This window comes from Oikopleura dioica, chromosome 1 (assembly GCF_907165135.1).
Source record: "Oikopleura dioica chromosome 1, OKI2018_I68_1.0, whole genome shotgun sequence".
Taxonomy (NCBI): Eukaryota; Metazoa; Chordata; class Appendicularia; order Copelata; family Oikopleuridae; genus Oikopleura; species Oikopleura dioica.
This window is the reverse complement of record NC_137291.1, coordinates 13626328-13691176: the sequence shown is the minus strand read 5'-3', so window position 1 is coordinate 13691176 and position 64849 is coordinate 13626328. Positions and strand designations below refer to the sequence as shown.

The following is a 64849-nucleotide window of genomic DNA, read 5'->3' as shown; positions in this document are numbered from 1 at the left end:
ATTTGACATTTAACAAACCAAAGAAGCAAGATACAATTCTAGCGCCGTTGAACCCGCTTTTCCTTTCGAGTTTTTCCGCGAATCTGTGAAATTCCTCGCTCCTCGTAAATTGGGCAAAATCTTCGAGAGCTTCAAACGTCTGATTAGCATTTTTCATTATTTCCTGAGTCAAAGACGTCTTTGGGTAATAAATTATCTCTCCAGCGATCAGTCCTTTGAACGTCTCCCAGAATTTCAACATAATTCTTTCGTGGGAAATGTTGTACAGAAATTTCTCACACGTCCATTCTTCTGTCGAGTTTTTCAAAGAGATTTTTGAAGATCTGAAGTAAGAAGTGGTCGGATCGATTTGAGAATCGCTCGAACTTCTGGCTCGGTTGGGAGTTCGGAGAGGTTATGATTGTGAAATGGGCAGACCAGCTGGGCGAATTCGTTGAAAAGTTGCTTTGGAAGGGTTTTTATATTAGTTGACATTTAATTATTTTTGTGTGATACTATTCGCAACCGGTGCTTTTGGGATAGGGGTTGTAAATCTACAGTCGATGTTCTGAATTTTCAATAATACATTTTATGAAAAAAACTCTTAACTTTATGGTTTTTATTAAAATTAAAAAAAAAATATAAAACTTTAAATTCACCATCTTTCCGACTCTATCCGTCAATGTTTTCTCCCTTCTCTCAACGGGAGCTGCATAAGAATTTCAACCCTTTTTCCTGCATCTGCTCGAATGAGCATTCCTCGTTCAAGAGGCATTCAAGATCACACGTTTCCTTTCAACGGGGCTTGTCTCTTTCTCACAACAATTTGAATTCAAACTGGAATTCGAGTTTGAATCGGATCTAGCCCCTCATCCCTCGCAACTATTCGCCTCGGTTTCATTTGTAGAAATTCTCCTCCCAGTGAGCCTCGTTATTCGCCGAAGAGATTCGACCTCGCTGTTGAAATTTCGAAGAAGAGTGGAATCATCTTCCTCCGAATTGATCCAAAGAGTGAGCAAATCGTCGAGCATGGAATTTTCTGGGCGAATTTGTCCTAGTAGGAAATTATTAATTTGCAAATTTTGTAATAGAAAATGCCCTTTTCCTATAAGATGATAAATAAGCCTGTATTGACTGCCCCTGATATTTCTTTATTGAAACTAAACAGTTACAGTCGCCAAATGACAAAGTGGAATAAATTGGTGATTATACAGAGTGATCTACAGTTCTTTTTCTGCGAAAAATTTCAGCACTGCTTTCTTGTAGCGCCTCTCGAAAATCATCCTTTTTCTGAAGCTACTTTTTGAGCTTGATTTTCTTCGGTACGCGACATTGTTTCCTAGTCTGTTGTAACCAATCAAATCGGCATAGACGAGTGTTGATGAGAGTGCTAGAGTGATGAAGGAAGGCTTCATGGTTTGATTGTGTTTCCGAGTATGATGGGTCGAGGAAAAACGGCGACGAGTTTTATTTTACGGTTCTTACGCAAGATTGCGGTAACAAGCATATTGCACTGATCGATGATTTCCCTTATCCGGGGAGAGCACAGTCTCAAGAACTGACTGTCCAAGAGGCGAGGAATCAGCAGGGCTGCACAATTGGCAAAAAAATTGGATTTTTCCAACCAACTGCCAATCCAATCCAACCCAAATTTTGCCAATCCAACCAAATTCCAATCCAATGCCAATTCCAATTGGAAATTTGGCTGTCCAATCGGCAATTGGAATCAAGCTTCCAATTGGCACGAGTTTTCCAATTGGACAGCCAAATTCTAATTAGTAATCGGATTCTAATTGGAAAATTCAGTTTTTATAATGAGTTCACCAATTTTAGTCAGCCAAAAACGCCCGCTGCGCGGGTTCTGTGGTAGGAAACTTACAGATTCGGACAGGATACACTTCTATTTACCCGCCTACTATTGTTCCCAATGAAATATTTCGTTAAAATATCAATCGAATAGTCAAAATTTGTTCTGGCACTACCTGGTACTACCAAAAAGCTTTGGTGCTGGGAGTCCCCGACCCCCCATATGCGTTTTGATAAAAAAAGCTGAGGTTGGCAAAAAGTGGTGGAAATAGTGGGTAGTGGGTGGTGCTGGGCAGTCTTCGGGACGGTTGTAGGCAGTCTTCGAGCCGTCTCAGCCCCGTTCCTTAATTTTTAAATTTAAGGGCGTTCGGAAATTCGGTTTCCGATGTGGATGGAGGTGGTTTGATCCAATCATTTTGCCAATTTACCAATTGGCGACCACTTGCCAATTGGACCCCCATTTTTCAATTGGAATGGCGATCCAATTGGACAGACCCTGATTTTCCCGCCCCTTTTCCAACCAATTTACCAATCCAATCCAATTGGAATTGGAAACCAATCGGATTCCAATCCAATTGTGCAGCCCTGGAATCAGTGCGTTTTTTTCTTGCATAAGACTGTGGATTCTTATTGGAATAACAGGCTTCCGTCTTGTTCTCGAATAATTTCTCAATAAAAAAATCCTTGATCGAATCATCAACTCCTTGAATCAGCAAAAAATAACGATGAATGTATCAGGAAAACACAAATGTGTCGAATGTTCTCTGTTGCAGATGCTTCAGAAACGTCTCTCTGTCAAGATCAAAGGAGAAAAGATTGCTCAGAAACGGCCGAAATGTCTGTTAGACTGAGTTTTACCTGGTACTTCAGATGGAACTTCGTGCTGTAAGCAAGTCGTATTTCTGTCTTATTGCGGATTTTCGTGGGAGATCCTATCTCGCCAAAGCAAATCCACGAGTTTTCCAACTCTCTTGAACGTCCTACTCCCTGATACAGTATTCAACAAATCAGTGATTTGCCTGGTCATCTCTTTTTTAGACGCGAAACAAGGATTAACGGGTTTACAGAAGTGTGTGCTGGACGGGTCCTCCGGGGAACCTCCGGTAGAGAGCTATAATCCACGTGCAAATCATATTTAATTTGCAAAGGTGAAGCGGTAGTTTTTGAGTTCCTACGCTACGTCTCTGTAAATCCGATCCACTGACCGGTTAATTTTATATTCGGGTCGATTCAGCTAGAATTTAAGGCTGATAGAGTCTTATTTTACGAACAAAAACAGTAATAAAGATTCCGGTTCAATCCGTCCCTTCAACGTGTTATCCCACTGTGTTCGCGAAAACGCGGAAAAGTAGAATTTAATCAACACGATGTTTAACACGGGCCTAAGTTGCAGAACATTGACTGGAGCCAAGGAAAAACACCGGCGCTGGGAAGCGCCCGCGCCGGAAAATGACATTCGGGAGTGGTTTTTAAATCGATGCTCAGGCGAATCGAAATCTTTTCAGGGATTAAAAAAAGCTGCGGAAGAAAAGGGCGTGGGTTCGAAGGCCGACAAAACCGACAGTTTTTCGTTTTGAAAATCAAAATTATTATTGAAAAAATTTTTTTCGAGTCGAAAATTGCCATTTTCTTCATTCAAAATCCCTTATCAAAATGACAAAAATAAGGAGCGGCCAAATTATCTCAAAAATCGTCCGAACTGGATGCCGAATCCTTATCAGGAAATTTTTCCATATCAGCAGTCCCAGTTTCATCGTTCTCTATCTTTTTCTTCTTCTTATATTTTCCGTTATCTCTCTCAATATTTATTATATAAAAAGCAGAATTTACTTCATTTTCGACTTTTTCGATTTTGGAAATAAACGCCGATAGTGTTTCCAAAATAGAAGTCACAGAAGAGCGAATCTGTGTGATGCATAGGCGAATGCAAACAGTCAAACATCTACAAGCCCAAACGTCATAAAACAAACGCGGTAATCGAGGGCGACAGAAAGTTCGAAGCTGGAAGGGTCACAAAGTACAATAATTTTGATTCATCTATTTATTGATTTGCAAGAAGACATCAAAGAATTTTACACTAATACTGTTGATTTTCATTTTATAAAAAAATATTTTTGAGAATTTTAAATTCTGACATATAAATAGTGATGATTTCATTTTAGAAATGAGTGAGTTCATAGTAGTGCTGCGTCCATTTTATACTGAGTTCTAGCGCAACCGTGAAAATAGGGGCAGATAAGACCTTACTGCTTCGCTGATTTGATGAAAAATCTTAATCTGATGAAAAGGTGTCCATGATAAATTTGCGTCGCGGTAAATTTGAAGTCAAAAAGAAGGAGCCAGATAGTTTTCATTTATTTTTACTAATTTTCCATAAGACATAAAAAAATTCTACACTGATATTTCTGATCTTCATTTGAAGAAAGTGTAAGTTAATCACATGTTTGTTCACAAATTTTCTCGGATCGGACTCATCATAAACTCTACCACGCGGAAACTATTTTTGATCATCAGTTAATAAAAATATTCATTCCATCAGAAGATTCTCTCTTTAAAAAGTTTGAGAACAATTTCCATTTATAAATACCAGTGAAGCTGCTTTTTAAAGCGAAGAGGAGGCTCGACCGTGAAAGCTGAAGTAAATAGAGCTTGACAAGAGCTGATTCTTTCTATCTGATTTTTCGGATTTTGCTGATCACTGATGAACTGGAAAGATGACCTGGATAAAATCTAACATCGAGAATGATATAAAACGCCTTCTTCTTTTTTTGACTGAAATCATTTTGAAATGCAACAATTTAACTAAGAACACTTGGGCCAATTTCAATAAGGAATCCAAACTCCAAATCTTAAGCCCCCATGTTTTGTTGTAAATTGAATGCAAATCGAAGAAATTATTTGAGATTTTTGTTCAAAAGAAATAAATGTTTTCACTGAAATCGAATTCTTTGAAAAGAGCATGAAATTTATGCAGGAGAGAGAGTTTGATAATCGCCTGAGCTTTTATGTAATCCAAATAACTCTAGCATTCTTAAATTTAAACCACGTTGGCCGTAAACGCCCAGGAACATGAATTTCTATAAACATCATTTTAGAACCGCCCTAAATCGACTCCTGCATTCGAATTTAGACTCGATTCCAAATCCCGCTTCCAAGATCAAAGAAAGCGCCGCCGTTTTGAAATCAATGTTCGATCGCTCACGTGCTTTGTTGCGAACATAAAACCAGATCTCCGGAAACCTCAAAAACTTCACGTTACGAACCTCATTTAGAAACTCATCTATCTAAAGATCTTTTAAATTTGATTTTTATTCGTTTTTGTACAGAAGAAATTTATTTACAAAATTTGCGTTTATTCAAATGTGTGTTTTTCTTTCGGCGGCGATTTTTTGCGTTGGTCTTTCTTTTTTTTAATAGAATTTTGCATAAATTAGGATTGGTCGACTTATTTCCATAATTACAGTGAATTCTGTAATCATCGATTTTCAATCGGGTTCTTTTGATTTAGAATTTCGAATTTTCAGCCCTTATTATTAAGATAAAAGATGATTTTATAAAAAAAGCCGCGCGCGGCTTTTAATTCAATAATATTAGAAAGTCAATAAAAAGAAAAAGCCGCACGCGGCTTTTTTGGAAGCGAAATTTTTTCTTCAAAAAAAGCCGCAAGCGGCTTTTACGCGGCTTTTTTGAAGCCGAAGAAAGATTTTTAACACATGAATAAATTAAATTATATATTTTTTAGGAATGAAACTGCATTGAACTGAGGTGTCTTGAAGGTGTCGTTTTTCTTTGAGCTTGAGGACATCAATTGTATCGGAATCATTTCTTTGTCATCGAGAGCTTTTTGAAGCTGAATTTTCGCTTCGTATTGCTCGTTGCACTTGGCGGCTCGTCTGAAACTGGCGGCTGAGCGCGGCGGGAAGTTGGAGGACTCATTGGGCTGATCGCGCTGGAGGATTGGGAGACGATGCGTCTCTCGGCTTCCATGGCTTTTGCGCTGACTTCTCGCTCCATGTTTCGGCCTCGCTCTAGAAAAGGAGGTTAAGGGGATGGAACGATGATGAAGCGAGTTTTTGAAGATGGAAAAATGATAGTTGCGTTTTATTTGGAGCACTCAACGGTATCATCAAATATCTCAACCCCGCGCTTGAAAAAATATGATATTGAACGCGGTCACGGAATCAGATAGTCCGCGGTTGGCTCCGGTTGAGAGGGCCAATTGATGTGTCTACTGTCCAGATCAGGGTCTGCTATTTTCGAAACTGCTCTATCTCTAGAGTTTTTAACTATTAAAAATAAGAAGACCATAAAATGGTTAATTAAAATTTCTTTATAAAAATTATTTTTCGAGAATTACTCGATAAATATTGGTAAACTACACTACCGTCCTTCTGTGCAACCCCTATATATGGTTCTTTATTAAACGAATAGAATTTTTTTCTTAAGCATTTGCTTACCTAGAAGTTTATGCGCATCTCGTTGAACCTCGTCGATGTAAAAGTCGAAAGCTCGTTTTCTCGTGAAGGACTAGCGGAAGAAAGATTAGTCAGCTTCGAAAATTTCTAAATCAGCGGAAACTGGAACACTTGGAACGGCTCAAGAACGCTAAAGTGCTCAAGAATGAGTCATTTGGAGTGGCGAGAGTTCTAAATAATTTCCGGACCACGCAACTAATCGATGAATAACCATGAGTTCCGTAAGAATAAGTGGTCCTACTTTAGTCATTTTTGGATAGGGAGAGCCTTAAGAAAATTGCTCCTTTTCTGAAGAACCCAAAAATGATCATTAGAGCGCGCTAGAAACAATCAAAGTGGGGTCCAGGGGCCTTTTAAGGGTGTGGTACTTACATTATCCTCCACCTGCGTTCCGTTATCGACAACATTCTCGGGGCGAATGCGCCCCCGCGTGGTCTCCAACTTTGTCAGCTTCGTTTGCAGCTCGATGTTCTAAGGAAAAATTATGATAAAGAACCTTTGAATAGGGGTCTTTTTCTCACCTCTTGGCGGAGCTTTCTGTTTTCTTTCTGGAGCTCGTGGATTCGGTCGCGTTCGTCCTTCAGCTCGTCGGTCAGGGAGTTGATTTCTTTGCTCAATTCTCGCTGGGTTTTGCGCGATTGGTCCTTGATTTCTCTGAAAGAAACAATGAGGGAGGTACCAGAAATTTATGCTTAGTGACAAAGCTTAATTCCACGTGGCCGAAAAGACGGCTCATGGAATGGTCATTGTTTCAACCGGTAGATATACATTGGGAGCAAATATTCATTCTATACATATCAGGCGTTGATTCGAATTGAAGCATACACAATTCGACAATTATTATCAGGTAGAGAAATATAAATTAAAGGACGAGTCGAATAATTTGAGAAATGATGGGTTCCCGATTTGAAATTTGGCTAGCAATGGTAATTTTTATTTAGCATGCTAACGAACGTTAGGAAAATTTTCAAAGATATAGCAGAATTTGCGCAAGAAGTGAAATCTGTACTCGAGAAACCATGGATATTTCTCGGGGTGATGTCTGTCTGCGCTTATTTAAGGTGATTCACCGCCAAAAAAATTTTTTTATTAAAATTTAATTTAAATCTTTAAGGATGAGTGACGGAGAGAAAATTGCAGTTTATAGCCTTCTAGTGATCATTTTATTCATGGTTGCTTTTCTTTTGAGCATACTTCTGAAAAGTATGTTACTATCGAAGAGTCCATAGACAGCTAATAGACCATAAGTTATGGAGGATATGTTCCATAACTTATGTTCTATAAAAAATGATTTTCTTCAATTCAAACTCTTTCTTGCCTAAATTCTGCCATACATTCCAATATTCCTGTCAAAAAGCATTATCGCGAGATTTTTAAAAATATCGGGCTAGCGCTTTTGAAATTCTTTTCATGTTTCTGTTCTGATTTTTTTTCACAAGTTTCTTCAAGCCGCGCTAGGAAAAATTCCAAACGCTGTTAAATCCTTTCAAAATTTAAGTTCTCATTTTTCTTTGGACTACGCTAGGTGAATTTACATGTTAGGTAAATTTTAGGGAACCGTTTTTATGAGTAGTCCAGATGTAATTTCAAATTTCAGCCAATGTTTTTTTGTGATTTTTTCTGCAAGTTCAATATCATTTCAAGGAGACTAATCTTTTATCATGCCGACTCCATTTTAAAAGACTATTCTCTTTATGACTGGAGAGCGTCTTTCTCAATCGGATACTGGAAAGTCGATTTTGAGGGATATTCCCCAGCCTTTTTTTTACCTTAAAACTATAGATAAAAAACTAATTCTTAATTCGACAATTTAGTTTTTTATGTCTATTTTTCAAATGCTGTATTTTTGCCCATAAATACACAACTCGCATTGAATATTTGAGTTTAAATTTTTATTAAGAATTTAATTATTATTATTGATAATGGTTACTCATGCCAGATGAACACTCTGTTTATTGCCTATCCTTCTTGAGAGTTTCTTTGTTTAAAATCAAACGTGTAGCTAGGGATAATCTTGGACTCACCTGTTATCAAACAAGAGGCGCTGGATTTCCTTTTCAAACTCCTGCTTTTGGTTTTGAACGTTGTCGCGGGAGATTTGCAGTTCTTGAGTCGTGTATTCCAGCTCTTTCTTGATGCAATCGAGCGTCGAGGAAGTAAACTGAAAATGAAAATGGAGTAACTGCAGAATTTCGTGATAACACGCAACATGGCCGCACGAGCAGCCACTTCTGACGAAACGACCCGACGTTTGATACCGTCCTTTTCTCAAATAAAGGTCCTTTTCAAAAAATAAACTTGCGTCTCAGCAAGTAATTAGTGACCGTTATCCGGACAGCTAGAATGGCGCTTATCAGTTGCTTATCATTATGAAATAAAATAAGGGGGACACCTTTCTTAATCCATTTATTCGGATATACGTGGATTAAGAAAGGTACACCCGTATTTTTTTTAATAGAAAAATCTAAAAAAGTGGTTAACCGCGGTTAACCACGGTTTGTTATAGGGAATGTCTTTCTGAATTAATATTTTCAGGAATAAGGGGGTAACTCCCTTATTCTTAATTACCATTCAACCGTGGTTAACCGTGGTTAAAAAATACCGCCTTTGAAAAACGCGGTAAAACTCAAATTTACCTGTTTTTCTCCATTGAGAAGCTCTTGCAACTTCCTTTTCTGCGACTGTAGCTCGGTATTCTCGCTCTGCAGCTCATCAAGTCTGACTTTCTGCCCTTCAACTTGCGCCTTTAGCGAGCTCACTTCCCGCCCAGCCGAGCCGCCCTTCTTCTTCAAAGTTCGATTCTTGTTCTAAAACGAGCAATTCAGTATTTTGGTCATCGCATTTTTGGAAGGATTCTATTTCGAGGCGCAATGTGCTAATTAAATTACCCGCGCATTGTTTTCAGCGATTATTTTGTTTAGATGTTTCAAAAGGTCAATTTATTCAGGAATTCGAATCAGTTTAATTCCTCTGCTACTGTATACTCAAACACGTGACTCTCAAGTCATCAAGTGCTTTTCAAAATTCTCTGCAAAATTTTTCACTGTTATCATTGTTACCCCCTTATTTCGGGGAGGTGTCCGGAACCGACGAAAAATCTCGACAAATTTTGCGTGGAAATTTTAAACCAATCAGAATCCCGGATTCGGCTCGCAGTCAGATCTGCAGCCGAGTAGCCGCCCACGCAAAATTTGTCGAATTTTTTTTGTTGGTTCCTGACGCCAGCCCCTTATTTCACCTTCAGGAATGGATCTTGATGCTCTTACCTGTTCATCCTTGAGACTGTCGATCAACTTGGACATTTCTTTCTGAAGATCATTTTCCGTCCTTTTCGACCTTTCCGTTTCAGTCTCCAATCTTTGGCTCGCCTCGCTCAGTTCGTTCTCCAATCTGTGGTTCTCCATCTGCAGCGATCTCAGTTCCTTCCTCTCCGCCATCAGCTGAATCGTCAACTGATTCAGCTGCTCTTCAAGTTCGTGCTTTGCTCTTTCTAGTCGCTCGCTAGTTCTTCTGTTTCCATTGAGCTCCGCAGTGATTTGGGCAATCTTTTCGTTCGCAAAGTCAATTTCTCTTTTATCGTCGTGGATTCGCTGGGACATTTCGGAGATTCTAGTTTGGAGCGTTGCGACGTTTCTGGATCGGCCACTTTCGCCAGATCGAAGTTGTTCGCGGAGACGCATCAGTTCTGCTTCCAAGTCGGCTTTTTCGCTCAGGCCGTTTGCCATCGCCCGCTGCATTTTCTGAAGAGAATTTTTAAGGTGCTGTTAGGGGTACGAAGATTTTGTCAAAAAACACATCCAAAATCAGGTCGAAAAAATCAAAATTTTGCTCGAAAAAATCAAAATTTTAATCGAAAAAATCAAAATTTTAGTCAAAAAAAATCAAAATTTTAGTCGAAAAAATCAAAATTTTTGTCAAAAAAATCAAAATTTTAGTCGTAAAAGTCAAAAAATATGTCGAAATAATGGAATTTCTCGTCTAAAACTACTGTTTCTTATGTCAACTTGTATAATCCCCTTTTTAGAAAACAGTCTTATCGCTGGACTGTCACTTCTATCACAGCTTTTTGCTTTTCTTTCTAGAAAAAACACCCCCCGAGCCACCAATTTTGGTGACTTAGCCTATCTGCCGAGGTTCAAATTAAACGAGGCCAAATTGACGCTTGGTTGTTTCTTCAAATTAAAAATTTCTCGGCTAAAGAGCGCGTTCTTTTTTACCTGAATACGGGCTCGTTCTTGATTCAATTGTCGCTCTTTATCCGACTTGGAACTTCGCGTCTCTTGAATTTCGCGTTGCAGTTTTTCGAGATGTTTTTTCATTTGTTTGGTTTCTTCCGTTTTGCGTTGAAGTTCCGTTGGTTGTTCTGAAAAAGGGTTGATTTGACAGCCAAAGTATTGAGATTTTGATTTATGTTTTACAAGGATTTAAGGGGGTAGACATCGTTAAAGCGATTTTCTTATTGTTTTTGCCCGCTGAAATTATTATAATGACACCCTTATTTCATTTATCGATTCATTCTTTGATTAATTAATTATTTTATTTATTTAACGAAAAATATTAATTAAATTTTATTCAAGAAATTTTAATTGAATTATAATGTTAGACAAAGAAAAGGTTTTTTAGAAATTTTTATTTTTAAAATTTTTAAAATTAATTAAATTAATTTTTTTTTTTAATTTTTTTTATTTTAGAATCTTATTTATGAGGGTAGCTTTTTTTTGGTGAAATAAAATAAGGGTGTCACTATGTTAATTTGACGAGTAAACTACACTTGAAAACACTTTGGTTTTCGCAAAATTGAGTCCTCCCCAGTCACTAATGAACGCAAAGCCAAGTGTGAGGATTCTAATTTATCGGCGAGGCACGGTTTTTTTAGAAGAAAATCCATCCGTTGATCCTGTAAATGGGCTTAGAGAAAAACTCACCGCGAAGTCGTTGATTAGCGCGGTATCCGCCATCGTCGTCTGAGCTCGTTGTGACGTACAGCTTGATCGAGGCGCGTTCTCGCGGCCGTCCTGAACAAAAAAAATTACCGACTTGAGAAATCGCCTTCTATTTCGTTTCCTGTGCGGGCTGGACGCACTTGGGATAAAAGACTCATCCCAAGGGGCCATTCCGTCACCGAGATGCATATCAACGCCGCCAGACACTCAGAAGTAGGAAACGAGCATGCGTACCATGTTTGACACTCCCGGACGCTACTGCTACTTACTAGTGAGTAGAGCCACACAGATTACATCGAGATTCTCATAAACCCTTGAAAAGACGAGTGTAACGTGACTAGGGAACATTACTTGGGGCTCCAATATAGAATTTCGTGCACGCTAGAAACAATAAAAAAATAACCATAACATCTAAAGAGAAGAAACAGAGAATATTTTTTCTTGATATTTTAATGGAATGAAATAAAATCACCACGAATAATTCTGTCTATGGTAGCCAGCCGAAGTTTAACAATCAAAAAATCACAAGAAAAAGAAATCCACCCTCAAATGATCCGATCATTGATATCTTTCTAAAAAGGGATGAATCAGTTTTTCGCATAACAGCGATAAACCTGACTGACATCAAATCCATTCTATCCCTTCCTAACTCCCCTTACCCCCAACTGTTTATCTCCCAAATTTCTGTCTTTTCCAACTAATGCTGTTATTTCAAACGTGGACAGCAATAATCAAAAGGGTGTTTAAAATACTCTTACGAGGCGAAAAATGCGGAGGTTGTCGATAAACCAGAATGTTATCCTTTTACAAGTTGCTGCTAATCGCCCTTTTCTTCATCTTACGTATTATTTTACCGCCGTTTATTGTTTCGCCGGAACCTGGATTAGCCACAATCTCCTAGCTAGTACTCTAATAGTCTGTTTTAAGCCCCAACAAACTTTTTTGTTTGTCCACTTCTATATCAATTTTATTTGGTGAGAATCAGATTCCGAATTTGAGATGAAAAGTAAGGAGTAACAGTAAGCTCATCGCAAGAAGCAGGATGCCAAATCCAGCGAAAAAATTATCCCCTGACAATCCATCTCTTTAGCCGATTTTTCAATTTAGTAACATTCGACCAAAGCGGACAATATGCGGCCTCAATTTGATACCGTATTGCCGTCTGTCGGAATAAATAATTTCTGAGTCTGATCGGGTACAGTGAAAACCCATTTTAAGGCCGATTTTTGGATGACAGCGAGTTTCGAAAGTGGCCTTAAAATGGATATTTTTTGTCTCGAGTCGGATGACAACAAATTTTTTCCTTTCTTGGGATAAAAAATGATGAATGAGGGTTCATAGAATTATCGCATATTTCTTTTGCCCGAAAAATGTTTGAATCGTGGCCTTTTTATATCAAAAATTATATCAAAAATAATATTCTAAAAACACGTCTGAAAAAGGATCAACATGACAAATGCTTAGAAAAAAAGATGTAAAGAGATTCGAATGAAGACGTCAAAGAATAGTGTTGTGAAGACAATCACTGAGATTTTTCGAAAGACATTCCTCTGCGTATTTTTGCACGCCTATATAGTGATAGATTGAAACTATTGGACTCAAAATCTTAGTGTAAATTCAAACAGGACCGTAAGAAATCATCGTCAATTGAAAAATTCGAGAAAAAATCGTCGAAGAGTACCAAACAAGAAAAATAAAGCTAAAACCACGAGGCATCACGCAGTCGAAGATAAAAAAAGCCTTTTTCAGTAATACTGCAATTTTCGAATTTCGAATAAAAATCGAAAGAAAGTGGCCTTAAAATGGATTTTTTGAGGATGACAGATTTTGGGGATTTTCCGAAAAAGTGCGTCGCCGGTGAAAATAATTCGTTGCAACGAATTATTCGTTTTCCTCCGTAAAAAAATGTTTTTTACTGACTGTCTGCGCGGTTAGGTGGAAAGATAACATCCTCAAAAATGAGTTTCTCTATCAAATCAGGCGCGGAGCGCATATAGATTCTGATTTTATAGGACTTTGACTCGTTATATAACGAATTATTCGTTTTTCTAACGAATTATTCGTTCCAACGAATTATTTTCACCGGTTACCGAAAAAGTGGCCTTAAGGGGGGGGTCGACGAGAATCGGGATTTTTTCAACCAAAATTCCGGAAAAACTAGCTTTGAATGAAAAATTCTGATTGGTCAGGTGGGTAGAAAAGGGTTTGAAAAATACAGCGGCGAAAACTAGAAAAAAATTTGTCTAGAAAAAATGGGCGTAATCGTGTCTCGAAGTGGACCCCAAATCGCAATTTTGGCAATTTTGCGACTTTTTCGCTATTTTTTTCATGCCACATTTGGTAATGAAGTGCACGAAATTCCTGCAAAAACTCGTGAAACTCCTTGCCGCTGTCTTCTTAATACCCTTCTGTTCTCACCTGATAAGTCAAAATATGTTTACAGAATCGGGTTTTTCGGGAAAATTGGTTTAAAAATTCCGATTCTCGTCGACCCGCCCCTTAAAAGGGCCGGCCTTAAAATGGGTTATCACTGTATTTTAGACTGTTTTACGATTGGATAATCAAAAATGCCCTAAATCTGTACCAAAAGTTTTTTTATTCAAAAATCTAGGAGCCTAAAAATGGTCTTTTTACGTCAAATGGTATGAAGAATACAGTACGATCAGGGGTTAAGTAAAAAATCGTCAGCAACAGAAGAAGCAACAGACTAGGCTCGGCAACTCGTGATCAGGAAACCTGAGTCAGAATTCGGAAAAAGCGGCTTTTACGAAAACCTTTTCAGAACCCTGACTCAGGTTTTCTACACATGTTGCCGAGCCAAGCAACAGAAGAACTCCTATTCCAGCAAAAATATTATTCCTTTGCAATTCATTTTTGTTCTCAGTTGAATAGTAAAGGCTTTTCCCGATCAAACCATCTTAGCCAAGAAATATATCTTTTTTTATCGATAAAGAATCGACAAAATCCCAATTGGAAATTATAATTTCTGAGTTTTTTAGAAAAGCGAAATTGCATAATTCAAAGAATGATCAAAAAAGAAGCTAGTTTCGAAGGTTTGATTTGATATTTTCAACTTCAAATACCGCCCAGCCGCAAACAGCACCAGAAGCATTTTGCTCATCCGTGATTTTCAAATAACCGACCGGCTTCTGGAGTGGAATTCCTACAAGAATTCGGGAAGCGGGTTCTAACGAGTTAAATTGATATTTCTAAATATTTTCCTCACTTCCGGTCGGTGAGAGTTTTTGGACTGACGCGATTATGGAATTTTCAATCCGCATTTTTAAACAGATCGATTTCGCTTCTGTCAGCAAAAAATCCTTGAAAACTTGGTCAAAAGGAAGCTTTTCTTGCCTCAAAAAGGGGAAGAAGCTCAGTGCTAGAATTCTCCCTTGATTAGTTTTCCCGCAAATCAGGTCATGGGACTGGCCGTTCACACCAATACTCGTCTTTTCCTGGATTCACAGGTGCGACATGCGAGACATGTCACTGGCGACGAAATTATCGCCTGCCACACTTGCACGTCGTGTTTTTTCAAAGACTCAAAGTCAAAATATTCTCTCGAGGCTACAGTAAAAAGGTGCTCGTACAGGTTTAGACCGGAAATTAGATTAGCTCGGATCTGGGTAGCCAGCTTCACAGGTGTTAAATGTCATCAAAGGTCGATTACGCCCTGACAACCTGTGCCATCAAATAAAATGAAGGATAGAGGTGCCCTTCTATTCTGTTTTTGGGGAGATACCCTTAGTTGGAAACTTTTGAGGGGAAAGTTATGCAACCCCCGAATCTTTTCTAACAGCCATGTTTCATGTTCTTATTCAAAACTACCCTTGTTTCTGTATAAAACAGCGAGATCCCCGTATAAATGCATGTTCTTACCTCTCGTCGTGTGACCACCGCCACCTCTGCCTGGCAAAGTGTCACCTCCTGACCCAGAGTCGTCCAAATCCAGCCCCGAATCGGCGTTCCTCAAGTTCGAGTCCATCTCGCCCTTCTTTCCCCGCTCCAGCGATCTGGACCGGTTGGGATCCCAGCCGCCCCGCTGTGGCCGACCGCGACGGCGATCCAGAGTCTGCGACGAAAACTAGAATATTAAAAGGATGATTATGGAAGGAAATAGCGCGGTAGGAGGTTTTTGCTCTGGCAAGTTGGCTCCAGGTATTTCTTATGAGGTCAAAACGCAGCGAAGTTACGGTTGGTTATTTTTAGAAGCAGAATTAAGGGTATATCCGTCGATATTTTTATAAGAAGAAAGAGGTTCTGATGAAGAGAAGAACTTACGCTTGAGTTATTTCTGCTGAAATCATCGCTGGAAAAGCCGCTATGCTGACGCACGTGGCCGCCATTAGCACTCTGGCCAGCCCTATTTAATGTTCCTCCACCGCGAGGCAACGTTCCCATGCTGCTCATCGAGTCGTTTAGTTCCGAGCCGCTCATGGTCGGCGGCATCGCCATCCGAAGATATTCATCCACGGTCCTTGAGACGCGCTGCAGTTCGAATTGCCATTTTGATTGATTTCCTTGGAGAACTTCAGGGCGATTGAGGGCCAGTTTCTTCAGTCGTCGGTTTATTCGCCCGAAAGTACCGTAATCCGAGTTTTCTCCTTCAGCATCAGACATCGCTTTTAACATCCCGTGGACGTGCTTTGATTTGAAGGTTCTAGTGTCTTTGCTTCGAAGACGATCATGGAAGTAGGACAAGATGTCGTTGAGGCAGTCGAGTAAGGTTTGCTTCTTGGACTTGAGCTGAACCGTCATCCCTTTTATGAGCTCGTTGTAGGAGTCGGTCCGGCCCTCGCGAGCTTGATGGATGAGCTGCTTGATCTTGCGCTCGATTTGGATAATTTGTTTTACTTGCACTTCTAGCTCTGACATACGAGTTTTTATAAGAGAGATTTTGAATAGAGGGGAGCAACAATCAGACGTGACAAAATGTCGCACAATAGAGAAAAAAGATGATGATGAAGAATCGTTCGAATCTGTAATGAAAAATTCATATTTCCTAAGAAAAAATCTGATTTATGGTTCATAAATTATGGTTCTTATTTGTCTAAAAAAAGAAAACTCATTCCTTGAACGAACATAAGTAGCCATTCTTCATCATCGATTTCGTCAATGACTCTGGCGACGGATCCAAGATCTTTCAGCTAAAATCGGATTATTTTTTTTACGTAACGAATTTTTGGAATTTCAGGAATCTGGGATTAGAGCTCCTAGTCTAATGAGCGAGATTAATAATCTCGCAGCTGTCTGTTCGCTAATTTTCCCAAAAACAGAAAATTTTCTAAAGGACTTGGCCGAGAAATTGAATTTTGAAGAATGTAACCTTACCTCTTTCATTGCACGAATCAATTGTCGCTTGATTTCTTTGCCCGAGCTCATCTCATCAATTCTAAATATTATTTCAAAGCGAGGCTTCCGGTCCACAGAAAACGTGGTGAAGGTTAATTCGCACTCGTAAAATAAATTTTACAAAACATTGTCAAAAAATTCCAGCGTCGAAGAATTTCAAACAGTCCAATTCAAATATTGCCGAAAATGAACCATTTATCATCAACGAGTTAAAATTTTCCCCATCAAGCTTTCTGATTGGTAGATCTTAAACTATCCAAATTCAAGTTTTAAGCTCGACCAATCAGCGACCTTGATCGAAAAATCATAATCGTAAAAAAATTCCTACATCAGTCTCTTCTGATAGCGATTTTTTCCATCAAGCTCTCTGATTGGTTGATCTTTCAAAAGTTAAAACAAACCCCCAAGCTCGATTAATCAGATAGGATGAATGATATATAAAAGAAATCCTTATTGAGGGAGAAAATTGTAAAAAAACGGGTTTTTACCTGGTCTCCCCGGTTTTGGAATCATCCATTCTCAGCATGCTCGTATTTCCAATAGTTCCATCTCGCGACACATTCGTAACACTGACATACTCCACATTCCTCCTGGCGCCTCCAGGTTGACTTCTATTCATCTTTCGCCTGTCATAGGACTCGGTGTCTGTCCGCCTGTCTGTATCAGGTCCAGAAGAAGAGATATTCGAGTGATATCTGTTTCCATCAGAGCCAGAAAGATGGCCAGATCGATTAAGGGTGGCCCCAACGCTTCTTGGTCGAGAAAATCGAGGAGTAGAATTGCCAGATCTTCTCTCAGCCTGTCGTCCTTGCCGAGTTTGTCTGTCGACTTCTTGGGATGTCTGACGAGCACGTTGGAAGATCGTTCTTTCCAGCAGATCGTAGCTCATGTCGGAATCATTGCGCTCGAGATCTTCAGAGCGAATGTTTCGAGGAAGCGATTGGGAGCGGCTCTTTTGAGCGTCGAAGTTTCTGCTCCATGTTCCGTTGCTCGCGTTTCGATGCTTGGCTTGGCTCGGCGTCACCGGTCGGTGAACATTTTTCATTACGTCCTATTCAAAATACAGTTAGAAAGTGGGCTTCTTACAAGTCACGTGGTTGTAATTTTCGAATTATTCTACGAGTTTTGGTCAATTAACGCATTTTTCACGAAATTAAAAGGGGTCTCGAAAATCTTAAGGGAGTAGTCATCGAGAACCGGTTTTAAAATGGATATTTGTCTGCTTATTTTTATGCTAGTGACACCCTTAATCTTTATGCACTGAAATATGTTTTCACTAGGAGAGGGTTAAAGGTCTCCAATTCTGAAAGAAAATAAGGGTGTCACAGTGTTAGCTCTTGCTGAACATCTGTTTGAAAAATCACTTTAAGCGATCGCTAGACCCTTAATTTGCCACCCGTTTACCACTCAAAAATGACTCAAAAGAACACTTTTTTGCATATTCAAATTTTAACCCGTTTAGCAAAGCATGGGCGTTTCCGTGCAAAAACGCTCAAAACCCGCTTTAGACAGCCAAAAACTGAAATTTAAAGATTCAGTTTTCTTGCTCTTTTTTTTAATTATCTGTTTACGAGTTTCTAAATCTTTAAACTAACACACTTTTCGAAAGATGGCAATTTTCAGTTTTTTTTTTCGCGGTGCTTGAGTCTCACACCTTTAATTGCCACGTTTTTTCCCGCTTGATCTTGTGATTATGGCCGATTAAAAATCAAGTGCTAGAATGTTTCTTAATAATACAAAATAAATCGATTAATCAAGCTTCTTGTTTACCCAATTGAGTCGATTCCAATTGAATTGACTGTAAAAATCGCAAAGAATAATAGAAAAAAAACGAGGTTTTTTATTTTTTATTTTTGAAAAAATAAGATAACCGGTTGGTTTTTTTTTCTTTTGATTGAGCCAAAACACGTTTGAAACAAGACAAAAAGGGATGAAGATATTGTAAATATTTTGAGAGATAGAGACCGCCAAGCTGAGAAGGGAGGAAAAAAGGTGCAATGAGTAAATCCTATTGAAAAACTTATACAATTTGACATTAAATTTCAAAGGCGCAAGATCTAATTCAACACGTGCTTCAAAATTTAAATCAGTTCTGAGTCAAAAAAAGGAAAAAAATTCAATTCGAGGGTAAGGGTTAGGGTTCAAAATTTTACTCAAAATATTATTTTTGACCAAAAAAAAAATTGTCAAATTCCGAAAATTCCGGGTTTCGACTCAAATTTTTGCTCCAAAACTCATTTTTTGGTCATAAAAATTTGTGTTATTTCGAGTCCTAAGAAAGTGAGGGCAAAGACTTTTGATCGAAAAAAAACTTGGTCAAATTTTGGGTCCAGAAGAATGGCCTCTTTTTCTTATTTGATGAGTCCAAAAATGTACCTGATTTTTCTTTTTTCTCGGCAAAGTAGCAAAATGCGAGAAAAACCCCTTTTTCGCGGGTTTATTTCTGGCAGTATCGTCGGACAAACGTACGGCTACACCATACCGTTTGTCCGGATTGGGCATTAATAAGCTCAAAATTTTGGATTTTTTCTTCGATCCTCAAAATCTCTTATAATCTTTGTTGATCTCTAAGGAATCCAGAAACTCAGCAAAAAATTCAATCACTTTTCTTAAATTTTAAAAAGCTTGACAAGCTTTTTTTCAGAAGATCTTGCTTGGTGGCGAAATAACAGGTGGTGCGCGCGGCGCTAAGTGGCGCTAAGGAGCCCCCGCGCGGTATTTTCGTCCCCGATTGTCCGACTTCGCGCGCGTTGGATCGCGAGCGCCCTCTGAGCGATCCGGAGAGCAGAATTTTTTTTGAAATTTTTTTACTACGCTTATCCCTTTTGTCCCCGCCTCGAATTTTTCTTTCCTCTTTTCATACCTTTTTTATGGAAGCGCTGGTAAGAAAGACGGCTTCTTTGGTCGTGTCTTAAGGGTCTCTCTACCTTCAAATTGTGTTTTGCTCAGAATAAATTGCGCGCAAGCTGTGCAGAGTGCTTATGGAGGGTCAAGTCTAAGGGGGGCCCGATCGCGGCGCACGGCCGCAGGCAGCACCACCACTTTGCACAAGCACCAATCCAACCCTGCAAATTAGCGATGAATAACATGAGAATTAAGAGCTCCAACATGATGATTAGCTTCTTGTTCCTACTTCTAGTCATCGAGTTATTTCGGTGATTTTTAATGGAAATCAACGAAGAGATTTTTCATCAAATTTCAAAATTAAGAGTAGTTTTTTGACGAGGAGGAGGATCGTCAAGTGAGTGCTGTAAGAATCGTTGATTACGAGTCCGAAGAATGCGTTCTCCACCCGCGACGGCGCGATTGTGGGCCTCTTTGATTTGCTGACCCAACTCGCCGACAACCGACCGACCACTTTTACAAGTTCGATCCAACTTTGATCTAACGCGCAGTCGGCATTCTAGCGCAATCTTTTTTCAAAAAGGGACTCATTTTCCATGAAAAGCAGATGGAGGGTAAGAAGCGTTTCTAAAGAAGAAATTTGGATGGCAGTGCTTGATTGCCAAATTCCGAAATCATTGCGCCACTTTGTAACTCTCCCGTACTCCTTCTTCTATTACTGTAATTTTTCTTTGAAAACATGAATCATAAAGCCAAGGAGAGAATCTACTGTATCATACATAAGAATTCCGATGCATTGATGTTATTTAATTTTGTCGGCCACTCCCGGCCTCAATAAATCATGATTCAGGATCGAACTTCGTCCTGTCGTTATGCCTATTCTAAAAGCAAATAGCACTATTGACACTAACACTTTAAATAACGATGCCGCGCAGCCTCGGAGTGCATTTTTGCGCAGTCATCAAGGCAAAAAGAGAACATGCAAGATTTTTACTTTGGCTCTGGCTCTCGCTACAGATGCATCAGGGAGTTTAGAAAGACGAGCGATCCAACTCTTTACTGGATCGTCGAGGATGATCAATTCGGTAAAGCAGGGTGTAAAGATTATTCCGATTATTTTCAGCTTATGAGCAAAAAATCCTGAAAGCAATCCCTCTTTTGAGCGATGAAGCTCATGAGGAGGCTGAGGAGGAAATTAAGCGCCTGAGCAACATGAAGAACGATTTCTTCGCCAAGCTCCTCGATGATGTCAGGTTCACTGGTCCCAATAACGTCGAATACAGAGGACTCATTCTCGAGTATCTTACGGGAGGAGATCTCGGTGAATTCTTGGCGAATCTGCAGAAAAATGGTAAGGAGTAGTGTTTTGCCTTTGAGGTCGATTTGGAATTTTTAGCTGTTGCTCCAGCAATAATTCCAGTGAAGGAAGATGATGCTGAGGAAAAGAAGGAAGACGAGAAAGAAGATAAAGAAGAGAAAGATGGTGAATTTTGTATCAAAAATTCTATGCTAATTCGAGCTTTTAGAAAAAGAGGAAGAAGACGATGGGGGAAAAGAAGGAGAGGACGACGGAGAAAAAGATGATGAAGGGAAAGATGACGATGCTCAAGAAGATGCTGCAGAAGAAGGTGAAGAAGCGGCTGCTGAGGAAGGAGAAGAGCCCGGCGAGGAGGAGGAGGAGGATGAAGAACCAACTGGTCTAAAACTCATAGCAAATTGGTCGGAAGATGACGCGTTAAGACTTGCTAGTCAGATTGTCTTTGCAATGGGTAAGATTGTTGCTGGAATGTAAACATAACATTTGTTTCCAGATTATTTGCATGGCAAGAAAGAAAAAGTTCACAAAGAGCTCAACCCTGAAAACATCTTGATCTCCGCTGATGGAAAGAAGGTAAGATTAACATGAGAAATTAACATGTGAAAATTTTCTTAAGATCAAAATTCTTGACCTTCAAATTGCTGGCGGAAATGGTGGAACTACCGACTATTTTTACCCACCCGAGACGTTGAAATCTCTTGATACCGATGATGTGACCTTCAAGCGAGATACTTGGTCTATGGGCGTGATTTTCCATATGCTCTGTACTTTCGTCAACCCCTTTGTCGGCGCTCATAAAATGGAGACTTTCAACAACATCATGCAAGTCGAGAGAGAAGAGGTTCCAGAAGAAGCGATGGAGGAGCTCATCAAATGCTGTTTGGTCGACGAGCTCGATGATCGGGTTGATAGCGCTTCTGCTTTGATCGACCACGAGTCGATTAAGAGTCTTGTTAGCCAGCTGAAGAGCGGAGTTGAACCGGCCGAATTGCAGTTTTCTCTTGATGAGATGGAAACCCTTGAAGTTGTTAACAACACTCTTGCAGAACAAAACGCGGATTTGAAACGACAACTCAAAGCTCGCGATCATGGGACTCCCACTTATGGATATGGCAGCTTCTATGACTTTGATGGCGAAAGAGTCAGATGGGACGATGGCTTTTCTTCAGGATACGTGTCGAATGTTCTGAGCGCGATTAACAGTGGCATGGAAAGTGCCAATTTCAAATTTACGAGGCATCAAGAATATGGAGAAAGCTACGGCGACTACTATCTGAATATGAACTGCTTTGACAGCGAGAAAAAAGAAGAGTGGAAGCTCTGGCTAACCAAAAACGGTAGGACTTAGAAAATATTTCCTTTTTCAATTTTTTTCTTCAGGTAATCCAGTACCTTGCCGAGCGAACGCTGACTGCATGAGACGAGATGGCAAGATTCTCTACTCCTTCAAAAACATTGAGCCCGACGAAGACGGCATGCTGAAATGCGCCGAAGACGAGAAGGACCAAAAACGACGCATGAAAGAAAACCCTGGCGATACAAATGCTGAATTTTTCATCAGATGGAATATCACCATTCTTCCTCAAGAATAATTTTTTATCCTTCACTCAATAAACTAGACCCCTGACAAAAAATGATCTTCATGAGAATTTTTATTGCAAAAATAGTCTAAAAATAAGTCGAAGAATCATTCTCTTCATCAGATTTGTTTTCCTCCACGTTGACAGATTTTCGTGATTTCTTATTCCTAGCGTAGAATTCTAGTGCTTCATCAAGCGTTTGGCAAATCGGTTGTCCCTGAAAATCTTAATGAACATTTATTTTCAATCTTTGAGACATACAGCTGTCTCTGGCAAAAGAAAAACAAGAAGTCCTCCAATAACACCAAAAGCACCAAATATCTTAAAATAATCATTAATTCCATGTCTCTTTTAATGATTCTTACGAGGTAGAAAATATACACTTTCTTGATCTGAATAATAAACGGCGCTAGAAATCCACCTATTCGACCAAACATCGAACCAAATCCGATTCCAGTACTTCTTAGTGGAGTTGGGAACAGTTCAGCTCCATAGACATAAATCGCACCAAAGGAGCCTGAGATGAAAAATTTGCCCGCGAAGGCCATCCATCTCTGCGCCTCAAGAAGAGTTGCCGGATCGTCTGCCTTTCTTGCTGCTTCTTCTAGCGCCATGCAGATTAAACAAGCCACGCCGCCGAAGATCATGAAACCTCCGTTTATCCATCTTCTCCCAAACTTGTCCAGCGATAAGGCCACTAGAACGTACCCCAGAAGCTCCACAACACCATTGATCGTATTGTTCACATAAATGCTTCCAGCAAACGAAGCGACGTTGAAAGATAGCCCGTAGTAGACAAGAGTATTGACCAAAAAAGCAAAACCCACGTTTAATGAAACAAGCGCCAAATCTCGATGCCGAAACAGGTCCAAAATCGTATATTGCTCGGCATTTACTTCTTCCGCCTCTTTATCGTCATTTCTCTTCAAAATATCCCGCTCGACTTTTTCGAGCAAATCATCAGAAATCTCCGTGTTGGTCTTTTTTCCCATTTCTTTGTAGACCTTCCTGGCTTCTTCTTTCCTCCCTCTAGAATAGAGAAACAGCGGGGACTCTGGATAGAAGGGATGAGTCAGTAAAGTGGCAAAAGCAATGCCAGCGTATGCCAGAGTAAAACCTCTCCAATCAGGAAGAAAGAAAGCAACGAGACCAGAACTGATGTATCCGATCGAATAGTACCCACTAGCGAGAGCTCCAGAAATAGCTCGGCGGGAAGGACCAAGAAGTTCCATCGAATAAGCTTTTTGAGAAAGATAGGACACGTGACCAAGCCCATTTCCAAGCACTCGCATCGCAAGAAAACCGTATTGGTTCGGCATAAACGCATGGATCGTCAAGCAAATGCCAGTGATCACGTTCCAAACCATGATCGCATTTTTTCTCCCAAATCTATCCACATAAATTCCGGCAATATACGCGCCAATCATGAGCGACAGTAATCCAAGAGCAGTTGAAAGCGAGTCAAACCACTCGTCGCCGCAGATGAGCTTGAACTGAGTAACGGCGGTTTCCCACGGTTCGCCCGCGTCAAACAACAAATTTGTTCTATTTCGAAGAGAACAGTCAAAGTTGAATTGGTCGTTGCAATTTGTCCAGTTGGCGATTTCTTGAGCGGGTTTTCCGAGACAGGTTTTGAGGGCTTCGAAGCTTTGTTGATGGTCGCAAGAATCGATGGAAATTGGGTCGAAAACGCAATGACCGCAGCCAGAAGAAAGGTCGCTAGAATCAAAACCGCTTTTTGAAGATTGACGATTTTGAAGAAAATAGCTATAGTTTCGTCAATCTCAAGCTATTCCTACAGTATGGCGTGTCAGTAGTAGTCAGGTTCTCAATCTGCTTCCACGTCAGCCAGCTGAAATCATCATTATTGTCGAACACCGATTCGCATCGATAAGGAGGCGTGTACTGCGCAAAAACCGGATACATCGCCATAAAGCCCCCTAAAATCCCAGCATAGCTCGCCATGCCAGTGATTCTCATCTGGTACAGCGAGATATGCGGCAGTTTTTCCCATAAAAAGTCGATTCCGCGTTTCTCTTTTCCGGAAATAGCAAAATTTTCCACGAAAATTTATCAACTTATTATCAATTTCGACCCGTTAGCTTCTTCTCCCGCCATCTCTTGCCAAGATTTTTACATTCTGAGGGCAATAAATGAGCGATAGAAAATCCGTTTTGGTACAGAGCAAATTTGCACTAAAAGCACTCGCGAATTTCGGTCAATGAGCATTCCGAAGTGACAAAAACTTGTGGATCAACATCAGAATTGACAGATTGTAAACATAAGCATTACGGTTATTAACAAAAAAATGCTGATTTTTTGACGATGATGAAAAGATGGAAAATTAGATCACACGTGCTACAGCTCGTCCCAGTAACTCGATCAAAAAGGATTAAAGTAACCATAATATGATTTTCTCGTGACATTTAAAGTTGCTTTGGAAACAGCGCATGTGGCGTAACAGGCCATCATTTGCACCCTGCTTCTAAAATACGATAAACTTGCAATTCAAGCTGCCTTCTTTGCCTCCTGTGATGTAAAAAGTAGAAGTTAGTTTCATTGAAATCAAGTTGAACAATGAACAAAAATTGAAGCTAATCTCATCTTAGACTTCTTCTGTTAAGAGGGTTATCAAAAGATCCTTAGGTGAAAGAGACAAAACAAAGCTGATTTCGGCCGAATTATGAGATGAAACATGAGCAAAAGTTTAATTCTGACTCAAGGTGAAAGCAATCAAAACCCTTTTTATTGCAGAAGTATCACAAATCGGTTTCTTTTTTGCTCGTTTCTGACAGTTTCCTTCTTCGTTTGTAAAAATAGCTTCCCAATTTTTTGTTCGATTTCTCGTAAAAATCGAGCGATTCTTCCAAAGTTTGACAGAGAGGCACGCCCTTAAAATGTCTATAAGACAGAAAACCCTTTTGATGAATGTTTTTACCGCAGTTTCTGGGAGTAAAAAGACAAATGCTCCTCCAATGACTCCAACAGCTCCGAAAATCTCAAAATTGCTCGGTTTGATTAATTTTGAAAAAAATTACCAAATACACAATCGATCGGTTTTTAATTTGAATGATAAAAGGCGCTAGAACCGACCCGAATCTCCCGCAAATGGAACCAAAGCCAATTCCAGTACTTCTCAGGGGAGTCGGAAACAACTCCACTCCGTAAATGTACATCGCCCCAAACGATCCCGAAATGAACAAATGCCCCAAAAAAGCCATCCATCTTTGCAGCTCCAAAGCATTTGAAGGATCAGCCGCATTCTTCGCCACTTCTTCCAGCGCCATACAAGCCAAACAAGCGATTCCGCCGAGGACTAAAAACCCACCCGCGATCCATCTTCTTCCAAATCTATCGAGAGTCAATCCTAGAACAACATAAGCTAGAACTTCCACGCTGCCGTTGATCGTGTTGTTGACGTAAAGATTTCCAGCAAAGCGGGCGACGTTGAAAACGAGACCGTAGTAGACAAGGGTGTTTGCAACAAAAGCAACACCGACAAGAATCGAGACTATCGATAAATTCCGATGTCTTCAAATGAATTTTTAATCTTGGCCGATTTCAATTTTATATACCGAGAAGAGATTCCTTCTCATACAGAGGGAGTCTTCCAGCAGGCGGGGTCCTCCGCCCTTCATGAAAAAGCGAAATACGCTCACAAGGTGTCGCTTAATCGGGATTTGGTCAAGGGTCAAACCCAACTTTCATCGGTATTCAAAGAGCTTCTTATTGGCCAAAAAACTCATTTCTGCAATCTTATTGGTCAAATTCATTTCCTGAAAAGATCCAGAATCGAATACTGCTCTGCAATCGCTTCATCATCCCTCTCCTTTTGATCGTTCTTCAGAATGTCTCCTTCAACCTTTTCCAGCAACTCATCTGATATCCTCGTCCCAGTTCTTCTCCCCATTTCCCGAAATATTTTCCTGGCTTCTTCCGTCTTCCCACGGGAGTACAAAAACATCGGCGACTCAGGATAGAAAGGAAGGGTCAAAAGAGTAGCAAAAGCAATGAAGGCATAAACCAAGGTCAAATCTCTCCAGCTCGGGAAAAAATAAGCCACGGTTCCGGACAAAACATACCCAAGAGCAAAATACACGCTTCCAAGAGGTCCAGTTATGTGTCGCTTCGAGGGGCCAGTAAGTTCCATTGCATAAGTTTTCTGAGCCAAGTAGGAGATGTGCCCGAAACCGTTGCCCAGAGCTCGCATGATCATAAATACGTATTTATTCGGAGCAAAAGCATGGATTGTGAGACAAATAGCAGTTATAAAGTTCCACACTTGAATCGCATTTTTCCGCCCGAATCTATCACCGTAAATTCCAGCTATAAAAGCGCCCGCAGCCAGCATCAGAAGCGCAAGACTTGTTGAAAGCGAGTCAAACCACTCGTCGCCGCAGATGAGCTTGAACTCCGTCACCGCGGTTTCCCACGGCTCGCCCTTGTTAAAGAACTTATTCGTCATGTTGCTCAAGGACCGGTCGAAATTGAATTGCCCGTTGCATGATTCTGACCAAGTCGCGCTTGAATTTCCAAGACAGGTTTTAAGGCTCTCAAAACTCTCCTGATGGTTACATGATTCGAGAACTGTTGAGTCAAAAATACAGTGCCCGCATCCATCATTCATTTCCGCCCGATTACAGGTAGACCCACCTGTAGTCAACGCTTTTATCTCCTCCCACGAGAGCCAACTGAATCCATCTCTCTTATCCAACTCTGTCTGACATCGATGAGGAGGCTTGAGCTGCGCAAAAACAGGATAAACCGCCATGAAACCACCTATAACAGCACTGTAGCCCGCCATGGCTGTAATGCGGAGTTGGTACCAGGAGAAATGCGGCAATTTTTCCCATAAATAATCAATTCCTCGTTTTTCTTTTGCTGAAATTAATTGAGCTTTCTCTTCCTCTAACATTTTTCATACAAAGAAAAAATAAATATTAATTGACTGAGGTAAAACTCTAGCCGGAAATGACTGAAATTTTCAAAAATACGTTGGCTAAAAAAATTTATTATTTTCTAAAATGATATTTTACAGTGCAATAATTCATGGGCGCGAGGAATAAAATTGGTTTATCGTAATATTTGTCATTATATCCAATAGTCTCGACGCCAACGACCTCATCGCCGTCTTTTCCGGAATTGACCATTGAGTTCGATTTTCAAAAAGCTTTTTGCCAAAAAGCGGTCAACCTTTCCTAGTCTGATTCTCTGTATCATTTTTGTAAAGTCCCTGCTTTCACCAGGGAAAAGATACAAAGAATTGTCCGCGAGAATGACGGATCCGTAATTATTAAACTGAAAATATAAATAATACAAATATTTTTCCATTTTTTTTCTTACCTGCAGTAAATTACCAATTATCCTCCACTCAACCTCCCCAAGCACCCAAATCTCATTTAGATATTCACCTTCCTTCCAATCATAACCTCCCAAGGTAGCGATCGATCCAGACGGCAATCCAACAACAGAATGACTGTTTAAATATCTAAAATCCTGCTCAGCAAAAGATTTTTTTTTGAAAAGACCTTTCGTGAGAGGGGAGTTTTTCCCAACCATTTTCTGTGTAGGTTTCTGTGTACCCATAATTCGTATTGGGCCAATTTTGACCGCCGATTACTGTTGGCAATCCTTTATAAAAAGCAAGTCCACCTTTCCAGTGCCCTTGATTTGCCGGGAATGGGAGATCTCGAACAGCAGTACCATCAAATATTTCGCATTTTTTAAACTTATTATTACGGTCGCCATCAAAACATACAAGTGCTTCAAACAATCATAAAAATACTTTAATTGCGGATGATACGGGAGTAACTGAAAAGCGCCACCTTGCGCCGCCCAGACGAGACCCAGTTTGAGCCGGACCGGGCGGCGCAGGGCGGCGCAAGACGGCCCAAGGTGGCGCAAGGCGGCGCTATTCAGAACCTTCGTTCATACCTTCAGTTCCACTTGTAATAGACAAAGCAGAGCTTCCAGAATAATAATCCCTTTGAAAACGAGTTCGAAGAGCCTCTAGGTCGCATTTATCAAGCCTCACAATCTCGAAAACAGTTAATAAATGAGTTTCTATGAAGCAATCCTACTATTGTTCTATCCATCCAGCCGCCAAAAATATGCAGTTTACCACTCACAACAGCAAATATAGACAGATAGAAATTATACGCAAGATTTGTCGGAATAGATACTTTACTATTGTCGTACCATCTTTTAGAACCATCTCCAGACAGTGCAAATAATTTCGGATATTTATACTTTTCCGCTAACATACCGAAAATTTGACTCGGTGGGTTTTGAAAGAAAAAGACATTTTTGATAACGGTTTCGTCGTCAAATTTATATACTTTTATTCTTTTTTCTTCCATCTTTTTGAGACCACTGATTTTTCTTTCAGCAAGTTTCTTTTTGCTTTTCTTGAGAGTAAGATAAAGGTCTCTTTTCGTTTCAAACACGACTTCGATCGTTGTCCACCGGAAGTTAAAAAGATCCTCCAAAACGATTGTTTCTTCAAAAAAATCGGATGAAATTGCAAACGAGCTATTCTTCAAAAGTTCAATTTTAAAGATCGACTTTTCGTTAAATGATCGAAATTCCAATATTTTCGTTGCTTTTTTGAAAGATTTCTTTTTCTTCAGAGAGTCAAAATCAATTTTCTTCCTTGTAATTCACTAAAACTGAGCATTTCTTTTGAGACTATTTCCTTTATTTCAAGATTGAGCCTTCGCTTTTCGTAAAAGTCCAATTCAAATGAAGAAATATGAAATAACGACTCGTCGAAAGATGCAAAAGGCGAATCCGGAATAATCGCCAATGGATACGGTGGGGACAAACTACTTGCTTTACTGGGCTCAAAATTGCCCCTTACTGATTAAGAAAATTTTGGGATTTTTCGGCGTTTTACGGTACATCAGTCTATTTCTTCTTCAGAGCCCTAGCTGATTGAGGAAATTCACGAATTTTATCAACTGCGTTTTTGGCGAAATTAGGAAAGACATCATCATGAAATTTAAAATATGGGTTGCTCGTCACGTGCATTTTGTTCGCACTTTTTTGCTGTTGGAAATCAAGCTCGATTTTAGCTTTTTTGAGGATCAAATGAAGCATCAAAAATTAACGATATAGTAGATAATGCGAGATCCTCTCCGAAATCGAAATGAATCTCAAAAAGTGTTTCGAAAACAACGTTTTGCAGGTAGATTCGATCATTGTTCAAAAAGGCGTTGATGAAGTACTCGCACTCATCGTTGTTAGTTCCGAATTCATTCGAGTAAGCGAAATCGAATGGAGCAAATATGCGAGAGAAACAACGCGCGTCTTCCTCGTACTTGACCAGAGATCCGATCCATTCGTTGCCAAGCATGATGAATTTGCCTTCTTTCTCGAGCAACAATGAATACTGCATATTTGAAAGATCAATGCTTCTTGTAACGAGAATCAGCATCAAATGGCCAAGGTCGATCTTGTTTAGATTTGAGAAAAAATTGAAGAAAAAAATTTTTTTTTCTCGAATCCGTTCCAGAGGGATCACGTGGACAGGATCGAAGTCGCGGAACATAGCCGGAACCGTGATTTCGTCTTTACGCCAGCCTTTTTCCAACTCTTCGGTTGATCTGATCGAGTTTAAAGCGACTGTCTTGGAAAGCGTAATCCAGCTTCTGTCGAGTCTCAAGCTCATCAGGAAGAATGTTCCACTAAAACTGATCGAAGACGTTTTTGCGTTGAAGTGGTTGCTTGCAATGTAGCCTTGAATTGATTTCAATGATTGGCGGACTTTAATTACAGTAGTGTACCTTGGGCAGTTTCAAATCTGTTCAGATTGTAGTCGGGTGCGTAATAATAACATTTGTCTGGCCTTTCTTCGGGAGAGCTTTCATCGGTTAAAAAGTTTTTTTTACGATGATGAATTTTTATTTATCAAATTTTTTAAGGAATCGAATTTTTCCTCTATATTTTGTACCGTTTTCAGATAACAACGACGGGAAACACCGTTCTGTTTTTTTCTTCATTTCTGATCGTTATTTCGTGTGTTCCGATAGAGGATTGAAAATGAAACGCAAAATGACCAGTTCTGCGAAAAATATGATGAGCTAGTATCAATATAAATCAACGAACCTTTCAAAAAGACGATTTTTAATAAATAAAGAAGCTGTTCCATTTTCCCTCACTCGCATCAAACTTCCTTTTTTATCAACCAAGTAGTGTTCTCCGTTGAGAAAAGTTGCACCAATCGCCTTTTACGTTTTTATAAAGGTCACGTCTATCCCGGCTGCACTGATTAAATTGATTGCAATTGCAATTAGTTATAAAAACATTCATAATGGTTAAACTCTTCGCCTTCAGGGAACACGATGCTTTTTTTCTTTGCTCTTTGAGTTTCTGAAAGATCAATCAACTGAATAACGTCTTTGTTCACTTTTCCTGGATCTTTTTTCTGATTTTTTGAACGACTGTAGTCACTCTTTTTCAAATCAAAGACAGGAACGTATTTCTGGTCATTATCCGTTTTCTCGCATTCATAAAAAGGACATGGGCACCCTCTTTTGCAATATTTCTCGGTTGGACAAACATCTCCCGCGGAATCAGAAGATCTCGTTATTTCAAAGCAAAGGGACTCGCAGGGCGTTATTGGATGAGTTCTCGTTGATTTCAAAATCAGAGTGTTCGAGCAAAGATGGCGGCAGATTTTTTGGTCGAGAAACTTTTTCTTTTTGCAACGGCGCAAATTCACTTTGTTTACTTCTTCAGAGAAAAAAATCAGCTGGGTTTTTTGAAGATAAATTGGCGAAATTGGCTTTGGAAGAATAAATTCTTTGCTCCCGTAGCATTGCTTCATCAGATGGCCACAGATGTCCATGGATTCGATTTGAACGCATTTTTTGTAGCTTCTGTGGCAAGTCGATGTTAGAAAAGTTGTTGCCATTTTTGATTTCTCCAAAGAGGCGAAATTCGCTAAAATTTTTAAGAAAGAAAAGTTTCCGCATATTTACCAATGAGCATGATTGTAATCCAGAAAAGCGATCCAAGTCCGAGGTAAGTGTATTGCTGCTTGTTGGTGGCGAATCCATGCTCAGTCAGGCTCACTTTTTCCTTCCATGTTTTCTTCTTCTTTAAATCTCCTTTTCGCGTAAGACCCGAACAATGGGGCCTCGCATCATCCAATGCCTCCTACGTCGATGTGTATTGGTCCTGATGTCCTTGGCTACATGCGGCCGATTTTGCACAACAAAGTCTGCGACAACGTTCAAGATTGCTACGACGGATCTGATGAAGATGGAAGCCTCGCAATCTGTACCGGCCAATCGGAATTCGAAAAAACGCCGCTTGGTTGTTTCAAAACTGTGGTCATGAAATGGGGAGGCCATTCTTGCACCGCTGATGGACTTGAAAATGGCCGCGACGTTTACTGGTGCGATGGGTGGACTATAGAACGAATTGCTTTTGGCGATCGCGGATGGACGGCACATGCAACTGACAGCAACAAGTACGCGTGGAGCAACACCGCTGATACCGAACTGCTTTGTCTTGGTGATAATGGGGAACTCAGAAGGTTTTTTCCTTGGGGAGGTGAGCAGCTAGAGCTTTATCTACGACACGAAGGCTCAATCGAGAAACTACAACCCTGCGCCAGCCACGATTGCTCCGACAATGAGTTCTGTTCTAACAATGAAGATGGATCCTCCTTCACTTGTATTCCTCGGCCAACGACGACGCCATCGACAACAACGACGATTTCTTCCGAAGGAACAGTTTGGTTCGTCCAGTACGAAATGATTACCGATTACGTTGAGGCTAAAGATATGTGCCGAAAAATTGCCGAAGTATACTTTCCAGGAGCCTCAGGCTTTCCGTCCTTCTTTAGAAATGAGCGAGAGTATCGAATTTATCGTCGCCAAGTCTGGCCAAGGCGGGAATGGCTCGGCTACGAGCAGCAAAATGGCGACACTTTGCAGTGGCTAAATGCGGACGGATCAAATGTGACATTTATTGAATGGGATACATGAAGTTTTGGGTCTATCCAACCAAATAGCGACTCTCAGCCTTGTGTCCTAACTGGCTACAGTGGACGATTCGACTGGGTTGATGCTCCTTGTGATACGACTGAAAAATTCTCTTGCCGCTTCGAGTCAACATCTGATACATACAGTATCATAATGATTCATTACTCACAACGCTACTATTTCAGATCAAGTACCTGATTAAGCAGTGGAATCTCCACAAGACCGAGTACCTCGGTTTCTTGACCTTTGGCCAGTTCTTCTGTGGCTCCGATTTTCTAAAAGCCATCGATGATGGACGACTCCGCATTGATTTTACGGACAATCGACCTGTCTACGCTTATTCTGGCCAGACCGCCTACAAGGAGAACGGAAACTTTTCCAAGAAGACTCTTCAGTTCATGTAAGTTCTACTCTTTTCATAATTTTTTTCTGATACAGTTTTTTTCCATCTTAAGAGGCCCCAACTTAAGAGGACTTTTGCGTCAATTTGGCCGATTTTGTCACCCTGAAAAATTCCAACTTAAGAGGACTTTCTCGATAATTTTTATTAATTTTTAGAAAATTTTTCTGCTAACAGTGAATCGATTGAAATTTTTTTTAGCAGTAAAAAAGCTAGAAATCTTTGACTGCTTTTCTGGCCATTTTGAAGTCGATGGCTTTGCAATGTCAGCTTCATCTGAAACTTGAATTTGCGGTTCTTCCTCAATATCTATCGGGGTTGCAGCTTGTGTTTCATCGATTTGAAGCGCCAGGAAATGCTCGATCAATTCTTCTTCATCTTGTTTCTCCAAGATACTTTCCAAAACGTCCAAGCCCTCGACTTCTTCAACAGTATCCTTGTATTCTTCTTCTTTGATCAATCCCGTATTGATCCAACTTCGCTTGAAGATTCCAGGGTTCATGTTCATGAAGATTTCGTTGGCTTTTTCACGAGCTCTTCCTCCTTGATATTCAGATGATCGTGATCGACAATAAAATCATCGAGGAAGCAGCGGATTTTCTTCTTAAAATTACAAAAACAAGATTATCGCAGGGTTGGTATACACCTTCTTTTGTTTGAAAATAAATTTTATATTTTTCGCGCAAAGATAAAAATAACACTGATCAAACTTTTCCTGTAGTCCCTGGTCGAAAAAACACAAGTCCAGATTTTTGAACTTTGGAAGAAGCTTGTGAGCAGGGCAGTTATCGATATACATCAAATAACGCTGCGATGGATTTTTTCTTTCAAAAAGTCGAAAGACGAGTCAGCTCCAGAATAAATATCGGTCTTGTACACCAGGCGGAGGGATTCCAGTAAAGTCGAAAATCTCAAAATAAATAAGCTTGGTTTTTTTTCAATTTTTACCTTTAAAATCTCTGAATTCTACTTCATGATATTGGAGATTTTTAGGGGAAGAGGGCTTGGTTTCGTCATAGTTCGGGTTGGCCACTCGTTCGATCTGTTTTCTTGGGTACGCTACGACGGATCTGATGAAGATGGAAGCCTCGCAATCTGTACCGGCCAATCGGAATTCGAAAAAACGCCGCTTGGTTGTTTCAAAACTGTGGTCATGAAATGGGGAGGCCATTCTTGCACCGCTGATGGACTTGAAAATGGCCGCGACGTTTACTGGTGCGATGGGTGGACTATAGAACGAATTGCTTTTGGCGATCGCGGATGGACGGCACATGCAACTGACAGCAACAAGTACGCGTGGAGCAACACCGCTGATACCGAACTGCTTTGTCTTGGTGATAATGGGGAACTCAGAAGGTTTTTTCCTTGGGGAGGTGAGCAGCTAGAGCTTTATCTACGACACGAAGGCTCAATCGAGAAACTACAACCCTGCGCCAGCCACGATTGCTCCGACAATGAGTTCTGTTCTAACAATGAAGATGGATCCTCCTTCACTTGTATTCCTCGGCCAACGACGACGCCATCGACAACAACGACGATTTCTTCCGAAGGAACAGTTTGGTTCGTCCAGTACGAAATGATTACCGATTACGTTGAGGCTAAAGATATGTGCCGAAAAATTGCCGAAGTATACTTTCCAGGAGCCTCAGGCTTTCCGTCCTTCTTTAGAAATGAGCGAGAGTATCGAATTTATCGTCGCCAAGTCTGGCCAAGGCGGGAATGGCTCGGCTACGAGCAGCAAAATGGCGACACTTTGCAGTGGCTAAATGCGGACGGATCAAATGTGACATTTATTGAATGGGATACATGAAGTTTTGGGTCTATCCAACCAAATAGCGACTCTCAGCCTTGTGTCCTAACTGGCTACAGTGGACGATTCGACTGGGTTGATGCTCCTTGTGATACGACTGAAAAATTCTCTTGCCGCTTCGAGTCAACATCTGATACATACAGTATCATAATGATTCATTACTCACAACGCTACTATTTCAGATCAAGTACCTGATTAAGCAGTGGAATCTCCACAAGACCGAGTACCTCGGTTTCTTGACCTTTGGCCAGTTCTTCTGTGGCTCCGATTTTCTAAAAGCCATCGATGATGGACGACTCCGCATTGATTTTACGGACAATCGACCTGTCTACGCTTATTCTGGCCAGACCGCCTACAAGGAGAACGGAAACTTTTCCAAGAAGACTCTTCAGTTCATGTAAGTTCTACTCTTTTCATAATTTTTTTCTGTATATAATTTTTTTTCATGTATTTTTTCTAGCGCCCGAGGTTCTGACGCCGCTATTTGGGGAGTTGGAAAACATTCCTGGGTCGACATTGTCTTCGTCCAGATCCACGGAATCGACATTGTTGACTGGCAAGGCAAAGACATCGAAATGTGCTTCGAAAAAGCACGAATCGGTTTCGAAAAAGACGCCACCGCCTATGCCGAAGCCGTCAACAACGACGTCAACTATGCTTCCTGCGTCGTCAACGCCTGATTTTTTCAAAAATTGGCAATGCTCAAAGAATTAATAAAAAAATCACAGAGCAGAATAAATTTTTATTTCTCGATTTTCACGACCTTCTCTTTCGTCATTCGCGTCAGTTCGTAAAGATGATCGTCCTCAACGAGTGGTAAAAACTCCCGTTGCCATTCAGCCACTCGAAAGAGATATTCTGTATTCGGTCCAGTCAATCCGCTAGCATTCGCAATAATGTCAGAGAGTTCTTCCAAGGGCTGTTTTCCTGTGAAATAGTAGTTTTCCCTCGTCGCGGTGTACACCAAGACTGGAATAGGAGACCTCTCGCAACTGTGAAACTCCTCCACGATCAAGCTATAGCCTCCGTTTTCTCCTTCTCGCGTGTTGAGATACTTTATCCCCGCAGAAATCTCATTCTTTCCGAACAATTTAAACGCGCAGCCGTAGGTCTCTGCTTTTCCAGTTGGATCTTTCAGAAGCGTCGCAACTCGTGCTGGATATTCCGGCGTGCCCCTGTACGTCATGTCTGATTGGTAGAACCGTCGATGAAAGCCATTAATTTTGCCGACAATTTTCTCTGAGTGACGAAAAACGGGGCGCCAAATCAGCGACCCGTAGCCGAAAACCCAGACCTCTTCCAAATTCGACAAATCGTCAAACCGATTGAAGCGGATCGCTTCGTTAATTTTCTTCATAGAAGCTATGTTTCTTTAAAAAATTGCCGTAAACAGAATATAAAACTTCTCAACTCACTTTTCGTCCATTTTCTCATTATTAAACTCATAACAAACTCGCTCTTGAACGACTCTTGTTTGAGTCGTGATAAAATTTTTGATATCATCAGTTGCATCGCCTGTATCGACAGCCAGGTCAGAAAAAGTATACATTTTGAGAATAAAAAGCGTAACTCAGTTTTGAAATAGCGTCAATTTTTAGAGCGGAAATAATAATTATTTGAACACAATGGGTCCTTCTTTGCAAGCCTGTTTACAGATCAATAATTTCATCGTCGGTATCTTCTGTCTTCACATCTTCGTCTTCATCTGTCTACCAGACACGAATTAACATAGGTCATCCCCTTGTTACCAGGATAAACGTTGGCGAAAATCTGAATTTAGCAGGATAAACCCCAGGCAAACTTGCCCCCATGTTAGCAGGATAAACTTTGGCAAAAGGGCTCATTGTTAGCAGGGTAAACTTTGGCACTCAATTAACAGGGTAGCGTGAATCATCAGCGCTCGCCCAGGGCGTGACGTAACTGTTAGCCCGAGGAGGACTCAACCTGCTGGAAGAAAATGCGAATGAAGCAAATCTGCTTGAAATACAAGTGAACAATTTTATGTTTTTAATTTTAATTTTAATATATAATTTTTTTAAATCAAAATGGGCCAAAAAATAAAATCCCTGTTCCTGTCTCTGTTCCTGTTTACAGGATTCCGAGGCCATTCATTAGATCAAGCGACTTCGGTGAAGTATAGCCCATATCATTATAGAATATAGGGACTAATATCTTATATATCTAATATTGGATATAATATCTGCATCATTGCTGACCTGAGGTCAAGTTGGGGTTACCTGGGATCACTCGGGATCAACTTTGGAGATTTTTCTTCTTGAAAGATGGTTAGAGTCCGAAAAGGGCCAGGTACGAGATCACCCCGTTATCAATAGTCAAAGTAAAGCTCAGCTTCTGAGCTTTCTAATACAGTATTAGTAATACTGTATAATGTGCCTACCAGAGTTTCAAATTTGCTGAGTTAAGTGAGTTGAGACTGCTCAGTGATTTTCAAAAGTGAACTGATCTCCTCAGCTCAGACGATAAATTATCGTCGATAATCATTCAGCTCAGCTCAATGATTTCAACACAATTTTACTACTAAAATACAGTAAAAAATAGCTCAACTCAGCTCACTCAGCTCAGCGAAAATAAAGCCAAATTTGCAACTCTGGTGCCTACCCTCCTAAGCCCTAAAAATAAATAATTTAAAAATATGAATAAATATCAAAATTAAAATTAATAATGATAAAATCGTTAACTTGTATTAAATACTGAATTTATAAATATATATTGAAATTTTCAAGCAGATTTTATGAAGATATTTTTCATTGGCATTTTCTTCCAGCAGGTTGAGTCCTCCTCGGGCTAACTGTTACGTCACGCCCTGGGCGAGCGCTGATGATTCACGCTACCCTGTTAATTGAGTGCCAAAGTTTACCCTGCTAACAATGAGCCCTTTTGCCAAAGTTTATCCTGCTAACATGGGGGCAAGTTTGCCTGGGGTTTATCCTGCTAAATTCAGATTTTCGCCAACGTTTATCCTGGTAACAAGGGGATGACCTATGTTATTAAACGTTTCCTGGACGATTCTTACCTGTTGGAAGGGATTTCCATTCACATGGCAGCAGCACTTGGTCGATTTGTTCAGGAGTTTCTCGCAGATTGACTGTCGCTCTTCTTCGTCGAATTCTCGCAAGTCGAAGTTGTTGCGAAACTCCAAGTACCACTTCTGTTGTTGTCCAAGTCGCATCTTTTTCAGAGTCTTGTGATCGCTGTTTATTGATGAAAAACATGTCTTTTCTTTTTCAAAGCTATAAATCGCATCTTTCCTGTAAATTGTCGTCCGAAGATGCTCTGCTTCCCGAAGAATATTGACTCTGTCGATCACTAGAAGAAAAAAAAATTGGACTTTTTCGTTCTGTGACTGTACCTTTGTTGTGAACACAGTGCTGATAGAGCCGCCATTCAAAGCACTGCATTTCGATGACTTGCTCCACCTTCTCGATCAGCCCCGCTTCTTTCAAGTTCAAAAAATGCTCGGAAATGAAAAATATACTCAAATTTGAACTCTTTCTTTAGCATCTTCGTCGAGATTTCTGAGACCGAGGTTGTCCTGGACCCAAATTGCCATTCGCTCGTAACTTCAAAAATTTTCATAACCATTACTGCTCTTCCTTTATGAATTGTTACTGTACCTGTTGACCATTCCTTCGCTTTCTGCTCTGATAAACTCGTCGTAGAGGGTGTCCTCAAAATATCGGCTAAAAATGAAGTCTCCCGCCATCTCTCAAAACTGAAAATCTCGATTGAAGTCAACTGCCAAAAAAGAGAAGAATTTCCGTCAAGAAGCAACTTTTATGAGTAACCATTGATTCTCCAATCAAATCTCGAAAAAACCTGATTTTTCTCATCATGGGAGTAACTGATTCATCAATTTTGTGAAATGTTAGTTATCATTTATTGCAGATTCAAAACAAGGAGTCTCGCCGCGATCATCGTCAAAAATTCTTCATACGAAATTCTATCGTCTCCAGAAACGTCCATTGCGTCGGAAATCTTGCCAGCTTGAGCTTTTGAAACTGGTTTTCCGTGTTGATCCAGCCACTTTTTGATCTCTTCTTTTTGAACTTAAAAAATTAATGGTTATTTGAGTGATTTCTAGCGCTTTATTTTACCAGATCCACTTCCATCAGAGTCGTATTCTTCGAACAAAACTCTGATCTTGTTTTCTCCGGTTTTTCGGCGGGCGAGGATGATCATGAATTCGGCGAAATTTCGAGTCGGCAGGTCGATGAAAACGTCGTCGATTGTTTCGATTATGATCTTTTCCAACTCAAGAATCGAGCCTAAAATTTTCGATAAGAAGATGGGGCGCTCGAGCGATCCTGATATTTTTAAGCGGTTGGTCTTTGGTCCGCTCGAATCCCGCTCATTCTTTCGAGTGGCAATCGGGCGATTTAAAAAAAGCTTTACTAGCAACTCGAATACTGTATTCGATGATAATGTACATGAGCGGAAATCGGGCGGAATGTTTCAAAAGAGCTTTTAAGCCGCTCAAATTCCGCTCATTTTATCGTTTTTTTACCTTCAACCATAACGCCTAGTTCTTTCGTCTGAACAGATCCATCATTATTTCTATCCAAAATTTTTCTCAAATTTTCTCTCTCGAAATCGTTAATTTTCCCACTCATCGCATTTTCCAATTCTTTTATCGTAATAATCCCATTATTCAAATTAAAACTTGCAGAAAACCCTCTCAGAGGACCGAATCGACGCAGCATTTTCAAAAATAAAATAGGAAAAAGAAAGAGAGAGAGAGGAGAATCGCGTGTTTCTGGCCTTTTGTGTGTTTTGGAACGATGAAGAGATCAATTTTTGGATACACGCGCGAGCCACAGAGACTTTGGCAAATCTTCAATTTTCATTTCTGCCAGATCTGAGCGCTAAATCATGCATTTTTTAACAATAAAAGTTTGCAACAAAAAATGACTTTAATGTGGATTCCTTTCATTTTTGAATGAGTCGTCTTTTTTTACAAAAATTGACGTAAAAAGACATCTGGAGGACAATCGTGGTCAAAAACTTGTTGTAGCTGAAAATACAAAATTAAAAAATTGAAAGAAGATTTGACTTGAACTTCCGCCGATTCTTTTGTTGAAAAGAAAGTCTTCTGATCGCGGTTTCTTGAATAGGAGAGCATGTTGGAGTTTGAGCATCAAAGTGGGAAAGTTTCTTTATAAGTTTTTGTTTGGCTTAACTCAAAAAATGATGATCAAACGTTTCTCATCAAAATTAAATTTTATTATCGTGACGTTATCGAAACGTCATTACTAGAATACAGTTTGTTTTTTTGAACATTGAAAATTTGTAAATCTAAAAATACTGTAATTTAGTGCATTCTAGAACACATTTTTCCAGGAAATGTTTCTACTACAGTATATAAGGCGGGTTTTGGTCATTTTCGTCAGATTACGATTCTACACGACAATGGCAGGCAAAGCGCTGAAAATTGTCGGAGGTTGCTGCTGTACCGTCGTTGTCGTCGTCATCGGCCTTTCTGTTCTGGTAGCAAATTATCGTTCGCAACGATTGAAAAAGGAATTGTTTTATAATAAAAAAAATATTCATTTAACAATCTCAATCATAAGATTAAAATGGAATCGAAAACAAACAAAAAGAACTTCAATAATTTATGCCAGGAGAATGGGTATAAAGAATTCATTGTTGGAGACGAAAAATGGGAAGGAGACGGTTATCCTGAAGGTCATTTTGCTTTTTTGTAAGTCGATTATTAATTTGATTATTTGATTCCTTCCCCCCTCGTCAATAATTTTCGTTAACAAGAAAGAAATCGGTTCTACATGTAAAAATACGATTTTAAACTTATTTTTGATTTTTGGTTAAAAAATGAAGAAGAAACACGCAGGCAAAAAAAGTCACAATTTTTAGCTCGCCAAACACTTTCACGGCTGAAGGAGAATATATCGCGATGCCCTTTTCTCGTCCTGATACTTATCCTGCCAGTGACTGCAAAATAAAACTCATCCCCAAAAACGATGACGAAAAAATTTTTGTGAAAGAGGCAACAATCGAAATTAACAAAGATGACGGCCAAGTTTTAACAGGAAATGTTGATAATGAAGAAACATCAGAATAATGATATAAATTGAAATTTTATTATCACAGATTATCAATTTATTTAAAGATATCGTGACTGATATGACTTCCTGTGGCGATAACTACTTCTCAATCAATGGAAAAAGATTGTGCGGCGACGACGATTTCTACTCTTCTGGCTACGAAAACTTCTTCAATGTTGAGCTTGGTGGTGCAGGAGAACCTTTAGAATTACACCTTTACAATACCCAGCCAGTTGAAGGAAAAGTTAGGATGTATTTTTATACAAGCGCTCAGAAAATTGAATCATCAGTGTAAGTCTTCACTCAGTACTTGCATTCAAAAATAATCAATATTTTTAGGACCGGATCATCAAACAAAAACGACAAATTGGTCAACAGATCATGAAGATACAAATACATAATATTCTTATCTCTTCTTTTCTTTTTCAATAAAATTTTTTGAAATTCAACGTTAAAAGAAGCACTTTTCTAATCAGCGACCGAACTCACTGCATGTTCTTTCTGATTCACAATTAAATAAGTATTTACGCACGCTTGGAAAAGTGTTAAACACAGGAGGTACTTGGGAAACATGCTTTGTAATGACAGTTTTATATGTGCGCTAAATCAATAAGTAACTTATGCACTCGTCCCATGACCACGCGCAAAGGTCGATGCTGTCCCTTATCAAACGCGACTGCTGACAATCGTGACATTTTCAAAACGTCAGCAGTTAAACTTATCATCAAATTCAAAAGCTAATTTTGAAAATAAGGGGGTACCCTCCTTTACCATCATAAATTTATTTCTGAAAGCGAAGGGTACCCCCTTATTTGGCGTTGGTTTCGACCTTGGTTTTGGCTCGAAAATCAGCGCTAGAACACGTTAGATAATGTGCATCTTGTGTCGGAAATTCGGCAACTCGATTACGCGGATCCTCGGCCACTAATTGACTCGCCCGTGCAAATCGTTTTAATTTAATGGAATTGTAGCTTCTTACCAAAATTTTCAACACTTCCAGCAGCTTAGAGATTTTCTCCTTCCTTGCAAAAATTGCGTCTAATCTAGCCTCTGGGCCTCGTATCAGTCCACACGCTTCTTCTCACAGCTTCCCAGAACTTGTTTCAAGATAAAACCGAATAAACAGTTGTTTTCGCTGTTTCAAAAAAAACAAAAAAGACGAAAATTGGAAGCGAAGAAAAAAGAGACTTTCAGGCGCCTTGCGCTAGAAAAACCGCAATTCAGACAACTCCAAGGTAAGGAAACCCTTAGCTCAGCATGTTCAATTCTGGCTGATTACGATTTTGTCCCCCAGGGCTTTCGCGTGATTAGAATCCAAATTCCATCCCTAGTCAACAAAACGTAATTTCACCCCAACCCGCATCGTTTGAAAATATCAAGCGTAAAGAATCCAACGCACTCTAAAATTTTGAGCATTTTTTGAAAGAAAATGAGGATTTCAAATGCTGGAAAATGCTCCTTTTGCACAAATTTTGGGTCATTTAAGGGCGTCACTCTTAAAAAAAATATATATAACTGATATCTCTTCGTCAAAGAAGCTTTACTTTTTAGATGGTGACACCCTTATTTTTTGAGCAGAAATTCGAGATGACTTATCATAGATAAAGATCAGAATAAGGGTCTCACAATGATAAAATAATCTTTGTGTATATTCATTAGTAATCATAAACAAAGGTTATTTTATCATTGTGAGACCCTTATTCTGACCGTCATCTTGGATAATTCAACTCAAATTTCTGCCCAAAAAATAAGGGTGTCACTATCTTAAATCATTGATTAATAATATATTTATACAAATGCAAAATTATATACGGTATATTATTTCTATGGTAGAATTCTGGCTATCAACACCGATATGATCCAGTTGAGTGAGCATGCTTTGTCCCTCAACAAACGTATTCTTTTGATACTCTTTTCTACCGTTTCCCATCCATTCCAAAACGATTCCAAATCTGAATTGAATAACTCAAAATACATAATAAGCCGCGTATTTTTATCCTTGGTGGAGCGGTTTTCACCTAACTCTGACGCCGCGTGACTAAATTTAGAGATTTATTTAAAACCAAGAGAAAAAAGGAGGAGGAGGCCTAATCATCGGACTCCAGTCACAAGTTAAAAATTGAGCGGAGAAGGGTACTTTTTCGAGTTCTCTGAGAACAGAGGAAATCTAAGAGGAAATTGGGCGGTTGAAAAAGAGATTTATTGAATCAAGGAGGTGAGAAAGCAGCTTTTTCTTTCATGAATTAAGGGTATACCAGTCGATAGAAGGGTTAGGGTTGAATATTCACAATTTGACTAATTTTTCAGCTATTTTTTTGCCAAAAATCGATGATTTAGCGATAGATTCTATTCGTTTCGAATCTTTTTTTGCCCGTTACCCCCTTAAGTTGCCGATATATCCTTAAGTTAACCCTTATTTTAATCAAGAATAATTATCAATTGACAACTGTTGATAAATCCCAAGATATTAAGGGTATCAAAGATATTTTTTTTCTCGATTTTGCCCTTTTATCTGAATAAAGTTTTCTGAGGGAGACCCTTTACTTCATAAAATGTTAAAAAATCTTGATGAAAAGCTCTTTCAATAATAATAAACAATCATTTTATTCTTTTTATTTGAAGTTATAAAACCGACATGATCAATTTTGAAACTCATCTTCAGATTCTCCCCGTTGTCAATTGAAAATCGTCGAGGTGGTTTTATTTCTGAGTCCATTTGGTCGATCGCGGAGAGCGCCTCAGTCGGACGGAGTCAAACAATTCTTGCCAAAGCATCGTTTGAATTTTACTCCCGCGGCGATGCTGGTCCCACATTCGAACGTCTCGACCACCACTTGAACAAAACCTGAAGATCAGAAGAAAATTTTTCTGAGAGATTTTTGTGAAACGAAGAAGAGGAAAGAAGAAATATGGATAGCTTACTTGCTCAAGGATTCGATGAAAGAATGCTGGCTCAGATGTTTGGTACAGGAAAGAGGTTTTCAGTTGATTTTGAGATTAAGGGTATCACCATCAAAGCTCTAAAGAAGCATTTTTGACTATCGGGCCCTGTCCCCTTAAGATTTTCCGAATAAAAGAGACTTTTGCTGAGTTTTTATCGGTTTTTTTTTTAATAATTCTCAAAAATTTTCATCTCAATTTGATTCTAGTGACCGGGAGAGCCTTAATTTTCTTCACACAAAACACACAATAAATCTTTATTACACTGACAATGATTTTGATGGATCAAGTCATGTGGTTTCCGATCCTATTAAAAATTGCTTTTATTAATTAATTCTCAGCTGGTGGTTCTAAATGAGATTTTAGTGACGATAGTCAAAAAGATATCGTTTCGTAAAATGTCTAAAAGCGTCGTTAAACAAGTGCTTTGTAAATAACTTCCGAAGAGATTTTGCTGTAGATTCTTGTAAATTGTTTGGTTTTATTTCTCTTCTATAATCATAAAGAATAGGGCCTTTTTTGATTTATGGTTAGGCCTCGGACGTAAAAAATCATCACCACCAGCCGGTCGTCGTACGGTAACAAGAGTAGGCTCATTCGAAAGCTCTTGAACCGGGCTATCTGTTGGGCTTATAAAAAAACTGGGCCCTGTCCTTCTTTTTCGAGATATTTGATTTTGAAGGTAAGCTTCGAAAAATATTTTTCAAAATAACTCGTAACAGAAAGGGAGGGCCCAGTTTTTTTATCGGTCAAATAGAAAGCCCTTATCAAGACCTTTCGAATGAGCCCTCTCATGTTCCCGTACGATGACCGGATGGTGAAAATCGTCTTTTTTACGTCCGAGGCCTATTTATGGTACGATAAAGTGCTTAATTTGAGTCTCAATATGGAAGTCTCTTTTTTAAGGGTATCGAGGCTTGAAATTATAGATGAGGAAAAAATGAGTTGTATACCATTTACGAGGATTTATTGACGAAAGTAGTCATCATTTTTACGGGCGAAAATGATTGGGAATTAGTTTGAAAATTAAGGGGGCTATACCCTTAATTGAATAATTACGTTGGTACTTCAAAGGATCCGAGGTCAGCCAAAAGTAAATTTGATTTTGGCGGGTGGAAATTCTCGCCACAGATGGTTTGAATTGCCCTTTTTCCCCATAAGGTAATTTGCCTTGGCGACTGGATTTCAAGGTCACTGGAAAACTTCTACTTTCTTTGTGTTGAAACATAAGGGTGTACTTGGCTTATTGGGGCTTAGACTTGTTTGGATAAATTCGCGTGCTATTTGATTTTGTATTGTCGTTCAAAAACAGGAAGCGCGGGAGATAAATCCTTTGAGAATTAAAATGGACAAAGGGGAGATTTTCTGAGCCAAGTTACTGTAATTACAGTCAGAAATTTCAATGACGCTGTTATACTGGAACAAAGTTACTGCGGTTTTAGCCAATAAATTTGGGTCAAACTTGGATTTTCCTGAATATTTCGGCAATTTACTGGCGACAGGAGCTGTCTTTTATCACTGTAACAAGTTACAGGCTTTAGTTCTGTATCTATCTATCTGACTACATTTGTATACTCAATTGGACCCAAGGCTTGGGCGACTCAGGCAAGAAAGTTTCCACTTGACAGATGAAGCTATCGGGAACGATAAGCTCAAAGTGTTTGAATTTCGCCCGCACAAGTGCCGTCAGCTAGTAAAAGTCAGTAATTATCGGGGCATTCTTTGTTGATGTCAAAATAGAAAAGGTCAAATAGAGACTCATTTGGCCGATTCAGGGTGACTTTTGAACTTTTCTCAGAAAAAAGGGGCGTGGCCGGGGGAAATGGAGCGTTTTCATTGGTTGACCAATAAGAAACGAGCTTTAAAAATGGTCAAATCTTATTGGCTACATCTTTAAATGGTCATTTATTGGATTTTTAGAATATTTTGTGCGTTTTGTACTCTGAATTTTTTAATTTTTTCATTTAAAATAGAATAGACCAAAAATTATTCTATAAAATTGAAAACCGAACTCAGGCGGCACTGCAGGATTAGACGCGATGTTAGGCGGTTCTGCGAAATCGTTCGCCGATCCTGGTTCCAAAACAAAATCGCAAGCCACGACAAAGAAGGAATATGGATCTAGCATCAAGGTGAGATAAATCTGAAATCTTGAAACCGCTCAGGCCCCTTTTTTATTCATAAATCAAAGAGAAAAATGGTGAATTTGATTAGCTTTTTGTCCGTAAGTACGATTTATTTTTAATGACAGCAAGCCAGAAAATATTTTTTTATTGACGTGCTTGAAAGTAGAAAATGCGTAAAACGACATCAATAAATTGAGTTGTCAATTTATGATATCCGCTCGAATCAGAAGATAAAGTTGGCCTTGAACTTATCTTCTTGCTATTTTACGATACAGATATATCTTGCCAAAAAGCATTTGACTTCCCACGGCGGTCAAAAAGCCCAAGGAGTTTAACTTGTAATACAAGAGATTACTATTTTTTGACTAATTTCTTGATAGAATACGTAATCGTAAGCTCCTTCCAAATTTTTGGTCGTCAAAGTCAAACGGGTTAAGTAATTTAACCCTTTGATGCGGAATGACCAATTAATTGGCTTTCTTTTGGTGTTCACCCAATCCTTTCCCTAACCCTAACCCTATGGATGGTACACCCTTAATTATCCGTTATTCATATCTTTCCTCTAGCAAGAGCCAAAATCCACAGGCTACGGCTCTTATGGCTCCTCCAAGACAACAACAAAAGCTTCAAACAAAAACAGCTACGGAAGCGTCCCAATGGCCGGCGCGACTTCAACCGGCTGGGGATCATCCGCTTCAACTCAGCAGGCGGCCAGAACTCAAAATCAAACTTTTGCCTACGGAAATGGCTCGAAAAATCAAACAAGCTACAACCAGAATCAACAGGCGATGCCGAAAGCGATGCCTAGAGGAGCTGCCGATGTCGGGACGAAGTTGCAGGCGATTTCGACTGCAGCGGAACATTATCGGCTGAAATGTAAGCGGAAGATTTTGGGAAGAAAAGCGCTCTTCAGACTAGAAGGTAAATGATAGTTTAAAAGCGGAGGTGAAAATTCTCCTCGTTGATTTTTTGATTGATTTGCGGATGTCCATAAATGCAGCGAGGAAATGACATTTGACCAAGGAAGGGTCTTGTATAAATTCTCATCACCTGTCTCTGATTGATCTTTATTCCCTTTCCTTTTCAGAAATCATCGCTTTCCACATCCGAACTGGCATGAGCGAGTTTTCCGACCGCCACGACATGGACATTTTCGCTCAGCTGGCTGAGCAAGTTCTTTTGATCATCGCCCGAGCTCACGCGAAGGCGAAAATTGACGAGCTCCAACAAATCGCTTCTCCCGAAGGCTTCAGTTTCTACACCTCTTCTCGCAATCGATGGGTCCTCAAAAATCTTCAAACACTTTTCCAGCGATACCCATGCCAGGAAGTCAAGGATCGACTTTTGGACGCGCAGCATTTCGAAAAATCACTCTACGGAGTTCTTCACGTCGTTTCTTACAAATAATTTATTCTACTAGGGCAACTTCTTCAGAAACCAGGCTGGTTTTTCAAGTCTTCTTAATTTGTCTCCCCCACTGTGCTTTCTTCTTCTCACTGTATATATTTTTATCCATGCGTTGTTTTTCGATTTTAACCCATCGACGCGGGATGACCAATTGATTGGCTCTTCCTTGTTTTGCGATTTCAAAGGCGGCAATTCAAAGAATACGAAATCGTAAGCTCCTTCCAAATTTTTGGTCGTCAAAGTCAAACGGGTTAAGAAATTTAACCCTTTGATGCGGAATGACCAATTAATTGGCATTCTTTTCTTGGTCATTTATCAGCCGAATGCGGCTTTTTTCAATGCCTTGTTTGAAAATTAAGAGATCTGAGGCTTTTTCCGAAAAATTGGTCAGCCCACGCCAATGGGTTAAAAAATCCTTTTTGGCCAAAAAAGCCCCCGCAAAATTTTTTCACCCCGTCTCGTTACCTTCCAAAACCGTCCGTCAGTTCTTAATCCCACTTGTTTCTTCTTATCCCTTCGTTGTGTATATTCGCGTAACATACAGTAATTGTCTTTCCCCAGTTGCGGCTCCAGTTTCATTCTGTCCTGCTCCACAAGATTGATTTACAGGCGTTTCACTTTTTATGTACAAAGTTGGTAGAATCTGTCAGAAATGACAACGCTCGCCACTCGATTTTTTCTCACAATTCTCGCCAAAAAATCGAAAATTACAAATTTACACCTGGCGATAAGAGAAAATCTCGAAGGCCGAGTAGAGTCGTTTACGGTGTAAATGTGCCCGCTTTTCATTATTTTCAATAAAATGTATTCAAAGTTCAATAAACCAAAAAACTGATTCAAAAACGCGATACGTTCCTTGACCAACAAACATGAGACCGGAGCATCTGGCAGACAACTCAGAAGCAGAAATATCGTTCTCGAACTTTTGTCTCGAAATTCTTGAATGAAGACTTTTGCATTTTTATCAGTGATCAGAGCATCCGAAGCTTTCAGAGCTAATTGCCCGTAAATGACCATAGAAATCATGGATTTTTTGACAAAAAATTTCAGTGATCAGGAATTGGGAGATCTTTGCGAATCAAACTGCCTTGATGGTCTAAGCTCCTGCCTTTCTGACTGCCTCTCTGATGCCGGGTGTCAGGAGCAGTGCTATACCTCCTTCAACAATTGTTCCTTCCGATGCCCTTGTAATATTTTCTGCCCGGACGGGTGCAAAGATTGCGAAAACGAAATCTGCCCCGACGACACCTGCCCCGACCAGAATCTCGCTGACGAATGCGAAGCAAAATGCTCAGAGACACTTGAGTATTGCCTGAATCAGTGTTCCGACCCAAGTTGCCAGGAGAACTGTTTTATCGGCTTCAACAACTGCTCGTTTCGATGCCCCTGTAATATCTTCTGCCCGAATGGCTGCGAAGGCTGTGAGAATGAAGTTTGCGGCGGCGGAGGAGGAGAAACAGCGAGACGACTCGTTCATCTGGGCGATGCTGGAGGAGAAGGGAACACGGCATTTTTTGTTACTGATGAATTTGGCGAGTTGTTTGAAAAGCTTTTTCTTGCACTTCCAGGTAAGGGATGAAATCGTTTTTTTCCAAAGAAAATTTTAAGATTCCGGGCTTTCATCAAATACTTCGTTGAGAAACGCCGGATTCGCTGTTTTCAGGAATGAAATCTTCGCTTTTGGCGGAGAAGTTCGAGATTCCTATAAAACGAGAATTCTGAAACTTGAAGGTTGCGAATTCAAGGTGCACCCATTCAGTCTTGTCCGGCCATTTCATTCTACCTACGGATCTATTGCGTGAGTTTATATCAGATAAAAAGGGGAGATTTATTTTTCAAGCGTCTGGGATGGTGGAGATTTTGAAGAAGAAGGAGTTTACATCTGTTTCGGGACTTACGATTATCGAAAATATTGCGAGCGCTTCAATGGAACCTCTTCCGAGCGAATCGCCAGCACGAATACGGACCATCAAAGTGCGGCGATGTGTGTCTACGGGAACGAGCTTTTGGCCATTGGCGGAATCAATAGCTACTCGCAAAAGGTGGAGATTTTCAACTGGGAGTGGAATTACACCACGGAGCATCCGGAAAGGGTCAATTATGCGCCCTGCGTCAGTGTTGATGAAGGAGTTATACTATTCTCCGCAAGAAAGGATAGAATCAAAACGAATTTTTGATTGAAAAAAATTGCCGATTCCAATAAAAGCTCAGCTGGGAGTCGCTCTAAAGTTTGGCTCTTTCAAAATTTGGAATGGCAGCAAATAGGAGAATTTTCTAAGTCAGCGTATGGGTTTACCGCGGCAAAGCTGGACAATAACACGATCATGATGTTCCCAGGAAAATATGGAAAGGCAGCGTATCGAACAATTTGGAATGGAGAGCAAATTGAAGAAAATAGAGCGCTGCTGACAGGCGGAGAATTGTCGTTGGACAATGTCATGCATCCGATTGTCTACGAAGGGAATCTGGAGTGCCCAGAAATCAAAGCCTGACTCGCTTGAATGAAACATTTATTAAATTAAGCGTAAAATCTCTTAATTTCTTTTCTTGAGCAGTTGTTCTATCGCATCATCATTTTCCGTCGTAGTTTTCCAGACGGTGATTTCTCTCAAGGAAGAAATGAATTTCTGATGCTTCTCGAAGGTTGATTGGGTCTTTTTGCCATTGGAACTGATCATGATGTCGAAGGAGAGCTTCAGATACTGAGAGAGAGAGCGATTAGTATGCAGAAGCAAAAGGATGAAATCCAGGTCGCTGTAGCGCTTGACTTGTGGAATTTTGAGTCCAGGGAGCATTTTGAGCAAATGAGCGCCTTGGTTTTCCGATGATTCGACGAGCCAGGAGACGACGGCGGTTATTCCAACGATGATGTACAAAATTGCTTGCTCTGGTTCAACAAAAAATTTCATTTTTTCGATAAAACCGAGATTAACTCAAGTTAAAACAAAGTCCTAATATGACCATAAGAATAGTTCTTCTATTGACGGGCTCGTAAACTGCATGAATCGTCTTGATTATCTTCAGTCCAGTCAGATTCCTGTGCTCTTCATCTGTCGGTCGACTTGGAAAATCTTGAAAGTGAAGCCATTCTGGCAAGCCGCATTCGAATTCGACGGGATTTCTAGCTGGATCGATGTAGAAAAAGTACGTCAAATAGACCGCCACAGCCACAAGACTAAAAAAATGAATCCGAAAGGGCGTCTTGTTTCTTACAGAATGAAATACAGTCGGCGAAAAACGAATTTCAGCGCGAGCGAGTTGGTATTGTTGAGTCGGTGGAGAATGAGATTGGTTTGTTGATATTTTAAAGCTGGGTCTTTTTTCTTGTTTTCTTCGTTGTCTTCAACTTCCGCTTCTTTCGCCAAGTCGCCCACCAAGTCTCTTATGCTCTCTTCTGTAGCGCCAATGATGAAGTTGAGAATATTTGCAAGGTCTTTGGCGACATTTGTGTTCCAGATGATTTTCGTGGTGTACATGAGAACAATGATGAGGAATAAAAATTTAGGGAGAATCGCGTAATGCCATAAATTCTGGCTTTCTTCGCAGTTTCCCAGGATTGTTTCGACGCCGCACTCCATATTACTGCATTAACATTTAGTTTTTGCACTTAATTGCATTACTGCACCTGAGTTTTGCCCAACAGTACTTCCTCAAAAACGGAATTTGATTCCAGGTCTCAAAATGATAGCTTTTGTAAGGCGGCGAGGATCCGAAATAACGATTCGGGTTGAAAACTTGCAGTCCGTCGACGGAATACATATCTCCTCCGAGAAAGATGGCTACGGCTAGAATTAGCGCTGGAAGAGAAATGGAAACGGAAGTGAGGTACTCGTCGATAGCGAAAGTGGTGATGGGATCGGTTTCATCTCTTTCGAAGAATTTTGTCGCTTCTCGGAGTACTTTCTCGCTGTCCATTTTGAGAAGTGAGAGGCTTTGCGCTTCAGCGGAAATTGATTCTACTTACTTCTTTGACCAAGATAGAAAAAAGGAATATTCATCGAAAATGAAGTGTTTTTCACTTTTTGTGATTATATGGACGAGGCTTAGAGCAACGGTTGCCGACGTTGTAAATATGCAAATTTGAATTTATCGTCATTAGAATTGTAGTCTTCAAGAATCGGACTTCAATTTACGTGCAATCAGGTTGAGTCTCTCGTTGATTCAAGATCTGCAACACTCCTTGATGAATGTAAAAATATTGCGAAAAGAGTTTTCAATCGTTGTTCTGCAGAGTGTGTGGACTTGGAATGCGTCAACAAGTGCAGAAACGGGTTCTTCAAGACCTAGGATGTTTTTTGTCGTTTGAGATTTGAGAGCCCATTTTCAGAAGAACTCTGACTTCGGAAATTAATAAATGTCAGCCTCAGAGAGAATCCTCGAACTCCAATACTGAAGATGCTTATCTTCAGTTGAAAAATTACAGGTCTGATTTTTGTCTTGCAAATACTCAAAATATTTAAAGAAATTTGCTGTTATCAATGGAAATTTCAGTTGCAGAGTTGCTTGGAAAAATCAATTTTGCACAGAGGTAAAAGAAAAAAAATTATTTTACTTTAATAATGTAATTTTAATACAAGGCTTGAACGAAATCCACTAACAAGCTCAAGTTGTGGAAAGCTTGGGAGGAAAATTTCCTCTTTGGTTTCAAAGCTTGCAGAAAAAGAAGCCGAAATTAAACATCTTCAAGAAGGTTCACAGCAAAAAGATGAAATTATTGATCTTCTTAACGGCAAAATGCATCTGGCAAAGTATGAGTTTGATAAGACAACCGAAGAAGCCTATATGAATTTTGAAGAAGAAAAAAAGGTTTACAAATGCATTAATTTCGCAAATACATATTAAGTCACTTACTGCTCAAATTGAATTACTTTCGTCGCAAATAGATGAGCTTCAAGCAACAACAACAACGACAACAACTACATCGACGACGACAACAACTACAAGAGGGACAATGCCGGTAAAGGTTAATATTTTTGAAAATAAAGAATCTTTTTCGAGAGCGACATCAATATTCTCGTCATCCCCACCGGTTCCGAGTACAGTGGTGCTTATCTTTTTTCCGGTGATGGAGAAACAAAAACTGCAGCAACAATCAGCGAACCTTCTAAGAACTACTTTAAGTACGTTCAGCATGCTCTTGTTCTCGGCAAAATGTTCATATTCGGTGGAGAAACTGATTCAAAAAAAGTACCGCGATATCTTCATATTTTTATACAAACTCAAATAATATAAGATTGCCAGGCTCGAAGGATGCTCATTTGTTGAAGAATCAGCCCGACTAAATCAAAATATATCGTATAGATCTGCTGCCTTGACAACAGAGAACGGTAGAAAAGCATTGGTTTGCTTCCCTCATGACGAAGAATATAAAAAATGCGAAATTTTCGATGGATCGTCTTCGATCTCCACTTATTCATCTGATTATTCTCATCGTGGTGGCAATCTTGGGGTTTATCATGGAAAACCAACGTCAGTTGGTTCTTACTATGGCGACTTTCAAACAAGCGTGGAAACATTTTCTTCGACTGGTTGGTCGTCACTTACTAGCTTTCCTAAGTATTTATGGATCGTTGTCTTATTTTACAAGTTATTGAAGGTCAATTTGTTACGCTTCTTTGGTTGGCCTTCCAAATGGAAACTTATTGGTTCTTGGAGGTTTTCCCAACAGTGATTCGAGTTTGCGTTCATCAGAAATTATGCTTTTGCGCGACAATAAGTGGACTTTAATTGGAAATCTTATTGAAGTACGTACAGGCTTTACGGTACAGCATTCACTAGAAAATAATTAATATTATGAATAACCACATTTATTTTTTGTAGAAAGACACAGAAATGTCATCAATAATGATCGAAAACTCTATCTATGTGGTCTCGGGATCTACAGAACCATGGCGAATTCAACGTGTCGACCTTGACAAAGATCAAATTACCAATACAAAACTGTTAGGTATCGCAGCCACTTCTTGGAATGGATGGCCAGTTATTCAGCAAGTTTCGTCAGATGTCTGTGTTTAGATATTTAATACAGTCAGGTCTTGCAAATGCGCGGTATTATTTTTCGGGATTTTCGCAAAAAACAACGTTATTGCAAGCCATCAATTTTTTTTTGAAAGTGGGACAATTTTATTGACCTTTTTCGCCTCTTTTCTTTTTACTATCAAAGAAAGCATTTTAGGAAAATGCAAAAATTTTCAGGATTTTTGCCAAAAACCGCGCAATTGCAGTTCGCGCAATTGCAAGACCTGACTGTACATGATGGTGATACGGCCTAATTCTTCGGCTTGGAGGCCGAAGGATTGATGCGTGTAAGAACACTGATTCTTCGGCATAAACCGAAGAATGAGTGATAAAAGATGCCGCGTTTTTTTCGTCAATGGTTGGAAAAAATATAAATTTTCGATTTTGACAAAAATTTCAACTAGGGGGAAATCATTATATCGACCGTTTTTGTCATTGTCTAAACCCTAGAAATCACCTGGAAAAAACCTTTTTTCATCGCCTGGGGCGATTCTGAGACCATTTTTATGAATTTCCTACGAACCGCCATATCTCACGTGACAGCTGATGAAATCACGTGATTTATATATTTTTAAAAAGCTTAGCTTCTGAGGATTGGGGGAAAGAAAAAACATTTGAAAAAAATTCATGTTGACTGGCAAAAATAATTATTTCAAATTTTCGGCCAATCAGAAAAGTCGATTTTACAAAATGATTTTTACGTTACCCCAATCCTCAGAATCTGAGCTTTCGATAAATACCTTCATCACTTGGTTTTATAAAGTATAACGTGAGTTATGGCTGTCCGAAGGCGAAAAATTTATATTTTTTCCGGCGGTATTATACCAAGCCAGGATTGAATAATCCCAAAGTTCTTATAACCCCCCTTAAGAAAAATACCCCCCCCCCCCCTTTTACAGTGAAAACCCAAAAATCGCCCACCCAAAATTTGGCCGCTTTTTGTCTAAATTTGCTTTTTCGGAACCTGAAATCAACCCAAAATTTGGCCGCTTTTTCAAAAATAAGAAATTTTCCATCAGAATCGGGCCCAAATGACGCCATTTCTGATCATTTTTATCTTTTCTAAAAATGTTTTAATCATTTAAAATGATTAAATTCTAATAATTATGTCTTCAAATAACCAAACATTTGAATAAAATTCATCAAAAATGTGAAAATCATGCCGATTTTCGAAAATTTCGAAATTTTGCTTTTTGAAGGGAAAACTTGGCTACCCGGCAAAAAAAACCAAAATTTGGCCGCTTTTTTCGGAAATATATATCTAAAAACCGGCCAATATTTGGGTTTTCACTGTACTAAAACGAAGGGTTTTCCTTTCGCAATAAGCACTAAAATGAATAAAACGGGCTATTTTTATGTTTAATTTTAGTTAATTATTTGAGGACAGGAAAGATTTATCATTAAAAAAGCGATGCGTAACTATAACTAAATAAAGATGGTGCCAGAAAGCTAAAGTCGTAATTTCAGGCCGTAACCTCTCCCGCCCTCCTAATATAAAAAAGACTCAGAAGAATAAACTTTTTTATTAGCAATAAGATGAACTGATCACGAAAGATAACTTGACTTTCTCTCCGTTTAAAGTTCAGAACTGTCTTTTTTCGGCCATTGATTTCTGGTAGGAGAATCGAGAGAAAAGTTCACCAGGGCAACGACCTTACGAGTTTGCGCAAGAACGGAGGGTCCAGATTCTAGAAGTCGAGAGTCACAACTTGGAAGAACGCGTCATTACGTAAACAGAGATTTTACGAGAGAAAGAAAGAGTCAGAAAAAAGTACTGAGTTAGACCGGAAATACGATGAATTGTTGCACTTCATGAACGGCTTTCTTTTATAAATTGAGTGTTGAGTATTTTTTGTATAAAAAGCCAATCGAAGATTATGATAGAAAACGTAAAAATCGCCTGGATGGAAAGACTGTAGCGATAACAGGAGCTACAGATGGAATCGGATTGGCTACGGCGCTAGAATGTGCTCATCGAGGCGCTCATTTGATTCTTCTATCTAGAAATCAGGTCTTTTTTCCATTCCCAGGCCGCTCATAAAACAACCTTTACTTTGATTTACAGTCATTTTCAGGAGAAAATGGAAAGAGCAAAGAAAATGATCGAACAAGAAGTGAACGACAGTGAAATCGACTTGGTCAAACTTGACCTCTCCGATGTTGATTCTGTCAAGAACGCAGCAAAAAATCTTATCAAAGGGGGCTTCAGAATCAACATTCTAGTGCTCAACGCGGGCCTAGCGCATTACAAACCAGAATTGCTTTATGGAATCAACTCAGGGTCGGACTTGAAAATTCAGTTCTCTTCCTTGATTTTATCGAAGATATTCAAAGGTTCATTCTCAAGTTCCGTTTTTCGGTCCAAGTTATCAACCATTTCTCGCATTTCCTACTCCTTCATCTTCTTTTGGACCATCTTGTTGGCTCAGAATCTGAACCAGCTAGAGTTGTCGCCCTTTCCAGCGAGGTATTACTGGATATATCTGAATCAGGTCATGAGAAATGCGATTTCAGGCCCATACACTTGCGAACGGCTCCGGAAAGTTCTGGCAAAAATACGCATCCGAAGAAATCGCGACTAAAGAACTCGGAACCGGAAGCGACATTTCTGGTGCTTACGCAGAATCAAAACTCGCCAACATCCTCCACATGAAATCAATGGCCGAGCATCACCCCCACATCAATTTTGTCTCCGTCCATCCAGGTAAAAAAATAGACACCAATTTTCTAAGCTGGGGATTTAATTTTAGTACCTGGATTACTATAGTCAAACTATTCATCAGATGGGCATTTATTTTTTCGGTTGAATAAGCAAATATGTATTTTTAGGCGTCGTTAATACAAGTTTTGCTGACAAATGGAAGTCTGGAATTGAAAATAAGTGCTATTTATGTTTTGTAAGAACTCTTTCGTTTTCCTGGAAACCCTGCATCAAAACTCCTTATCAAGGTATTTCAAAGTCCGCTTTGATCATCAGTCATCGATATTTCAGGCTGCCAAACGAGCATTTACTGTATCTGCTCAAAAGACATTGTTCAAGGTCAATACTACTCTGACAACAAGCCGAAAAGGATACGAATCCGCGGCTCGAAAGACTTGAATCTGATCAAGAATCAACTTTATGAGCTTTCAATGGACTTTGTTCAGAGCTGTATGAATAAATAGGCAGATTATTTTATATACAAACAGCTTTTTATTCAAAGAAAAATCAGGTGTTGAACTCATTTTCAATGATTTGACGAATTCTTTGGGCGCCAAGATCGCGTGAGTTTTCGATTTTTTCCGCAGCTCGTTTTGCTTAAATTTTTCGCTCAAAGAACCATTTTGAATTTCGCGCGTAAAACCTTTGTCATGCCACTCGAAGTCTTCCACGGGATCTCCATCGTACATTGGCGGTAATCGTTGAATTCTAGAGCGCGATGCTCGATTCGAATTTCGGTAAGGATCGTGCATCCCGCTCTTTTGATCACTTTACGTTCGTTTTTACAGAAGTCACACGATCAGCATTTTTCCAGTAAAAACGAGCCTGAGCAAAATTCCATCATTTCTCGGAATCATCAGCGGTCGTCCTTTTTTCATCGCTTCTGGCGAGTTTCCTAAAAACAACTCATTCCTCTCCCCTTTTTCGCCCAAACCGATCGAGGTCGAAATATAATTTTGATTTCTCCTCCTCAGCATCATCGTCGTCATCGTCGACATCACCAAGAGCGTGACAAAGATCGAGAAAATAATCCCAAGAGTAACTCCAATCGCCGGGCCAGAGTAAAATTCGCAGTTTGTGCCGTTGTAATTCATCGGGCAAATGCATTCGTAATCCTTGCCGAATTCGTCCAGTTCTTCCAGATCCTGGCATCGTCCAAAGTTCTGGCAAGGCTGAAGTTTGCATCCGCCCCGGTTGCAGAACTCGCCTTCCCAGGGAAAGACGCAGATGCATTCTCGAATCTCCGTCCCAGGAGTTTGCCGGCAGGTCGCATTGTTGACGCAAGGAGACACTCCCGGTTGACAGAGACGTCCGATCTCGCAGAACTCCCCACTCCATAAAGGAACACATGGGCCGTTGCAAGAGCAGTCGGTTGTTTCGCAAGTTCCAGAAGCACAAGCACCGCAGTGAGTTTCGCAGTTATGCCCGCACATGCCACTAGGGCACGGCTCCTAGAATTATTTTGAGTAAAAACGAGCCCGGCTTTCGGGCGACAAAAATTACGAAAAACGGCATATTTCACACATTATATGCTAACTCGGCATATGTTAACCTCCGTCATCACGGATACTGATTAAAACCATCGCTAGAAAAAAATTATTGGCGGTCGAAAAACGGCTATTATGGTCTTTTCTACGCACATGCCACTAGGACACAACTCAAAGTATCCATTTGGTAAAAATACGGTATGAGCCCAGCTTTCGGGCGGCAAAAATTGGGGCAATCAATCAAGCCCTATTTATTGGAATAACTCTATTATCATTTCTGCCATCGCAGAAACTGAACTTAATATTTTGAGAAAATATAAACTTACGATCAAAAAATTCATTTTATGGTCTTTTCTAGAGCTATCAACGTACCTGGCAGTTTTCTCCGAGCCATCCTGGTGCACAGCCATATTCATTTCCTCCCAGTTTACTGTCACAAATGCCAGTAATCAGGTCGCATTCTCCAACAGCACAGTGGCAGTCTTGTTCACATTGGTCCCCCCATTTTCCGAAATCGCAAACTTCGACACACAGGGGCGGCTGGAATCCAACTTCGCATCTTTCACAAGCTCCGTCAATTTGACTTTTTCAGTTTTTCATTTATGTACTCTTCCATGATTTCAAAAAGGGAGAAAAGAAACTGATTCCTGCAGCCTTCGTCGTTTTCGCAAAAGCCGCAGAACTCTTGGCAATTGTTTCCGTATTGGCCAGCTGGACAGGTCGAATTGCAACTTGGCCCGGACCAGCCGGCAGCGCAGATTCCAGGGCAAGAGCCTGTTGCCTGATCGCACTGGATATCTCCATCGCAGTGGCATTCGTAGATGCAGTGGAGGCCCCAGGAATTGAGCTCACATTCGTCCTGAAAATGACCTCGATTTTGACGGAACGAAAAATCGAACCTGACAGAGACGCGCTTGAAATCCAATCTCGCAAACTTGACACTCTCCCGTTTCTTTATCACATGGCTCCCCTCCTTCGCAAAATCCACAAGTCTCGGCGCAGAACTCTCCGTAGAATCCATCTTCGCATGGCTGCTGACAGTTTGGCCCAGTCCAGCCAGGTGCGCAATTGCCTTGATTGCAAATGCCAGTTTGAGAATTGCAACCGCCCTCGGCACAGTGACATTCTTGCGCGCAATCAGCACCGAAGGTTCCGTCGCCACAGCCTTTGGAAAATTGCATCAGCGGGTTAAAACTTCCTTACCTCTTCGACAGTCGAGTCCCCTAAAGCCAGTCATACAAGAGCAGCCATAAGGATGAAACAAGCAAAAGACTTTGCCTCGGCATGGGAAAAAGTTGAAAGCATTTTGATCACAAAACAGCTCGCAGTTCTGCCCCCATCTGAACTGAGGGCAGAATTCTTCGCATGTTTCTCCAGTAAAGCCAGGGGGACAGACGCATTCTCCGAGATCTTCATTACAGACCCCGCCATTCCGACACGGAGGGCATTCGTTTTCGCAGCTGCCTGGGGCGAGTTCGTTGCCGTCCACGCCGTTGGGGAGTCCCCACGTGCCCTCAGGGCATTTTTGCACGACTGGTGCCATGATCGCTTCGTCCCAAATTTGATCGATCGGACCGTTAATACGCTCATCATCAAACCAAGTGATCCACTGGCCGCCACTTCTCGTCCCGACATCATCGATGGTGTGAGTCAATCCAGTGCTATCTTCCTGATTGAACGTCTCTGGAATCGGAAAGTTGCAAAGAAGCTGCATTGTTGGAGAAGTATCAAGGGGATCGCAGACGATTGTGTGGCCCCAGCGAATGTTTTCTTGATCTCGATTTGAATTTTCTTCAGTCAGCTCGACCTCTAGAATCGCACTGGGATCCCCAAGACGGAGTCTGAAGAACACGTTTTCTTCCTTGATTTCAAGAGTTTATTTTACCTTGGCGTAAATCTAAGGGGCCTCAAAGAAGCGGATTCCGACATGACAATTCCTTCCACTTTTGCCCTCGGATCTTTTTTCTAGCGCTCAATTGAGTAGGATCTTACAATTACTAATCCATCACCGATATTGAAAACTACAACTTTACAATTCACATCTTGCCTTGTGAAAAATTTCACGGGCGGCGAAATTTCGAAATTTCGATCATGCGAATTATTATTTCGCGCTCGATCGAGCCCTTTTTCAGCGGCGCTAATGAAGTGAAAGGTGTTCGATTTGTCGCGCTCGTTCCTAAAGTCGGATTCGAGCAGACAAAAACGCCAATGCGCCAGTTTCCCCGATTCATCCTCATTTGTTTTCCCAGACGATTATTGTCGCCAACAGGTTGGGCTCCGATAAACGCGGAGATCTGCGCCGGGCCGAGTTCAGTTCCAAGTTGGTTTTCCAGATTTCCATCGGCGTTGGCTTTGATTGAAAAGGGGCCAGGGGCAGTGTTCATTTCCGGACTGTCGGGGAAGTCGGAAATGCAGTTGATGATCACTTCGCCATTTTCTCTTTTCAATGGTCAAAAATCGGGTCAAAGCTAGGGTTAGGGTTAATGATTTGTGACCGGGCCTGTCAATAAGGGGAGTCTCTTTCTTAGTGCTCACAATTTTTAAACCAGAAAATTTCATTTCAAAATTTGGATTTCGTGAAAAAATGCCTGTCAGACATTTTCTGAGCCTTCTCATCTGAACTTAACCTATAATAAAAGCAAGGTGCATTTGGTGCTGGTGTCACGTGTGTTACGTGTGAGGCACCGTGACTATCACCATCGCTATATCTGGGTAAGCCGCAGCCAGAGCCGTGAAAATGAGAAATAATCGCGCCGATCCCATTTTCTACGCGTTTTACACAGCTTCAATTCAGCATACGAAAATCTCTCTTCACAAAATAGAAAAAATAATAAATAAGGTCGAAAATAAATAATAGGAATGCACCACTACTACTGTTAAATTTCCTGAAGCACCACTTGAGCAACAACTTCGAGGAGTTCTTTTGATGAGATTTGGAATGAAAAACAATTTTAACCTGTTCAAGTCCAGGGGGCCGTTTTTGGCCATTTTGGTGAAGAAATTAATAAATTCGCCTTTTGAAAGGTTCGATTTAAAAGGAAAAGTGTTATGTAGATGCGGACAGGTCGCCCAGTCACCTCGCTAAAATCACAAACGCGCGAATGCAAGCTCGGTTGACAAGCGCGAAAATCAAATTTCGGAATCGGGCGAAATTGAACAAGAAGCAATGTTGACGTGTCGCGGTTGCTCGTTCTTGTGTTAGAAACACAAAAAAATCGAATTTAATTTGCTCCTTCTTCTTTTTTTTTCTTGTGCTTTTCAAAAAGACACGATCCTACTGCTCTATTGCTTTCACAAAACTGTAGGAAAGAGCGTCTTTATTTGCAGTTATAGTAAAAAGGGAAACTTGTAAAATCGAATTCTCCATGAGCGACTACTTGCTTTTCCCACTTCATTGATCTTCAATTTTAGCTTTCAAAATTTCAAATTTCCAAAAACATGGAGAGCCAGGAGAGAAACAGGCGATTACTGTATGTTCTTAGCACTTTGAAATGAAAAGAAAAATTCTAGAGAAATGAGCAAGCTGGAAAATCTGAAAGATTTCTATCAAGAATTCGCTGAAGACTCAAAATTACAGGATCATGAAGAGGCAATAACGAAAGTAATGACAGCCATGGTGTGGTACACTGAAGATTTCTTTACTTTTCATAAGGGCATGTTTTTGCGAGGAGACAATCTTTTTACCAATTGTTTATTGATTAGCAAAATCAAAAAGAAAGCGGCCCACTGCACAAGGACTTCGAATCAGATCGAATTTACGGCTTCCGGAAAATTTGCGAGTCCACCCTTACCGCCTTTCATCATCAATTGAACCTGCCCCTTGAATCCCTGTATGTTCAAATCCCAGATCTTACTGTATTGCCGAAGATCATGACTCCTTTCCTCCTCGACTTTTGGAAAGAATCGACTTTGGAAGAAGCCCAGAAGAATGTCAGTCAGTGTTTAGGAAGAAAGTGGGATGAAAATACTATTTCGAGTCTCGTATTTAAATAAATACTGTAGCCACTGTACTTGTCAGAGTGTTGAAGGGTTTTTTGATAAGTGCCCCGTCTGGGGCTGCAAAAATTACTAAACATTATTTATAATATTAGTGTATCTCTTCCGTCACCACGGAAACAGTCAGAACAACTGCCAAATTTAATAATCATAAAAAAAGATAGCCAAAATATATGAAAAACCCTTTTGTGGTCTCCCATTTGCAGAAATATATACTTTCTGATATTCAATTCCTTTCCCATTTTTCTTTTTCAACGTCGTTGTTGAGCACCTGTAGTCGCCAATTTACAGGCATTCTGAGCGCCATTACAATCTCAATCCATCTGATGTCTTCATCAAATCTCCTACAGGTGCTACTGGCGCTAGAATCTCTTCCTTCCTGGTATATAATCCCATCCCTTTCTTCCTGAAACCATTAACCAATCGAACAACCAATACAACAAAAAAGCAAAAAACATGAACACTCTTCTTTTATCCCTCACCTTCGTCCTCTGCTTCCTCGTCGCCCTTTTCATTCTCGCAACAGTCTTCCTCTACAGAAGCATCAAAAAAGAACAAAAAGACTTGAAGAAAATCCCCGTGGAAAGCATGCTCTTCGATCATCAATTTTTCCATTTCACCGAAGAAAAGAAATCGCCATTTTCAAGCAGAACCGAGGAGCAGTTCATCTGGTATTCGCCGGAAAGAGAAGTTCGAAATCCCTACCTCGACGGCAATACCCTCATTGGAACGTTGAATTTCAAGCCGAAGCGATTTTCAACCCTTTTGAATTTGAGCGATTTTGAAGTCGAGGTTTGAAACTGTATTTTTTTAACTGTAAAAATTGTAAATAAAAGACGTTCTTCTTGAAAAAAAATCGGATATTTTCGACCATCGATCATCGTTTTTCTTCGATTTCGGAAGTTACTGTAATGTCTCAGAACATGACAGTTTGATTGAGCCTCATTCTTCGACCATAAGGGCTTCTGTTTGAATTACTGTATAATTACTTTAGATGCCGCTCAGGCGAAAAAAAAGTCGAACGGGCGAAGTAGCTATCCATCCCTTGTTCTGTCATTTTTACTGTAGCGGCGCATATGACTCGAAAAAAAGAGAAGTCGGCGGCTTTGATCTGCCCCGGGGCGAGTTCCGCGGCTCATCCGTGATTAATTAACTTGTAAAGAGAGCCTTACACGGTAATTAGCAGTACACTCGCCTCCGGGCACACGAGCCATATGGACTTCCCATTGGACCCATGCTGTTTACTACAGGCACTCTCAGCTGGGGGCAACACTGAAGTACACTGGTACTTGAATTTTAGTACGAAAACAGATGTTTCCAGGGAGAACATCGTCCGGAAGTAGCGAATCGAGCTGAGCAGGAAATCGACACTGTAACTATCGGAGCTGTATTGGCAGTAGTTCATCATGACAGCTAGTCGATTTACAGTTGAGTTGCAGTTAAAATACAGTTTCATACAGTAGTCAAAAATTCGATGAAGAAAAAAAGCCTGAATAACTGTAGTCTTGCATCAATGTGACTTCATTACTGTACTTTTTCTATTTTAAAAGATGCTTTGCTCTCTAAGTTTGATTCTAGAGTTGCCGATTATTTGGCTTTTGATTATCCCTCCGTGCTGCGAAAATTGCCACCGCGGTGGGGTTATTCAATTTGCGCCAATTTACGCACCCACATTTTTCGAAGTTTCGATTCTAGAGCCAGAAGATCCCCGTGTAAGACCTTCCGCCCCGAGAAAGAGGAAGTCGCCTTCAATGGGCACGGGAGGCGCAAAAACGGAAATCGCATTTTCGGACTTGGCCGGAAATCATTTCAATAAACATTTGAGTAACTTATCCCTCGCGCGATTTTCTAAGCTTCGAGCTTTTTTTTGTATTTTTTCTTCAAGGATTTCTTGCTTTTCTTTCGATTTTGACTTTATATTTTGTATTTTTACAGAACTTTTTTTCTATCTTCTGAAAAAGGCGCTTAATATTTTGCTTTACCATTTTTTGTGTAAATTTGGTGCTTTAATCCGCCGCGGCGATCGGCTGAGCTTGGCTTGTATAACGTGGTGAATGTCTCGGATTAAATCGCCGACAGTTGAATTTTCATTGAAAATATCGCTACAAAGGTCGGAGCTCTGGAAAGCGCGGGGGGAGAGGACTTTCATTTGATAAAAGTCAGACTTAGATATATACCGTGTTATCACACCAAGAGGTCTTTGAGGAGGGCAGGAAGGGATAATATATTAGTAATTACAGTAATGTTGTAAGGCTCAACTCTATCCGAGGCCGAAGGCCGAGGGAGGGGGCGAAGCCCCCCCCCCTCCTAGGGTCCCACATGATCGGAGGCCCCCCTCATCGAAAGATATTTGGGGAGATCCTCCAGTAAAGAGTCCCCAAATAAGATAGAGAGACCCTTATCTGGAGGTATCTGCGATAATAAGAGAGTTCCGCCAATTTCTTATGTTGAGGGGGGCTTCGCCCCCTCCCTCGGCCTTCGGCCTCGGATAGAGCTTAGCTACTGTATCAATGCTGGGGTGACAGTTTTGTTTTAAACTTGCACCTTCGACTCCTTTTTTGAGCCGGAAGTGGCAAGTCCACTATTTTGGAAAATATCAACAACAAATGCTGGCTTTTGAATTTCACGCTGTCTGTAGAGCTGTCTCGCGCAAAATGAAAATGGTTTTGGTTGAGTTTTCTCGGTCACAGATGTAACCGTTACACTTCCTGGCAACGGGGGAAGGGCGAATCCGGAAATCCCCGCTAAACAACCTTCACTTTTTTAAACAAGGAAAAACTGACAGCTGCGATTATTCGAATGATTAATTTTAATAAAAAAATTTATTAAATAAAATCTTATTTTTGAGCTGCAAAAAATTTAAAGAAAAAAATGAAGAAATTTTCTAAAATTTCTAAAATCGCGAGATTCCGCGAAGACTTCTTTTACGTGAGTTTTAAGTCTTCTGTTTGATTATTCTTGGACTGCGTAAAATTGTGACGAACGTCATGTCATCCAAATTACGGCCGAAGCTCGGGCAAGTTAGCCCGTGAAATCCACCAATAATAATTCATTCCGGACAATTTTTCCCTGTCTCCTCGACTAAATTTCATAAGAAAGAAAGAAATGAGAAACGATGATTGGCTGAAAAAGGGTTGAGGAAAATCTCAAGTGGTTAAAATACGCCACCAAGGCACTTGAAAAGGGATTATCTCTGTTTTCGCGCGGCAGTGTGGCCTTTTTTTTCATCATTTTTGAGAAAAAAACCATCATTTTTCTCCCTAAATTGTCCGTAAAACCTCACCCCTAATGTCCTAAATTGTTAAAAGTAAGAAAAAAAGACGCAGTAGCCTTAAATTAACATTATACCGTATTTTGAGGAGGTAAAAATGACCATTTTTTCGGGTGACTTGGAAGAAAAGGGTTAATTTTGCATTTGATTTGATTGAATTTTATCTTAAAGCTGTTTAGTTTTATATAACATTTGTTCACGGTATATTTGCGCGGCTTTCGCGAGTGATCTCGGGTGACGTCTTCGAGTCTGGCTAGAGCAGTGCCTAGTTAGTTGGATTGGCCTTGGGAGATCGGATGAGGGGATTTTGAAATGGAACCAAAG

General features: G+C 40.1%; 9 protein-coding genes, 2 long non-coding RNA genes and 1 pseudogene across 11 annotated transcripts; 4 read left to right on the top strand and 8 right to left on the bottom strand.

The window, feature by feature from the left end:
• Positions 1–859: 859 nt before the first annotated feature.
• On the bottom strand, positions 860–3277 carry LOC145697732 (uncharacterized). Its single transcript, XR_014133895.1, has 3 exons — positions 3164–3277; positions 2644–2687; positions 860–1033 (listed from the first exon to the last, which is right to left on the bottom strand). It is a non-coding gene; the product is annotated as an uncharacterized LOC145697732 (long non-coding RNA).
• A 2131-nt stretch (positions 3278–5408) lies between these two features.
• On the bottom strand, positions 5409–19177 carry LOC145697536 (uncharacterized). Its single transcript, XM_081774763.1, has 15 exons — positions 18932–19177; positions 17044–17606; positions 16535–16595; positions 16269–16350; positions 15485–16065; positions 15083–15287; positions 11186–11275; positions 10478–10623; positions 9527–10000; positions 8897–9067; positions 8285–8421; positions 6782–6914; positions 6633–6731; positions 6243–6312; positions 5409–5813 (listed from the first exon to the last, which is right to left on the bottom strand). The coding sequence occupies exons 1-15, from the start codon at positions 19055–19057 to the stop codon at positions 5605–5607; spliced, it is 3147 nt and encodes a 1048-aa protein (XP_081630889.1). The 5' UTR covers positions 19058–19177; the 3' UTR covers positions 5409–5604.
• A 1201-nt stretch (positions 19178–20378) lies between these two features.
• On the top strand, positions 20379–22309 carry LOC145712273 (uncharacterized). The gene is made up of 7 exons (XM_081789961.1): positions 20379–20484; positions 20523–20750; positions 20796–20882; positions 20926–21168; positions 21211–21290; positions 21334–22054; positions 22098–22309. Exons 1-7 carry the CDS (start codon positions 20379–20381, stop codon positions 22307–22309), a joined length of 1677 nt encoding a protein of 558 aa, XP_081646087.1.
• Positions 22310–22662: 353 nt separating this feature from the next.
• On the bottom strand, positions 22663–24277 carry LOC145712272 (organic cation transporter protein-like; the record flags this gene model as incomplete). The annotated part of the gene is made up of 2 exons (XM_081789960.1): positions 24105–24277; positions 22663–24031 (listed from the first exon to the last, which is right to left on the bottom strand). Coding segments are annotated over exons 1-2 (1542 nt in total), but the record flags the coding sequence as incomplete, so codon positions are not given.
• A 10964-nt stretch (positions 24278–35241) lies between these two features.
• LOC145712271 (putative glutathione-specific gamma-glutamylcyclotransferase 2 pseudogene) lies at positions 35242–36048 on the bottom strand (annotated as a pseudogene).
• On the bottom strand, positions 35926–37715 carry LOC145695292 (uncharacterized). Its single transcript, XR_014133682.1, has 2 exons — positions 37534–37715; positions 35926–36208 (listed from the first exon to the last, which is right to left on the bottom strand). It is a non-coding gene; the product is annotated as an uncharacterized LOC145695292 (long non-coding RNA).
• Positions 37716–37768: 53 nt separating this feature from the next.
• Positions 37769–39405, bottom strand: LOC145710889 (calmodulin-like). The gene is made up of 6 exons (XM_081788599.1): positions 39025–39405; positions 38615–38785; positions 38135–38566; positions 37996–38080; positions 37870–37936; positions 37769–37826 (listed from the first exon to the last, which is right to left on the bottom strand). Exons 1-3 carry the CDS (start codon positions 39218–39220, stop codon positions 38397–38399), a joined length of 537 nt encoding a protein of 178 aa, XP_081644725.1. The 5' UTR covers positions 39221–39405; the 3' UTR covers positions 37769–37826; positions 37870–37936; positions 37996–38080; positions 38135–38396.
• Positions 39406–45538: 6133 nt separating this feature from the next.
• On the top strand, positions 45539–47895 carry LOC145703147 (uncharacterized). The gene is made up of 3 exons (XM_081780465.1): positions 45539–45651; positions 46212–46566; positions 46733–47895. The coding sequence occupies exons 1-3, from the start codon at positions 45559–45561 to the stop codon at positions 47050–47052; spliced, it is 768 nt and encodes a 255-aa protein (XP_081636591.1). The 5' UTR covers positions 45539–45558; the 3' UTR covers positions 47053–47895.
• A 100-nt stretch (positions 47896–47995) lies between these two features.
• On the top strand, positions 47996–49537 carry LOC145712270 (uncharacterized). The gene is made up of 4 exons (XM_081789959.1): positions 47996–48057; positions 48103–48620; positions 48661–48850; positions 48893–49537. The coding sequence occupies exons 1-4, from the start codon at positions 47996–47998 to the stop codon at positions 49227–49229; spliced, it is 1107 nt and encodes a 368-aa protein (XP_081646085.1). The 3' UTR covers positions 49230–49537.
• A 2466-nt stretch (positions 49538–52003) lies between these two features.
• On the top strand, positions 52004–56250 carry LOC145712269 (retinol dehydrogenase 12-like). Its single transcript, XM_081789957.1, has 8 exons — positions 52004–52009; positions 52051–52239; positions 54935–55081; positions 55146–55351; positions 55405–55537; positions 55585–55774; positions 55900–56019; positions 56063–56250. Exons 1-8 carry the CDS (start codon positions 52004–52006, stop codon positions 56233–56235), a joined length of 1164 nt encoding a protein of 387 aa, XP_081646083.1. The 3' UTR covers positions 56236–56250.
• A 291-nt stretch (positions 56251–56541) lies between these two features.
• Positions 56542–57837, bottom strand: LOC145708458 (uncharacterized). Its single transcript, XM_081786166.1, has 3 exons — positions 57631–57837; positions 56706–57222; positions 56542–56666 (listed from the first exon to the last, which is right to left on the bottom strand). The coding sequence occupies exons 2-3, from the start codon at positions 57202–57204 to the stop codon at positions 56563–56565; spliced, it is 603 nt and encodes a 200-aa protein (XP_081642292.1). The 5' UTR covers positions 57205–57222; positions 57631–57837; the 3' UTR covers positions 56542–56562.
• Positions 57833–59693, bottom strand: LOC145708357 (uncharacterized). The gene is made up of 4 exons (XM_081786054.1): positions 59144–59693; positions 58462–59099; positions 58158–58423; positions 57833–58117 (listed from the first exon to the last, which is right to left on the bottom strand). Exons 1-4 carry the CDS (start codon positions 59185–59187, stop codon positions 57833–57835), a joined length of 1233 nt encoding a protein of 410 aa, XP_081642180.1. The 5' UTR covers positions 59188–59693.
• Positions 59694–64849: the final 5156 nt, after the last annotated feature.

What these genes read in the sequence shown, in the direction of transcription:
- LOC145697536 (XM_081774763.1), bottom strand. Translation starts at nt 19,057, where the DNA reads ATGCCCAATCCGGACAAACGGTATGGTGTAGCCGTACGTTTGTCCGAC. An exon ending in TCCAAAACCGGGGAGACCAG is followed by an intron (nt 16,596 to 17,043) that starts GTAAAAACCCGT and finishes AATAATATTTAG; the next exon opens with AATTGATGAGATGAGCTCGG. An exon ending in ACAGAAAGCTCCGCCAAGAG is followed by an intron (nt 6,732 to 6,781) that starts GTGAGAAAAAGA and finishes ATTTTTCCTTAG; the next exon opens with AACATCGAGCTGCAAACGAA.
- LOC145712273 (XM_081789961.1), top strand. Translation starts at nt 20,379, where the DNA reads ATGCAAGATTTTTACTTTGGCTCTGGCTCTCGCTACAGATGCATCAGG. An exon ending in GGCGAATCTGCAGAAAAATG is followed by an intron (nt 20,751 to 20,795) that starts GTAAGGAGTAGT and finishes TGGAATTTTTAG; the next exon opens with CTGTTGCTCCAGCAATAATT. An exon ending in TCAGATTGTCTTTGCAATGG is followed by an intron (nt 21,169 to 21,210) that starts GTAAGATTGTTG and finishes ATTTGTTTCCAG; the next exon opens with ATTATTTGCATGGCAAGAAA.
- LOC145710889 (XM_081788599.1), bottom strand. Translation starts at nt 39,220, where the DNA reads ATGCTGCGTCGATTCGGTCCTCTGAGAGGGTTTTCTGCAAGTTTTAAT. An exon ending in ACTAGGCGTTATGGTTGAAG is followed by an intron (nt 38,786 to 39,024) that starts GTAAAAAAACGA and finishes CGAAAATTTTAG; the next exon opens with GCTCGATTCTTGAGTTGGAA. An exon ending in CTCTGATGGAAGTGGATCTG is followed by an intron (nt 38,567 to 38,614) that starts GTAAAATAAAGC and finishes TAATTTTTTAAG; the next exon opens with TTCAAAAAGAAGAGATCAAA.
- LOC145703147 (XM_081780465.1), top strand. Translation starts at nt 45,559, where the DNA reads ATGTTAGGCGGTTCTGCGAAATCGTTCGCCGATCCTGGTTCCAAAACA. An exon ending in AATATGGATCTAGCATCAAG is followed by an intron (nt 45,652 to 46,211) that starts GTGAGATAAATC and finishes TCTTTCCTCTAG; the next exon opens with CAAGAGCCAAAATCCACAGG. An exon ending in AGCGCTCTTCAGACTAGAAG is followed by an intron (nt 46,567 to 46,732) that starts GTAAATGATAGT and finishes TTTCCTTTTCAG; the next exon opens with AAATCATCGCTTTCCACATC.
- LOC145712270 (XM_081789959.1), top strand. Translation starts at nt 47,996, where the DNA reads ATGAAGACTTTTGCATTTTTATCAGTGATCAGAGCATCCGAAGCTTTC. An exon ending in GCTTTCAGAGCTAATTGCCC is followed by an intron (nt 48,058 to 48,102) that starts GTAAATGACCAT and finishes AAAAAATTTCAG; the next exon opens with TGATCAGGAATTGGGAGATC. An exon ending in GCTTTTTCTTGCACTTCCAG is followed by an intron (nt 48,621 to 48,660) that starts GTAAGGGATGAA and finishes GAAAATTTTAAG; the next exon opens with ATTCCGGGCTTTCATCAAAT.
- LOC145712269 (XM_081789957.1), top strand. An exon ending in GAGAAACTGATTCAAAAAAA is followed by an intron (nt 52,240 to 54,934) that starts GTACCGCGATAT and finishes TTGTATAAAAAG; the next exon opens with CCAATCGAAGATTATGATAG. An exon ending in TTCTTCTATCTAGAAATCAG is followed by an intron (nt 55,082 to 55,145) that starts GTCTTTTTTCCA and finishes AGTCATTTTCAG; the next exon opens with GAGAAAATGGAAAGAGCAAA.
- LOC145708458 (XM_081786166.1), bottom strand. Translation starts at nt 57,204, where the DNA reads ATGTGCGGGCATAACTGCGAAACTCACTGCGGTGCTTGTGCTTCTGGA. An exon ending in TTATATTTCGACCTCGATCG is followed by an intron (nt 56,667 to 56,705) that starts GTTTGGGCGAAA and finishes AGTTGTTTTTAG; the next exon opens with GAAACTCGCCAGAAGCGATG.
- LOC145708357 (XM_081786054.1), bottom strand. Translation starts at nt 59,187, where the DNA reads ATGTCGGAATCCGCTTCTTTGAGGCCCCTTAGATTTACGCCAAG. An exon ending in CCCCTTAGATTTACGCCAAG is followed by an intron (nt 59,100 to 59,143) that starts GTAAAATAAACT and finishes CGTGTTCTTCAG; the next exon opens with ACTCCGTCTTGGGGATCCCA. An exon ending in GGGACTCGACTGTCGAAGAG is followed by an intron (nt 58,424 to 58,461) that starts GTAAGGAAGTTT and finishes AATTTTCCAAAG; the next exon opens with GCTGTGGCGACGGAACCTTC.